This window comes from Chanodichthys erythropterus, chromosome 1 (genome assembly GCF_024489055.1).
Source record: "Chanodichthys erythropterus isolate Z2021 chromosome 1, ASM2448905v1, whole genome shotgun sequence".
Taxonomy (NCBI): domain Eukaryota; kingdom Metazoa; phylum Chordata; class Actinopteri; order Cypriniformes; family Xenocyprididae; genus Chanodichthys; species Chanodichthys erythropterus.
This window is the reverse complement of record NC_090221.1, coordinates 36,676,741-36,729,909: the sequence shown is the minus strand read 5'-3', so window position 1 is coordinate 36,729,909 and position 53,169 is coordinate 36,676,741. Positions and strand designations below refer to the sequence as shown.

The following is a 53,169-nucleotide window of genomic DNA, read 5'->3' as shown; positions in this document are numbered from 1 at the left end:
TTCTAAAAAAGTTGGTTGTCTCCCAGCATTTTAGACTACAGAACAATGCAAAAAAGCAAAAAAAAAATAAATAAATAAAATACAAATACCAACAATTCAATACAACAATACAAAAATACAATAATTTATTACATTTTTTATTTGCATGTCTCTGTCTCTGCTGTATGGGTTTATCTGGATGAATCCCCGATTGATCAAATACTAAAATAATATGCAAATTAATTATCCACGATAAAGTTGTTGCCGCTTTCATTGGCAAGTGACATGATGACTTTATACTTTACGTCTCTTCAGAGTCAGGAAAAGCTAAATATCTCCAGGAACTGCTTGAAGACCTTGCCCCCTATTAAAACATACACAACAGTTATGATCGAATGACATGAGAATTTAAAAGGCTTAAGGTTAAATTTAAGTTTTTAAGTGCATGCAACTCACAACCCACACTTATGTACACACTTTCTCTAATGCATTTTGTTCAAATAAAGTGACTTTTAATGGATGTAGCTCCTCATAAAGATTATGGTTGATTATTCTCCTCATATTCTCCATTGTTGCAGCTCCTCTCTTCCCAGTCTGTCAGTAACGCTCTGTTTAGTTCCTGTCTCTATGAAGCCCCTCCCTCCATGTGCTCTGATTGGTCGGCTGAAGCAGTGTGTTGTGATTGGTCGTTTGGGAAATGTCCCGCCCCTTACCATGACCGCCAGTTTCAACACACTACTAACTAACTCAACCAGACCCCACCCCTTTATTCTGCATATGAATTATTTAAATGAGGAATATTGTGAAGAAAACTCAAGACTACAATGAGGCATTTCAGAGAGTTCAGAAACACTGATATAGAGAAGAACTGCTGCTGGAGGGACTTTTTCATGCTCAAACAGCAACATTACACACTAAAGACAGATGAACATGGAGAAAAGCATTATAGGACCCTTTTAAATAATGTCTGAACTTTTTTCCCTCTCTGATCATGTAAATGGATGAACTTGAAGGCCTACATCCAGACAACATTTTTACAGTGTCTATGCAATTTAGATTGTGTGCTTTATACGTTTATACTATAGTCTTTAAACTTGGTGTATAATGGTGATTCTGCACTTTTACATACATGCTGTATTCACCTCCACAATGAGGACTGAACAGGAAGAACAAGTTTTTATGAACAGCAAAAACAATCCCAACGACTGAATGATGACAGGAGCATGAGCATGAGCCCAGACAAGTAGTGAATATCTGTCAGATTTAACAGATACATGTATAGATTATGTTTGGGTTGCATAACAGCCTTTTTTTTTTCATATTGCGCTTAAAGGGATAGTTCACCCAAAAATGAAAATTTGATGTTTATCTGCTTACCCCCAGTGCATCCAAGATGTAGGTGACTTTTTTTCTTCAGTCGAACGCAAATTATGATTTTTAACTGCAACCGCTGCCGTCTGTCAGTCAAATAATAGCAGTGATTGGGAACTTGAACAATAAGAGTCGAAAAAACTTCCGTAGACAAATCAAAATTAAAACCTGCGGCTCGTGACGACACATTGATGTCCTAAGACACGAAACGATCGGTTTGTGCGAGAAACCGAACAGTATTTATATAATTTTTTACCTCTAATACACCACTATGTCCAACTTCGTTCAGCTTCCGGTTAGTGAGGTCTGATCGCGCTCTGACAACGGAAGTGATGTCTCGCGCTCATTGAAGTATATGGCATCACTTCCGTCAACAGAACGCGTTTTTTGACCTCACTAACAGGAAGCTGAACGAAGCTGGACATAGTGGTGTATTAGAGGTAAAAAATTATATAAATACTGTTCGGTTTCTCGCACAAACCGATCGTTTCGTGTCTTAGGACATTAATGTGTCGTCACGAGCCGCAGGTTTTAATTTTGATTTGTCTAAGCAAGTTTTATTTACTGTTATAGTTGAAGTTCCCATCCACTGCTATTATTTGACTGACAGACATCAACGGTTGCAGTTAAAAATCATAATTTGCGTTCGACTGAAGAAAAAAAGTCACCTACATCTTGGATGCACTGGGGGTAAGCAGATAAACATCATTTTTGGGTGAACTATCCCTTTAAACAAGAACAAATGTAGGGCGGGGCTTGATTTTGTCTGTGGGGAATTGATTGGATGGTTGTGGTTTGCTATTGGTGGATCTCATGTGAGTTACAGGTTGCCCCGCCCTCGTCATTAGAGAAGAGATGTTGATGCAAGAGTGAGGAGAAGTTATTCTGATTCAACATTATGAGGAAAATGAATGATGTGCATGGATAAATCATTAATAATAAATACTGCAAAATTCCATTATTAATAGTTCATGAAGACTTTAAACATTGCATTTGACATTCCTGCTTCAGTGCTGGTTTGTTTACATCTGGTTAGTTACAGTATGTAATCTCCAGTGCTCAACGCCATTACCCATGTGTGATGAGTAACGAGCTCCGCTGAGATAAATCATGACGAGAAGCACTGATAGTCTCTTCATTGCAAGCAATAAAATACCTCAAGCTGTTTGGCCAGCTGTCTAAAATAGATGATGGAGACTTGACTCTGTACCAGACCAATGCAATCAAAAATACTTGACATGCAATGACAATAAATGTCCTTATCTGACCCGAACTGTGTTGGCTTTCCTTTCTTTCCTTTGGCTTTTGAAACTCTGAAAAAGACATGCAAACTAAACCATAATAAACCAGATTCAATCCCAAATGAGGAAAATGCCACTACAATGCTAGTTGTATCTAAGTTCTTATAAGTTCATGTGCTTTTATAAGGTCTAAGTTCATGCAATATTTGAGGTAGTTGATTTGTCTGACTCAGACATTCCACTGTGTGATATAATTACAGACGTTATGATAATACAAGATTAACTAATTTTTTCTACCCTTTAGACATTATCCTTATAAAAAGTTACATTTAATAAAGCAATCAATCATACTCTTTTATTAGTGCTGTCATCATAAATGCAGTAGACATACCTTGCGTGCTAATAGGGTGCGTACATGACTCATCAGAAAACTTAAGGCTTATAAAAGGAGCCTCGCGCACACTTCTGTTCACTGCACTTCAGGAGCACAGCCTAAACCACACCCGGTCCTACTACACGAGTAAGTACCTTATGACTGTTTACAGCTCTCATTCACTTTTGTGTTCACATATGATCATGCTCCATATGTCAGATGCATTGCTTGCTAATATTTGCATTGCGCTGCTGCAACAAACTATTCACGGCGTCTGAAGATATTCATAGAGGTTATAGGGTTACTCAAAAATGAAAATAATGTCATTTACTCACCCTCATGTCGTTCCACACCTGTAAGACCTTCGTTCATCTTCAGAACATGAGTTTTGATGAGTTTTTTTAATCCTCCATTGAAAGCAACAAATTTACCACATTCAGTGTCCAGAAAAGTAGTAAAAACATCATTAAAATAGTCAGTGTGAGTACAGTGGTTAAACCATAACGTCACGTGATATAAGGCATCGGCCAATACTGAACCTGGAAGTGCTGCAACATAAATAGCGTAGTAGAACGACAGGGGAGAGACGAATTTGTTGAATCAAGTCATTATTTTTATTTTGTTTTTGCGCACAAAAAGTATTCTCGACTGTTTTAACGATGTCGTACCTTTCTGGAGCTTGAATGACGGTAATTACGTTGCTTTAAATGGAGGATAAAAAAAACTCGGATTTCTTCAAAATATCTTAATTTGTGTTCTGAAGATGAAGGTCTTACAGGTGTGGAACGACATGAGGGTGAGTAATTAATGAATTTTCATTTTTCTGGGAACTAATCTTTAAGCTGATGTCCAGCTATTTAAAGAGTAATTTCAGTGCATGGATATCAAATCTGAGCTGTATGGGTTTTAGTACTGTAAATGTGCTATTCTTATTTCATTTTGCATGACTGTTTTTCATCGTATCTATATAATATGTGCTCAAATGTGATCACAATGAATGGAGGAAAGTGTTACGTAACGCTCAAATGCTCGTGCATGAGGAAAAAGACATGGGCGGTGTGAATGAGTATGCAATTCAGTAAACATTATATCGTGTAAATCTGCCTTTACAATCGCTGCTCTATCTGATGACTTCCTTTTACGCTGCTTTCACATGATCTGCAGTGTCCTCTCTTAACTGTTTTCCTGTTTTGTTTTTGCAGTGGCTCCCTACACACTCACATACTTCGCGATCAAAGGTTTGTATGAAAGGCTGTTTCTTTAATCTTGTCACATGACGCATGTCTGACCCTTCAGAAAAGTCTGGAACAGTTTTTGTGACGTGGTTCAGTTGAGACTGAATGCAAGTTTCATGCAACACAAGCCATATGCAACTATTAAAAAACTCTTACATTTTACTAGTTGATTGAATTTGCATGCAACTTTAGCAATATTTGAAATATATATATATATTATAATATAGCTTATTATTTAAATCTATTACTTTACAAGACGATGCACAACTGCATGAATACTCTCTCTGTTCAGAGAATGAAGAGTTGAATATTCTCCGCTCCATTGATAATCTTTGGTTGTCCAATCAGACATTTGTCTGAAAGCATTTGCCCTAGATAGGGGAGGAGGAACAGCAGTGAACTTCAGCCCACATGCACTCCATAACACAGCTCCTCATGAATCATGGAATGAGTTTACTTTGTCTAAAGCAGTGTTTGCATTATCATTGAGTCTAATGTGCACTTTTATACATGTGATTACACACTAAGATGATTGTAGAATGCTGTTGCTATAGTAACACCCCCTGACCCCATGTCATGTGACCTTACAGGCAGATGTGGTGCCTTGAAGATGATTCTGGCAGACAAAGAACAGCAGCTGAAGGAGAACTTGGTGACCTTTGAGGAGTGGGGAAAGGGTGAAATAAAAGCCAGCTGTGTGAGTTTATTTTTTTTATTATTATATGATTTACCATTTGAATTTTGCACCGGAACTGTGGTAAATGTAAATAATCTATGCATGGTTTAATGCAGTTTAATGTAATTCCCTGGTCTGCATATTGATAGTGTGTTACTTGATTTCTTTTAGCTCTTTGGACAGTTGCCCAAGTTCCAGGATGGTGATCTGGTCCTGTATCAGTCCAACGCCATGTTAAGGCATTTGGGTCGCAAACATGGTAAAAAGTTAGATAGTTGACCAAAAATATGATCATTCTCACCTTATTTACTCACTCTCACATTGTTCCAAACCTCTATTCATTTCTTTCTTCTGTTGAACATAAAGGAAGATATTTTTTGCATCCAAACAGTTGTTGGTCCCCATAGTAAAGAAAAATGGAAGTCAATGGGGACCAATGGCACACTACAGCTTGAAATCTTTATTATTGCATGATGAATACTGTCTTTTTTAAAAACCCTATATGTAGAACAGAACTGTTATAATTTATCCTTTTACACATTCAGGTGCATATGGAAAAAACGACTGCGAGGCTTCTCTCATTGACATGATGAACGATTCAGTTGAGGATCTGCGCGTAAAATATATGAAGCTGATCTACCAGGAATATGTGAGTACTGTAAATCTCACAGACATTCAGATGCATTTGCCATTTCAGAGCAAATGTATGGTTTCTACATGCGATATGACCAGACATTGATATTATTGTTAATCCCTCCATATTCTACTACTTGTACTATTCTAAATGCTAGCTGAAACTTCTGTATTACTAGCACTTCTCATGTTTATTACCTGTTTAAGATGAATCACTTGTATTCCTCAACTACATGTAAGTTGCTTTGGATAAAGCATCTGTAAATGAATAAATGTATTATTTTGTCCCCATCTGTAGGAGACTGGTAAAGAAGCGTTCATCAAAGATCTGCCCAACCAGCTCAAACCATTTGAAGCCATTCTGGCCAAAAACAAATCTGGGTTCCTAGTCGGTGATCAGGTGAGACATCCAGAAGAAATACTAGGAGGGTAACTGATGTAATTTAGTTCTTGGTAAATTCCCATCTACGTTTCGTGTCTCCTCACAGATCTCATTTGCGGACTACAACCTGTTTGACCTTCTGCTGAATTTTAAAGTCCTTTGCTCCACCTCTCTGGACTCCTTCTCTGCGCTCAAGAGCTATGTGGATAAGATCGCTGCGCGGCCCAAAGTCAAAGCCCTGCTGGAGTGCGACAACTTCAAGAAACTTCCCATCAATGGCAACGGCAAACAGTAGTTCTTCAGGACACTGACAGATCATTCTCAAGCAATGGCACTTGATGTTAAAAGGCCTTAACTGGTGCAAAATATCCCACGTCTTTATATGAATATGTATTTTGTATGTTTAACTGTTTTTGATAGTTTTTACTAACAGAAACCAATGTATCAATTATTATTATTATTATAAATAAAATAAGATTAAACATCCAGAATCGTTTCATTGCTGCTTATATATCACTTGTTATTGAACAACTCTAAAACATGTTTTAAATTGCATTAAAATATAACAAATTTATTAGAATTCATTAGAATTATTTTGAAGCACTGACATGATGATGATCCCTACTATGCGTGTTTATAAATAGAAATTATGTAGATAAAATGGACCAGTGATGAGCATTTGTTACTGAGTTTGATAATATAAAAATATTAATATGGTTTATATTACATTTTCATGTTATATATTAATATAGTTAATATATAGCATATATGCATATAATATATAGCATTTTTTTTTCTCAGTTGGTCAGAACAAAAGTGTCAGAGATGTTACTTACTCCTTCAGATGATATTTTCCGGTAAAAAATCGTATTTTGGTCATGTTCAAAAGACGTAGAATTTGTGATTCTGAAGTAAACATTAGATTCATCCTGAGGAGCCGTGTCGATGCACAACCCACGTAAAGATGATAATTCTGCAAATAACTGCAAATGCAGGTTTCAAACAGAGATGGCGACAAAGAGGCAAAACTTACAGATTGCAGCTTTAAACAGCAAACGTAAGCATAATCATGTTACAGGTACTACAACATGAATGACCCACTGGAAATCAATCATACTCTTTTATTAGAGTGTTGCCATGAATGCAGTTGTATGCAACCACAACACACTAACAGGGCGCGTGCATGACTCATCAAAAAACGTAAGGCTTATAAAAGGAGCCTCGCGCGCGCACTTCTGTTCACTGCACTTCAGGAGCAGCTCGCGCACACAGCTTTCAAACCGCTCTCTATCCTCCTGCTACACGAGTAAGTACCTTATGACTGTTTACAGCTCTCGTGCACTTTTGTGTTCAGCTTCAAGTGCACGTGATCGTGCTTTACATCTGCCATATGTCAGATGCACTGCTGCAATTGATTCACAGCGTCGTTGCAGTCAGCAGTGTGTCTGAAGATGCTTAAGCTGATATTACATAATATAGAGCTATTTAAAGAGTCAATTCAGCGCATGCATATTAAAACTGAGCTGCATAAGTTTTAGTACTGTAATATGTGCTATTCATATTTTCAAGCATTTTGCATGACTTTTTTCATCGTATGTTTATAATATGTGCGCAATTGTGCAAGTGTTACGTAATGCTCAAATGCTCGTGCATGAGGAAAAAGACAAGGGCGGTGTGAATGGAGCACTACTAGTATGCAATTCAGTAAACATTATATCGTGTAAATCTGCTTTTGCAATCGCTGCTCTACATTCATCTGATGACTTCCTTTTACGCTGCTTTCACATGATCTGCAGTTTCCTCTCTTAACTGTTTTCCTGTTTTGTTTTTTTGCAGTGGCTCCCTACACACTCACATACTTCGCGGTCAAAGGTTCGTATGAATGGCTTTTTCTTTAATCTTGTCACATGATGCATGTCTGACCCTTCAGAAAAGTCTGGAAAAGTTTTTGTGACGTGGTTCAGTTGAGACTGCTGGAGCTGCAAACAAAAGAAGTGCAAGTTTCATGCAACACAAGCCATATAAAACTATTAAAAAACTCTACATGCATTTTAGTAGTTGATTGAATTTGCATGCAACTTTAGCAATATTTGAAAAAAAATAAATAAATAAATAAATAAATAAATATATATATATATATATATATATATATATATATATATATATATATATATATACAATTTTGCATTAGAATTTTTACATTCTAATATAGCTTATTATTATTTAATTCTGTTATTTTGCTAACTGCATGAATATTCTCTCTGTTCAGAGAATGAAGAGTTGAATATTCTCCGCTCCATTGATAATCTTTGGTTGTCCAATCAGACATTTGTCTGAAAGCATTTGCCCTAGATAGGGGAGGAGGAACAGCAGTGAACTTCAGCCCACATGCACTCCATATAAATTGGCAAATTACAACAGCTCCTCATGAATCATGAAATGAGTTAACTTTGTTGTCCATAAACACAGTCTAAAGTAGTGTTTGCATTATCATTAAGTCGAATGTGCACTTTGATGCATGTGATTAAACACTTGCTGCGTCTCATTTCAAAAGCTGCATCCTCTGGAGGTTACATTTGAAGGCTGCATACATCATTGAGGTGGTCTTATTTAAGAAAAGTAATGGTTAGATTGCTAAGAAAGAAAGAAATTACAGTATTTTACACCTCACGAGGAATAACAAATTTTATTAGAGTTAATTTTCTTAAATAAGACATCCTTGATGACGTATGCAGCCTTCAAATGCGACCTCCGGAGGATGCAGCCTCTGAAATGAGATGCAGCTTCTAAGATGATTGTAGAATGCTGTTGCTATAGTAACACCCCCTGACCCCGTGTCATGTGCACCTCACAGGCAGATGTGGCGCCTTGAAGATTATGCTGGCAGACAAAGAGCAGCAGCTGAAGGAGAACCTGGTGACCTTTGATGAGTGGATGAAGGGTGATCTAAAAGCCAGCTGTGTGAGTTTTGTTTTTATATAGAGTTACGATTAGAATTTTGCACTAGAATTTATATATTTTAACGCAGTTTCATGCAAGTCATTGGTCTGCATATTGTTTTAGGTCTTTGGACAGTTGCCCAAGTTCGAGGATGGTGATCTGGTCCTGTATCAGTCCAACGCCATGTTAAGGCATTTGGGTCGCAAACATGGTAAAAAAAAAAAAATTACTTACCCAGAAATTAAAATTCTGTCATTATTTACTCGCTCTCATGTTGCTCCAAACCTGTATTAATTTCTTTCTTGTAATGAATCCAAAAAAAGATATTTTGAAAAATGTTGGTACCAAACAGTTCCTGGTCTCCATTGACTTCCATAGTATTTATTTATTTATTTTTTTGGTTCTCAATATTCTTGTAAATATCTTCCTTTTATGCAGTTTCAAAACAGTCATGCAGGTTTAGAGCAACTTGAGGGTGAGTAAACTGATAAAATTTTTTACCACTTTAATGCATCCGAAATAAAATCAAGCTTACTTAAAGGTTTAGTGAAACTTTAGCGGCATTTAGGTTGGGAATTGCAATATAGAGGAGCTACGGTGGCCAACACAGGACAAAAATGTTGTCGTCTGAGACGGCAGAGAGTAGCCAGTCAAGCAGACATGCTCTGTAGAGCAGTTTGTCCATTTAGGGCTACTGTAGAAACATGCCGGCGCAAAATGACGACCCGCAGTGTATGAGATAGAAATGGCTCATTCTAAGGTAATAAAAACATAACGGTTCATTATGTAAGGTCTTTATACACCACTGAAAACATAGTTATGTATATTATATTGCATTTCTGTCAATAGATCCTCCTAAAAATTACACATTGCACCTTTATGTTTGTTTTATAATGTGATGAGGTCTTGACATGAACTTTTTTGCTCAGCAGCCACTGTGTCTATTGGTTTTCCAAAGTCACTAGCCACTCCGCATTTTCACTGGCCATGTTGACATCGATACTATGGGGAAAAACTGCTATACAGATATTTTTTAATATCATCTCATAATTTGTCAGCAGGTTTATTAGGCTGCTGTCACTTTAAGAGCTGATGCACTGATCCATTATACTGATACACATGCGTTTTCTTTCTCAACTCTTTATGTTCACTTCAAACATAACTGACTGTGTGTACATGAATACTCTCCAAGACTGGCATTTTGACATTATTTTGTGTGTATTTGACTGTTTAAGTGCAATAAGCAGCGATAAAAGAACTCAATTTAGTACTGAGGGCCGGCTTTATGTGACGCACTTTGGGTGTGAGAACAAAATCTGCGGGAATGTGTAAAATTATGCAAAATCACACACTGAAATTCAGCCCAGTAACACCAACAATGTTCATCCTGAGCAAATGAAATGAATGTAACTTACTGTTGGAGAGATAGAGAGAGGGAGAAAGAGAGATAAAGAGCAGCTGGTATCATGTGTCTATTCTGCGAAAAATGAGTACTGGAAGCATTTCAGATATTTCAGTATCGCAAAAAAAAAAAAAAAAAGATATTTTTGACAACACTACATTGCACTTAGTTTATTATTTCAGATAATTCTTTTTTTAAAGACTACAATTAAAAAATGTATATATTAAATATAAAATTCAACCTGGGTTAACTGAGTTACACGCCACTCCTGAAATACACTCGTAATACATGCATAATTTATCCTTTTACACATTCAGGTGCATATGGAAAAAACGACTGCGAGGCTTCTCTCATTGACATGATGAACGATGGAGTTGAGGATCTGCGCCTAAAATATATTAAGATGATCTACCAGGAATATGTGAGTACTGTAAATCTCAGATTGGAAGTTGCTTTGGATAAAGCATCTGTAAATGAATAAATGTATTATTTTGTCCCCATCTGTAGGAGACTGGTAAAGAAGCGTTCATCAAAGATCTGCCCAACCAGCTCAAACCATTTGAAGCCATTCTGGCCAAAAACAAATCTGGGTTCCTAGTCGGTGATCAGGTGAGACATCCAGAAGAAATACTAGGAGGGTAACTGATGTAATTTAGTTCTTGGTAAATTCCCATCTACGTTTCGTGTCTCCTCACAGATCTCATTTGCGGACTACAACCTGTTTGACCTTCTGCTGAATTTTAAAGTCCTTTGCTCCACCTCTCTGGACTCCTTCTCTGCGCTCAAGAGCTATGTGGATAAGATCGCTGCGCGGCCCAAAGTCAAAGCCCTGCTGGAGTGCGACAACTTCAAGAAACTTCCCATCAATGGCAACGGCAAACAGTAGTTCTTCAGGACACTGACAGATCATTCTCAAGCAATGGCACTTGATGTTAAAAGGCCTTAACTGGTGCAAAATATCCCACGTCTTTATATGAATATGTATTTTGTATGTTTAACTGTTTTTGATAGTTTTTACTAACAGAAACCAATGTATCAATTATTATTATTATAAATAATAAAAAATAAAATGCATCCAGAATGTTTTCATTGCTGCTTTTATATACTTTGTTATAGAACAACAATATACCTGTGTTTAAAACATGTTTTAAATTGCATTAAAATATAACAAATTCATTAGACTTATTTTGAAGCACTGACATGATGATGATCCCTACTATGCATGTTTATAAATAGAAATTATGTAGATAAAATGGACCAGTGATGAGCATTTGTTACGGAGTTTGAAAATATAAAAATATTGATGATTTATATTACATTATTATATTATATATCAATATAGTTATGTTAGATAATTATATATATTATTCAAAATATATTATACAACATTGTTTTAAAATATTCTATAATATTACCCCCCCCCCCGTTTTTTTTTTTTTGTGAAATTATGACACACCCGTTCCACACCCGTAAGACCTTCGTTCATCTTTAGAACACAAATTAAGATATTTTAGTTGAAATCCGATGGCTCATGAGGCCTGCATAGCCAGCAATAACATTTTCTCTCTCAAGATCCATTAATGTACTAAAAACATATTTAAATCAGTTCATGTGAGTACAGTGGTTCAATATTAATATTATAAAGCGACAAGAATATTTTTGGTGCGCCAAAAAATAATGATAAAAAAAAAAAAAAAAAAAATGACTTATTTAGTGATGGCCGGTTTCAAAACACTGCTTCAGGAAGATTCGGAGCGTTATGAATCTTTTGTGTCGAATCATGATTCGGATCGCGTGTCAAACCGCCAAACTGCTGAAATCACGTGACTTTGGCGCGCCTACCTGCTGATTCATCAGCCATCACTATAAGTCGTTATTTTATTTTATTTTATTTTTTTGGTGCACCAAAAATATTCTCGTTGCTTTATAATATTAATATTGAACCACTGTACTCACATGAACTGATTTAAATATGTTTTTAGTACATTCATGGATCTTGTGAGAGGAAATGTCATTGCTGGCTATGCAGGCCTCACTGAGCCATCGGATTTCAACAAAAATATCTTAACTTGTGTTCTGAAGATTAATGAAGGGTGTGGAATGACATTATTTTCATTTTTGGGTGAACTTTAAGTCATAACTATAAGATAAAAGTCGAAGTTATTAGATTAAAAAGTCTAAATTCTATACAAAGTCATAATTAGGACATTAAAAGTCAAAATTATGACATAAAAACCCAAAATGATGATATGCTAAATCGTAATTTTGACTTTTTATGTCACAGGATATAAAAAAAGTCGAAATTGTGACTTTTATGATATAATTATGATTTTTAATGCAATAATTCCGACTTTTCATCTCATAAATATCACTTTGTGTGTCATAATAACGACTTTTTAATGCTAATTATGATGTGCAAAAGCTCTTGTGGCGTAAATCTTCCAGACTTTTATTTTGAAAGCGTTCAGGATCAGGCGCGTCTCTGCCTTCACGCTTCTGTCAGCTCCATAGCCATCTGCACAGTTAGCAAGTGCAGTCTCTACAATGTCTTCTGTTGAAGAAATGTCCAACTCCTTGGTGGAGAATTTGGAGGAGGACGGAGTAGAAGAGGAGAACCCGGTGGAGGAGGCGGAGATGGAATATGAGGAGCCTATTAAAGGAGGTTATGTCTTCTACAGGTGAGGTTAGAAGCTAGCTTAGCATGATAACTCAATGTGTGTACGGCGAATCACTTCAATTACAGATGTTTTATTTATTTATTTATTCTCCTCTTTATTATGTTGTACATCAGCTTTTAATGATGTTTTCGATTACATCTAATTCGTTAAAGCATCAGTGTACAGGCAGCTGTGTTAGTTATGTTTATGAGTGATTCACATGAACTGAATAAAAGATCTGAATTAAAATGCTATGAAAACTCGTGAGGGAGTTTATATAAATAGTGTAATAACCACTAAAGATGTGTTCTTATGTCACTTCATAGTGATTCATTTTCACTTGAACTGAATCAATACGTCAGAATGATTCATTTGAACTGAGTTAAGAGAATTGAGCAGGATTTAATCAATCAAAAGTAGGCTTTTTGATCACCCACTGATGTTTTGTTTTGGCCACTTTCATTTCTCTTTTTTTTGAGTGATTCACATGATCTGAATTAGGAGTCTTTGTAATCCTGGGCTAAAGGAGTCATTTTAATCCAGATCAGGACTATTAGAGTCTGTTTAATCCTGGTTTACAGTAAAGGGAAGTTTCTCATCATTGATTCTGAGTGATTCACAACACAAGATGAATCCATAAAAATGAGCCTAAAGAAGTTTTTTTTTTTTTTTTTTTTAAATGCTTAAACTTGTTTGATGATCACTTTACCCATTTTCTGATTCAAATGAACTAAATTCAGCAGTCAGAAGTTTAAGAATGAAGAGATTCAAATGAACCGTTTTCTTTATTGATTCATTCTATTGACTTGTTGCTGACTCCCATGTTCTTTGTCACTTCTCTTGATTTCTGCCTGATTCTGAATAAAACTTAAGGAAGAGAATCATGACGTTTAATATGAGCTGAATCAAAATAAATAGTTAGGATTAAAATATACAGTATGAAACAGAAGTAGCGCTCGTCTTTTCTTCAGTATTGTGATGTATATTCTAATGAAACGGTTCTCAAACAAGAACAAATGTAGGGCGGGGCTTGATTTTGTCTGTGGGGAATTGATTGGATGGTTGTGGTTTGCTATTGGTGGATCTCATGTGAGTGACAGGTTGCCCCGCCCTCATCATAAGAGAAGAGAGGAGATGCTGCAAAAGGAGGGGAAGTTATTCTGATTCCAGATTATGAGGAACATGAATTTAAAATAATGATGTGCACCGATAAATCATAATATACATTGCAATATTCCATAAAAAAACAAGAATTGTCCGTTTTGTTTTCATGGTGACTTTAATCCAGATGAAAACAAACAAAGTTGGTTTCCATTGATATTATTCTTGATGGCAGCTGATTCAAAATAAATGTCATATCACATTTAAAATACAAACTGAATTGCTTCTTTGACTTTATTAATTCAAAAGAGGTCCATTTGAGTCTTGGTGAAATGAATGGGCCCTTTAATGTGATTGTTTTGTTCTTTTAGGGACAGAAAAGAGTGGGCGGATCTCGAACCCGTTCCTCAAGATGATGGACCGAACCCTGTGGTGAAGATCGCTTATTCAGAGAAATGTAAGTACCTTTTATTCAATGAAGCTTGAACCAAAAACTGCTCTATTTTTAGTATCACACATTATCATTGATTCCTAATCTTTCATGTCTCGTATCACACTTTTTCTCTTCTCACATAATAGAATAATCTCAACTTATGTCCATCGTTCTATTACATGCCCATTTATTTATTTAAGTAGTCATGTGGTGATTAATGGGATAATGTTATAAACCAATTCAGTGTGAAACACGACCCGATCATGCTGTCAGGGTTTATTCAGGTTAATGACTCGCTGTATGCTGTTAGTTGCTCGTTTTATAAATGCGAATGTTAAATCTGTCATCTGCAGTCACAGACGTGTTTGACATGTTCAGAGCGCTTCTGAAGAACGATGAGAAGAGCGACCGAGCGTTTGCACTGACCGCTGAAGCCATCGAGCTCAACGCTGCAAATTACACAGTATGGTGAGATACCTGATAATTAAATCAGCTTATAGATGTGAACGTTACGGTAAAAACAGTGAAATGTTATTACAATTTAAAAGGTTAGTTCACCCAAAAATGTCATTAATTACTCACCCTCATGTCGTTCCACACCCGTAAGACCTTCGTTCATCTTCAGAGCACAAATTAAGATATTTTTGTTGAAATCCGATGGCTCAGTGAGGCCTGCATAGCCAGCAATGACATTTTCTCTCTCAAGATCCATTAATGTACTAAAAACATATTTAAATCAGTTCATGTGAGTACAGTGGTTCAATATTAATGTTATAAAGCGATGAGAATATTTTTGGTGCGCCAAAAAAACAAAATCACGACTTGTATTGTGATGGCTGATTTCAAAACACTGCTTCAGGAAGATTCGGAGCGTTATGAATCTTTTGTGTCGAATCATGATTCGGATCGCGTGTCAAACTGTCAAACTGCTGAAATCATGTGACTTTGGCGCTCTGAACCGCTGATTCGACACGCTGATTCAACACGCTCCGAAGCTTCCAGAAGCAGTGTTTTGAAATCGGCCATCACAATACAAGTTGTTATTTTGTTTTTTTGGTGCACCAAAAATATTCTCGTTGCTTTATAATATTAATATTAAACCACTGTACTCACATGAACTGATTTAAATATGTTTTTAGTACATTAATGGATCTTGAGAGAGGAAATGTCATTGCTCAGGCCTCACTGAGCCATCAGATTTCAACTAAAATATCTTAATTTGTGTTCTGAAGATTAACAAATGTCTTATGGGTGTGGACGACATGAGGGGGAGTAATTAATGACATTATTTTCATTTTTGGGTGAACTAACCCTTTAAACTAGCTGTTTTATATGTGAATAAATATAAACTATAAACTATAATTTATTTCTGTGATCAAAGCTGAATTTTCAGCATCATTACTCCAGTTTTCAGTGTCACATGATCATTATAATATGATGATTTGCTGCTCAAGCAACATTTCTGATTATTATCAGTTGAAAATGGTTCATATTTTTTGCGGAAACTGTCATTTTATTTTTCAGGAGTGTTTGATTAATATAAAGTGCAAAAGAACAGGATTTATTTAAAATAGAATCTTTTGTAACATTATAAATGTCTTTTACTGTCACTTTTAATCAGTTTAATGCATCCTTTGATCAATAACTATTTTTCAGTCTGCACTGGGTTGCAGATTTAAACATCTGGTTGCTTTGGTCTGCAGAAAGCAAGTGCAAGAAACCTGCACTAAAGTGTGACTTTTGATGTATGTAGGCACTACAGAAGAGTTTTACTGCAGGCTCTTGATAAAGACCTGAGAGAAGAGATGAAGTATATCACAGCCATCATAGAAGATCAGCCTAAGAACTACCAAGTCTGGTAAGTCCATCTCAGCCTGTAGGTACAAATGAGTTTGAAGTTTGGTTAATAGTGATGTTAGTGTCAGTGTTCGCCTCCATTGCAGTCTTGAGTTTTCTTCACAATATTCCTCATTTAAATAATTCATATGCAGAATAAAGGTGCGGGGCCTGGTTGAGTTAGTTAGTAGTGTGTTGAAACTGGCGGTTATGGTAAGGGGCGGGACATTTCCCAAATGACCAATCACAACACAGCTCCAGCCGACCAATCAGAGCACATTGTGCTTTTCAGAAGGAGGGGCTTCATAGAGACAGGAACTAAACAGAGCGTTACTGACAGACTGGGAAGAGAGGAGCTGCAACATAATGATTATTTGTTAAACAATCTCCAGGCATCACAGGCGGATGGTGGTGGAGTGGCTGAACGACCCGTCAGATGAGCTGCAGTTTGTAGCAGAAATTCTCAGTCAAGATGCCAAGAATTACCACGCGTGGCAGCACAGACAGTGGGTCATCCAGGTACAGATTCACAGCCGCGGTGTGGCGTGTAAACTGTTTGCTGATCTGCTTCTGTTCATGGACTCTCTCTGTGTGTCACAGGAGTATAAGCTGTGGGACGGAGAGCTGGAGTATGTGGAGGAACTGTTAGAGGAGGATGTGAGGAATAACTCTGCATGGAATCAGAGACACTTCGTCATCAGCCACACCAGTGGATACTCCGACCCTGTCATCCTCGACAGAGAAGTGCAGTGAGTCTTATTCATTGACACTACCAAACCAGAGCCTTTTTGCTCAAAGATTTTTCACAATGATCACAATTCATTTTTGTTTTGGTTCTTAACTTGTGATGCATTTGAAAAAATTACAATAATAAAAAGTTTAAACTGATTTCTTCCATTGTTCAAAAAGAAATCTATGTATATTTTTAATGGCATACCATCATTAACACTTTATAATGCCTTTCATTTACATTAACAAAGATTTATATCATATTAAACGGATCATTAGAGTCATATGAATCACTTCAAGCTGCTTGTTTGAAGAAGACACAAGTGTGGTTACTTTCCAAACAAATACTGCAAAGTGTGAATGTTTATTTGCTTTTAAAACAACAATTTCTGCAGAATTCACATATAAAGACTATTATTCGTTACTGGTATGTAAAAATGGCATAATTAAAACCATGCAACACCCCTCTCTGTCTTTTAGGTACACACTGAAACAAATAAAGAAAGCTCCTCACAACGAGAGCGCTTGGAACTATTTAAAAGGGTGAGTGCTGCAAATTCATCATGCAACCAGCAGATGGCAGATGATCACCATTAACAGAAGAATATAAACTGTTTTCACTTGAATGTAAAAATATATGGGCAAAGCACAACATGGATCATTAATAGAGTTTGCCAAGGCAAGCATTACTATTGCTCATAATTGGAAATACATAAATACCGTTTTTTTGCATGACTTTAAACATTGCATGTTTATTTTGATTTATCTCAGAGCATCATGATGTATGTGTCGGTTCTATGACGCAGGATCTTACAGGATGGTGGTCTGTCCTCGCATCCTGGACTGCTGGAGCAGGTGACAGAGCTTCAGGACTCGTGCAGTTCTCCATATCTCGCCGCCTTCCTGGTCGACCTCTATGAAGATGCTCTGGAGACCAACAACTCCAGCCATGACCAGCGTGAGGCACTCAACAAGGCCTTGGAGGTGAGCTGTGACTTCACACATACATAAAACAAGGGCAGTGTTTACATGTGCATGTAAACTTGCTCGCTGTGAAGTTTCTATTTTGTGTGTGTAGCCACTGCAAATAGCTGCTATATCGTTGAATAATCATCAAAGCTTATCATTGATGCAAAACTGCTATAAAAACTGCATAAATATTTCATTAGCCCATATCACATGTAAAGCGTTTTCATAAGGAATATGTGGTTTTATCCATTGGCGTACACTCTAAAAAAAATAATGTTGGCTCAACAAATAAAATTAACGCAATAGTTTGTATCAATTTTTTTGAGTTATGACAACTTTGAGTGAATTTATGTTCCACCAACAAGCTACACTGAGTTAGAGGAACTTAATTTGTAGCATAAACACAAATTTTTAAGTTGATTACTCAAAAAAAATTAAATATAAAAGTATAAATTTTAATTTTTAACTTGCAACAATGAATTTATTTAAGTTAACAGGTCCCCTGAATTACTTCTTAGAGTGTAGTGATTATGTTTCATCTCTTGTAGCATTCAGGTTCATTCATGGATATCTATATTTTATAGAATCTGTTGAATATTTCACAGTTTGGTGGTTCATACAAAACACTAGACATCATCCACGTCCAATGATTAAAGTAATTAGAGACTTTTGGAATTCTGTCTTTAGCTGAAAGCCCTGGTCTCTAAATATTAACTCAACACAACTTTAATAGATGTTAATTAATTATTGAACTATGGTTCCATTTCAGTAAACTAAATGCATATAAAACATTACATGGCTGTCTCCGCACGTCAAAGAGCTTGTCTGCTCCACGAAGAAAGGAAAGTCGGAACAGAGAAAGTATTATTCGTCTCTTGAGTATTTCTCCGTGACAGGCCTTGTGTTTTCCTCTGCAAATGTGCGGATGCTGTCTGTGTTGAGGTTAATGAGATTTCTTTGCTGTGGGTTTCTCATCCTGATGATGGAGTTGAAAATGATTTTCTGTTTTGAAATTGAGGCCATGTGTATGTGTTTAAAAAAAGCTGGTTCAACCTTTCAGCTGCAGTCAGAATCACAAGCATATGAGATGAGGAATATGAAAGCGTTCAGAGGAAAAATATCCACGGATATGAAATGGACAGTTCTTCTGTGCCTAGACAAAAATGAAACTTTATTGTAATGTGGAGTGGATGGTATTCGAGGAATTGCATAGTTCTAGAACTCATTCTCTTACAATGATCCTCACATGACTGTAGAACCCATTTTATTTTGGAACACTCTTATCATAAAGTCATCGCAGTTGTAGAGTGGATGTAGAAAGGATTTTACTTGATTCAAAAAAATTGTACATTGGAACTCCCACATGGTTCTAGAATGGATTTAAATGATTATTTATTGTAACACTCAAACGGTTCTAGAATGTTCCTGAGGGCTTGCAGTATGGAACACGCACACAGTTCTAGAAAGATTCTAAATGATTATTTGATGTAACCCTCAAACAGTTCTAGAATGGTTCTTTGAGGTTCTTCTGTGGAACCCCCACACAGTTCTAGAGTATTCGTGATGGTTTCTTTAGTGGAAACCTCTGAACAGTTCTAGAATAGTTCTGATGGGTTCTGTAGTGGAACCCTCACATAGTTATATAATATTTGATGTTTTCTACAGTAAACCTTTTACAAAAGTTCTAAAATGGCTCTGAGTTGTTCTTTTGTGTGACCCTCACATGGTTCTAGAATGGTTCTGATGGGTTCTGTAGTGGAACCCTCACATAGTTATGGAATAATTGTAATGGTTTCTATAGTGGAACCCTCAGAATAGTCATAAAATGGTTCTGATGGGTTCTATTGTGGAAACTTCACATAGTTATAGAATACTTGTGATGGTTTCTACAGTGAATCATTTACAATAGTTATAAGATGGTTCTGAGGGGTTCTACCGTGGAAACCTCACACAGTTCTTGAGTATTTGTGATGGTTGCTGTAGTGGAACCCTTACATAGTTCTCGAAAATTTTTTGATTGGTTTCTATAGAGTGGTTCTGAGAAGGTCTTCTGTGGAACCCCCACACAGTTCTAGAGTATTTGTGATGGTTTCTATAGTGGAAACCTCTGAACAGTTCTAGAATAGCTCTGATGGGTTTTGTAGTGGAACCCCCACATAGTTATAAAATGGTTCTGATGGGTTCTATTGTGGAAACCTCATGCAGTTATAGAATATTTGTGAGTGGAACCTACAAAATAGTTCTAAAATGGTTCTGATGGGTTCTATCGTGGAATGCTCACATAGTTATAGAATACTTGTGATGGTTTCTACAGTGAATCTTTTACAATAGTTATAATTGGTTCTGAGGGGTTCTACCGTGGAAACCTCACACAGTTCTTGAGTATTTGTGATGGTTTCTGTAGTGGAACCCTTACATAGTTCTCGAAAATTTTTTGATGGTTTCTATAGAGGAACCCCTAGAACAGTTCTAGAATGGTTCTGAGAAGGTCTTCTGTGGAACCCCCACACAGTTCTAGAGTATTTGTGATGGTTTCTATAGTGAAAACCTCTGAACAGTTCTAGAATAGCTCTGATGGGTTTTGTAGTGGAACCCCCACATAGTTATAAAATGGTTCTGATGGGTTCTATTGTGGAAACCTCATGCAGTTATAGAATATTTGTGAGTGGAACCTACAAAATAGTTCTAAAATGGTTCTGATGGGTTCTATCGTGGAATGCTCACATAGTTATAGAATACTTCTGATGGTTTCTACAGTGAATCTTTTACAATAGTTATAATTGGTTCTGAGGGGTTCTACTTTGGAAACCTCACACGTTTCTAGAATATTTGATGATTTGATATTTGATTTTAGATGGTTTCTGTAGTTCTAGAATGGTTCTGAGGGTTTCTATAGTGGAGCCCTCACATAGTTATAGAATATTTGTGATGGTTTCTTTAGTGGAACCCTCAGAATAGTTCTAAATTGGTTCTGAGGGGTTTTTCTGTGGAACCCTCACACAGGTATAGAATATTTGTGATGGTTTCTGTAGTGGAGCCCTCAAAATAGTTATAAAATATCTGAGGGGTTCTTCTGTGAAAACCTCACAGGGTTCTAGAATATTTGTGATGGTTTCTATAGTGGAACCCTCTGAACAGTTCTAGAATAGTTAGGGTGGGTTCTGTAGTGGAACCCTCAGATAGTTATAGAATATGTGTGATGTTTTCTACAGTATACCTTTTACAGAAGTTCTAAAATGGCTCTGAGGTGTTCTTTTGTGTGACCCTCACATGGTTCTAGAATGGTTCTGATGGTTCTGTAGTGGAACCCTCACATAGTTATAGAATACTTGTGATAGTTTCTATAGTGGAACCCTCAGAATAGTTATATGATGGTTCTGAGGGGTTCTACTGTGGAACCGTCAGAGTTCTAGAGTATTCGTGATGGTTCCTATAGTGGAAACCTCTGAATAGTTCTAGAATAGTTCTGATGGGGTTCTGTAGCGGAACCCTCACATAGTTAAAGAATATTTGTGATAGTTTCTACAGTGAATCTTTTACAGTAGTTCTAGAATGGTTCTGAGGGGTTCTACTGTGAACCTCACAGTGTTCTAGAGTATTTGTGATGATTTCTATAGTGGAATCCTTACATAGTTCTAGAATATTTGTGATGGTTTCTACAGTAAGACTTTTACAATAGTTATAAGATGGTTCTGAGGGGTTCTTCTGTGGAACCGTCAGAGTTCTAGAATATTTGTGATGGTTCCTATAGTGGAAACCTCTGAACAGTTCTAGAATAGTTCTGATGGGTTCTGTAGTGGAACACACAGAATAGTTCTAAAATGGTTTTGATGGGTTCTGTAGCGGAACCCTCACATAGTTAAAGAATATTTTGTGATAGTTTCTACAGTGAATCTTTTACAGTAGTTCTAGAATGGTTCTGAGGGGTTCTACTGTGAAAACCTCACAGGGTTCTAGAATATTTGTGATGGTTTCTTCAGTAGGACCCTCACAACAGTGATTCTATAGTGGAAGCTTCACAATTCCTGAAAGGTTCTAGAAAGGATTCTGCTCATGTTTCTGGAGAATTCCTCATCAGGTCGAGCTAGAGAACTCAGACCGCTGACCTTTCCATGAGACTGTGAAGTGCAGAATATTGATGAGCATAACCAGCAGATTTCCTTTCATAAGGTCTGAACTGGCTTTTACTGCTGCTCAGAGGGAGCCGGCGGTCTCACTGCTGTACGCAGGCGCTCGTTACGTGGGAAAATGTCAGAGCTGCATTTAGACTTCTACTCCCCTGTTGTTTTACAGAGTCTGAAATGTGTACAGCGTTCACTCAATGCCTTAGAGTTTAAATTCCATGTGTTTTGAATCTTCTCGTCAGAATCCTGGTTTCCAGCCACATCTCTATGATAAAAAGCCTTGATTTTGTGCTGCTCACAATTACACCCGTTTGTGTTTTTTAGCTCTGTAAGTTCCTGGCCGAGGAGAAGGACACGATTAGAAGGGAATACTGGAATTACGTGTCCCGCTCTCTCCAGAACACATATGGTTCAGGTGACCCCATCCCCTCCTCTTCTGACCCGCCTCCTCCCTCCTCCCAGCAGCCCGATGTGGAGCCCAGTGACCCCTGAGGAGAAGCGCAGATCTGGACACTTGCTTAGAGGGAGGAAGAAGAAATACTGAGACATGATAGACTCTTTACCTTTGTATGAGTGTGTGCGTGTGCACAGCCACGCTTTAACAGAAGTGCTTGCAAGTCCGAACGGCATAAAACTCCAAGTAGCCATATGCTTAAATGCTCTCAGAGTGAGCTGTACAGTTACCTTACCGTGAATGAAATTGGCTGTGGGAGTTTGGCAGCAAATCATACCAGTCATACTCATGTTTTAGACTAGAGTTTGTTTTTTTTCAGCGGTCAAAAGTGTCATTTATTAAAGCAAATACATAACTGACATGCTTCAGGTGTAGTCAGAAGCTTTTCTCGCCAAAGCATCTTCTGATCTGTTACCAAACTCTGCTCAGAATGTGACTGTACACGCTTTTTGTGTTCAGAAATAATAATGATTAATGCTGAACGACTTTCATTTTCTTTGTCTTGCATTTCCTGGTTGAAAGGAGGATCTTGTAACTGTCTTGTTACAAAAAAAAAAAGTTGTCATGTTTGAAAGCGTCGCCTGTAGTGATTTATGGACGGGTTTGAATATCATTTTTAGAAGATAGATGACTAACGTGACGCCTGAGCTTTTGGAAAATTAATTTTATACATCTACGAACATGCTTAGCTACACTAAAACAATTTATGTTTATATGTACACTACTGTTCAAAAGTTTGGGGTCATTAAGATTTTATAATGTTAAAAGATTTTAATTTCAAAAACATGCTGTTCTTTTTAACTTTCTGTGCATCAAAGAATCCTGAAAAAAATGCATCATGGTTTTCACAAAAATATTAAGCAGCGCAACTGTTTCCAACGTTGATGATAAATCATCATATTAGAATGATTTCTGATCATGTGACACTGAAGACTGGAGTAATGATGCTGAAAATTCAGCTTTAAACACAGGAATAAATTACATTTTACAGTGTATGCAAATGGAAAACAGCTACTTTAAATTTTAATAACATTTCATAAAATTATTATTTTTTTACACCATTTTTGATCAAATAAATGCAGTCTTGGTGAGCAGAACTTTCAAAAACATCCAAAAAACGCAATCTTCTTAACGGTGCACTTGAGTGTTGCTAGTTATGATTAATAAGCGGACTACACTTCAGTGCCTTAAACTCTGTTAAAGACTGTAAGGTTTCAGTTCTTCACAGTTAAATTTACTCCAAGAACAATTAAGCTGTGTACATTACCAGAGGTAATGGGGAACAAATCATTATCTTTGCCCAATAAATAAATGATTTCTAAAGGTGTTCACACTGACAGCAAAGACTTAAAGTCATTTGTTTTTACCAAGAATCATTAATTTCCAGAGACAGTGGCCATGACCAATGATTTTAATCGCGGTCCAAGCGCTCCTTACGCCGTTTACATGATTGATTGTAAAGCCTAGTTATATGTTTGTTTTGATATCAAGACCAGAGAAAAATCTAATCATTCTAAAACATAATTTTTAGTGTTTTGTTGTACATTTAAACCCTCACTGTCGTCAAGAGCAGCTAATTGCTTTGCTGTTTGGGCAGTACATGTATGAGAAAGTCTGTCCTTTATGCTTTCCTGTGAAGGGTATTTCTACTTCATTAACTGAAGCTACTGTTTGCTATGATGAGTCATTTTTGTTACCAAGCACAGGTCACATTTACTCTACCCAGCCCTGAGATCTGCGCGCAGAGACCGGGGTCAGATCAGGACAAGCTTCCCTAAAGTACAAGGGGGTAATGATCCTCGTTCAAGGGCACTCGTCTGATGAAGAGCCCCGTGGCGGGATCTGAAGTGTTTATGGCACAGAGCTCCTGGCAATGAGACCTCCTTGCTGTAGCATTAGAACATTACATTATTGAATCAGCACTATGATGATGTATTTTTGTAGGACGGACCGTAAGTCAGCATCACCCTGTTCCCCTCAACCAAAACCCAATAGGATTTTTCCACTGGCTTTTGGATTATTGCAAAAAATACAAGGCTAAATACAATTGCCAGAAGATAGGCTATAAACGAACTACACCACGGTCACAACAACTCTTTCAGTCTTTATCTAAATACATTTTCCCTAAAAGTTTGAGTTTGAAGAGTTTGCAAGAGCATGATCTTGTTAGTGAGTAAATTTGGGGTTGGACTACTTTTGAGTGCAAAACGCTTTTGGCCCTGTTTACAGCTGGTATTAAAATGCGTTTTGGTTGATCGGATCACAAGTAGAAACATTCCCGTTTACACCTGGGCCTGGTTTTTCAAAAGTAATCCACTAGGATTTTGGATAACGGATTGGATCAAATCTTGAAAATGTGTTTTTCAAAAGAAAAAACGGATTACATAATCGGATTAGATCACGTAATCCAATCTTGGTTTTGATCCGGATCAAACCTTTAGTTTGGGTTTTTCAGAACTTTTTTGTAGGATTTGGATCACTTTGATCCAAAAAAACAGGATTATCCTGATCCCAACAGGGGGTAGGATTTCAAGGTGTATTCCAGGAGGAAAATGTAGTAAAACTAGTAAAAAAATACAACATTTTTATCATGTAATATACATACACATTTTTATCTTGCTCTTGATTAGTTTAACTGTTAAAATAATAAATTAAATGCAGACATTAGTCTACATATTTAGCCTTTCGGTAACCTACTCTAAAGTTATAAAGAAATGTTGGTGCCATAAAACAATCCCTAAACAGCTGTAAATATCCAACAAAAATATATTTAATTCAAAACCCATATTCTTTCTATCAACATGTCCCTTTAGGGCCTCCGTAGAGCACTGGAAATCCAGATTTGGTGATCCTGAAAAGTTCCTATCCGGATCAGATTGATCCAATCCGATGTTGCTTTAAAAAACTGGCTCCAAAAGTAAACTGGATTACGTGATCACGGATCGCAAAAAAAGGATTACTAAATCCGGATCAATTTTATCCGGATTAAACCTTTTGAAAAACCGGGCCCTGGTGTTTTAATCTAAGTCTCTTTTTTTCACTTTCAACCACTTCTGTCCTGATGTCTTCGAGGGGAGGGTCTATGGGTGGGTAAATGTACGGATTTTTTCAGATCTTTCAATCTAATGGATGAAATAAGTTCACACAATTTACATATGAACACAACTGGAGATCAGGAATGGTGAGAGAACATTGTTTTTGGTACATTTTTCATCTTCAAACCAAAATTGGGTCTTCAGCCAACAAAATGTAAATCCCATCTGACTACCGCATTTCCATAAAGTTTACGCCTGAGGTCAGCAAGAGGAGAGTAGATGTTTTTTTTGTGGCTGTTCGAACACATTCGACCACATGAGCATCTACACTATGAAAACAATCCAGTCAAATGCGTTTTCAACTCCCTCTAGAAGTGGTTGAAAGTGGTCAAGCTCAAAACGTTTTGGAGCCCGTTTACACCTGTATTTAGTGTCGTCCACTTGTGATCCAATGCATTTAAAGGGTAAGTTCACCCAAAAATGAAAATTATGTCATTTATTTACTCGCGCTCATGCCGTTCCACACCCATAAGACCTTCGTTGATCTTCAGAACACAAATTAAGATATTTTTGATGAAATACGATGGCTCAGTGAGGTCTGCATAGCCAGCAATGACATTTCCTCTCTCAAGATCCATTAATGTACTAAAAACATATTTAAATCAGTTCATGTGAGTACAGTGGTTCAATATTAATATTATAAAGTGATGAGAATATTTTTGGTGCGCCAAAAAAACAAAATAACGACTTATTTAGTGATGGCCGATTTCAAAACACTGCTTCAGGAAGATTCGGAGCGTTATGAATCAGCGTGTCGAATCAGCGGTTCAGAGCGCCAAAGTCACGTGATTTCAGCAGTTTGGCGATTTGACACACGATCCGAATCATGATTCGACATAAAAGATTCATAACGCTCCGAAACTTCCTGAAGCAGTGTTTTGAAATCGGCCATCACTATATAAGTCGTTATTTTGTTTTTTTGGCGCACCAAAAATATTCTCATGGCTTTATAATATTAATATTGAACCACTGTACTCACATGAACTGATTTAAATATGTTTTAGTACATTAATGGATCTTGAGAGAGGAAATGTCATTGCTCAGGCCTCACTGAGCCATTGGATTTCATCAAAAATATCTTAATTTGTGTTCTGAAGATGAACGAAGGTCTTACGGGTGTGGGACGACATGAGGGAGAGTAATAAATGACAGAATTTTAATTTTTGGGTGAACTAACCCTTTAATATCAGGTGTGAACAAGGCCTTAGCTGTTTTTTAGAGTAGCCTATACATGTTGCAGCTTAAAATATAACTTTAAAGCTTTTAATAAAGCATCTTCAATCAGTTTCCTTTAGATATTTATTTGAGTTTAATCTTTGGTTTGATGTGTTAACTTTGCACACTCACTGCCTGACTTTGACATTAGTATTTCAGAGTTTAAGCCCACTTGAGTTCTGTATCGAGGTTTCGTTTAAAGTCACAAAAACAATACTGGAAAACATTTTCACTGCAAATTCTCGACACCTCTTTATGAAAGGAAAGAAAAGAGCAGTCAAGGTGGCTCTTCTTTGCCAAGCGAGTGTGCTTAGACCACAGCTCTTAATTGAGATGCACAATAGTGTGAGAAAAGAGGATTGTATCTCATTTCCAGATGCACACAGGATCTGGAAATCGACTGTCCACAAGAAGAAAACAATGCCTCCCAAATGATGCAGAGAGAGCTGCGGAATACAGAGCAGGACGGGAGCTCGCGGAAAGGTAACTTTCCTTTGAACTTGGCTGCATCCTCACTCAGGCAAGCTTGAAAAGAATGAGGTTTAGATGCGGCTGGATGACTTTTGGTGTTCGACGAGATTTCAGAGGCAAGTGATGGCGGTGGCCCTATTCGCTTTACAGGTGTAGATGTTGTTCTGTCTTTTTTAATTATCTTTTTCAGGGCTTTGAACACTCCTTTTAAATCAAGCTTTTCTTGTTTACTTTTATTACCTCCATGGCTGTGTTCTGTTCAGAATGGAATATAAGCACTCTATGCCGTATGTATTCTGAACTATTTAGTAGTATTTTGCAACTGCTAAACTACTAGTTTTATGATCTCTTTATAACTTTTTTGAAGCATCAAAGTGTCATTTGCATCGCTGTCAATGTAGGGACAGAAATCTTTCAGATTTCATCAAAAAGATCTTCATTTGTGTTCTGAGGATGAATGAAGGTCAAATGAACGACATCAGGGGGAGCAGTGGTGTATAAAGTACTCAAACCATACTTGAGTAAAAGTATAGATATCTTAGCAGAAAATGACTTTCTGTCACTGTTTAGAATGTTACTTGAGTAAATGTTTTAAAGTATTTGATATTTTTTGTACTTAAGTACGAAAAGTATTTTTTTTGATATTAAACATACTTAAGTATTGAAATTAAAAGTACAAGTAAATGTAAAATACAAAAGGAGCAAAAAATATAATTAAAAATTGTTATGAGCAGCATGATTATGTTCAGTTATAACTCTTTCTTACATTTTGTTTCTTTGAATTAAAAAAATGGCTAAATGTTTATTGTAATTTTTAAATATAAAAATACTAATATATTAATTATACATTGATCATTCATGTTAATTCATAGTGCACTGTAACTAATGTAAGAGAAAACTTTAAAATGTAACAATGTACGATACTTTCCAAACAGTCATGCTTAAAAATGACACACAAAGGGTCTATTATATGTATATTTTCACACATTATTTGCCTCTATTTTAGAAAACTTGATGATTATCTAATGAAAATATGTTACAGTGCCGATAAAAAAGAACTGAAATCGAATACATTTCGATTTATGTTTCTGTAGCTGCATGATGAGAATACAGTTTAAATATGCTAACTTCGCTGGATAATGAAAGCATAACAGCGAACAAATGGACATAAACTAATGCAAATGAATGGTAACAATCGTGACATTAAACAGTTGGTGTTTTTGTCACATTGTTTTAACCGCTTGAGGTTCTACTAATGTTAGCATCCTCTCAGCCTCGACGGCAAACATACTGCTGTTCTCCACTAATGCAGCATCTAGTCAACAAACTAATTACTTTATAGTGATATGAAAACATGTACTGTAGTGTACACTGTATAACATACCGTTTTGTTGTCTGTTTTAAATCTGTTTTTGAAGTGTCCCGCTCTGTGCAGCGCAGCCACACGTCAAGTGTCAAAACAAACTCTACGAGGCATAAGTGATAGTTTTTATTTCGCCTCTAGAGGTCGCTCTCGTACTGTATAATGACCTGTTCTCAGCCGCTCCAGCAACGGACGCATCCCGGAAAATGAAATCAACCACGGTTGCACTTGTTTGCACATGCTTGCTTGCAGACTTATTTTGTAGTAAGTAACAAAAATGCTTTGCGAAAATGTATCGGAGTAAAAGTATACATTTTATTTAGGAAATGCAGTGGAGTAAAAGTAAAAGTTGAAAACTCAAGTAAAGTACAGATTCTCCCGAAAAATACTTAAGTACTGTAATGAACACCACTGAGGGGGATTTTTGGGTGAACTAACCCTTTAAAGCCAAGCAGATTTCTGTCAATGCTTCCATCCATACTTTCTTTCAAAGAATAGTATGCAGTATGCCATTTTTAAACACACCCCCTGGCTTTTGACGTTAACCCCGCTAGAAATTTTACATTCCCGGAACAACGTCCCCAATGGTGTTTAGGACGTTGCCTAGTAACGTTCCCAGTACGTTCACAGACAGTCGAGATGTGGAGTTCTTTTAAGGGTTGGGAGACGTTATTTGGTGGACATTCAGGGAACATTCAGGACGTTCTGGGAATGTTTAGGGGACTATTACTATAGGACGTTCTGATAAGTTCCCAAATGTCCTCTTTGTAACGTTCTTGCATGACCATAAAATTACCAAAATAGAACATCCCCCTAAACTCATATCGGGAACGTTATTAACCCTCAGGGGTCTGAGGATTTTTGGGACCCTGGAGAAGTTTTGACATGCCCTGACATTTGTGCTTTTTTCAGTTGTTCATAAACATATTAATGGAAAAAAGTGTCATTACACTGTATTCAGCACAAACTAGGCTACAATAATATGTGAGGAACATGTATGTACATGTTTGTGTTTTTGAAGGAATAACGTTTATGCGTGGTTATTGAAAAAACAAAAAACTTAAGTCACTGAAATAAAGCCAAAAAATATATATTAAATCTTTGTTCACAAGACTTCTGGGTATTTGAGGTTGTAGACTAGAGTTTTTGCTTCAAAATGAGGTAAAAATTATGCTGCCTGCTTGTTCATATAAAACAATAGAGAGATTTAAATTTTCTAAAACATCTTTAGTCAAGAAACACAGTATGCGTGGAGGCGTGAATCATCATTAATAATGGATGATTCTCATCTGAGAAGACAAAAGAATCACATAATAATGACCTGAAATGACTTGCATATTAATGAGGCCTTTCAGTCAGGTAGGCTGTGAAAAAAACCCTCTGTGATTCAAATCTCATCATGGTGTAAATCAAACATACAGAAAAAACAGCAATACTGTGAAATATTATTACAATTTAAAATAATGGTATTCTATTATGTTACAATTATGAACAATTATGTTACCTCTATGGCATTTCATATAGGCTTTTAGCTTAAAAGCTTGCACATTTGGAGAAATATTGATGGATTCTCATGTTTATGTCAATTTTCTATACAGACGAGTATTTATTCATTATTTATTGTCATCACTATGAGTGCTGGATACTGTTTTACAATTCATACTTGCAGCTGGAGGGCGCTCTGTGCACTTTTAGTCCACAAATGCCAAAGCTAAAGAAGAATAGGCAATCCAGGAAATAACTGAACTAACAGAGGACAGAGATCGCTAACTATGGCTATTCAAAACACTTTTCAAGACAATAAATACACGATTGAGTCGATGAATGTCTGAATAGCGCTGGCTCCGTGGGCGTGGCCACATTAGCGGATAATGAGCTGAAACACGGATTTCTGACATGGCTCTCTTTTCATACAGATTACATAAACACAGAAGGTTTGTTTTCGATTTAACTTACAGGATTTAAAACCTGACATTTCAACGTTTTTTTAGACATAAGTGTAGGGAAAACACCCTAGGAAGTAAAATTAGCTCAAATTAAATATTTAGGGAATTATAAAGTTGTTTAGATTACGACCGAGCAACTGATTCATCCAGCGTTCATTTGCTCGAGCCGTAATAAGCTCTTGTAACGGATATAAATATCCAACAATCGTGAAAACACTGATTAGAGCACGGTAACTTGATCACAGTTTAAGACATTAAATCATAAAGCACAAGTAAGAAGGAAATGAGAGAGAAAGAGTTTTGAAAGAGAGAGAGAGAGAGAGAGAGATCTGATTAACCGAATTCCTATCAATGCATTTCAAAGACCAGAACGAACCATGAATCATTCATTTAAATGCACCAGTTCAGTTTTCATCTGGAGGTACTTGCTTGCGTTGACTTAAAGGTGAATTTCCCTCGTCATACAGAGAGGGGTTTCCCAAGTCGATGATTGGTCCAGATCAGGTCCGTGTGGAACAGTGAAGGAAGTCTCTGTCGCTGGAGTTGAAGCGGCAAAAGTCGTTGGTTGAACTTTGCGGCGAAACTTGGGACACAAGACTTTCAGCGGTAAAGGAGAATTAAGTAAAAGAAAAGAAAAGTGAGTGAAGGTTGGATGGCTTGAATGAGCGGCTGGTCTGTTCTTCTTGTCACTCCATTGTTCTTGGTACTTGTCTTGGCTTCTTTTCCCAGAACAGAACCAACTCCTTTCTCGTTTACTAACCAACTTCTCCTGTTCACTATCTTGCAATATGATCCTTTAAACTTAGTTGTTTGTCACACCTCTGAGGAGTCCTGGCCAATCAGACATTGTCCTGTTTCAAGAGGGCCTTCCTCTGCCCCCAATAAAACATAAGTGTCACATCCCAGTCTGTCTCTGCTTTAGCAGAGTGCCATTTTAACATAATTGCTATTAAATGGAATACAATACATTTTAAACAGATTTCCTTCAAGTCAGGATATAGGAAAGGGGGAAAGAATCAAATTAAGTCCAAATAAGGCATACTTTCAGTCATTCAGTCAAGAGTTAACGCATTTACACGAATTGTGAGTGTTTCTAAAGCCTAACTGTTTACAGGTAGTACTTGTGGACACATAATGCAAAATGTATGTAGTTAAAAGATGTTTGATAAGTCCGTTAAAATTGTTGGAACAATTTTGAAGCAGATTTATTTGTTCAACAGTCTCTTTGGCTTTCCTGTGAAGTAAGGAAACAAAAGGGTCTGGATTGTCTCTCTGTCTTCTTGGGTGACCCTTTGGTATGTCGCTTCTGCTATCAGGAAGCATGTGTCGTAAAAGTAATCAGCCTGGCTTTATCTGGAACCTCAATTCTGAATTAGAATTATGTTTTGAAAGAATCATCTGAATGATTCATTTGTCTGGTTCGTCCACAGTTCCTACATAAGTCTAATTTTTTTGTGATTAGTATTCACTAAGTTACAGTTGATTTTCTGAGAACTATCAGATTGGACTTCGTTCAGAGGGAGACGAGAGATCACGCATCATGTTAGTTTTCTTTATTTTACAAAAAGCACAACATTTTGTTGTTACTTTGAGTGTACACAAATAAAAGAAGATATTCCACAGATTAAAATGGTGTATAACTCTTAATTGTATGTGCAACATTGACAGAGTACTTTGAGTCTCTTTCACACTGGTAAGAAAAAAACGCGGTGGTATCGCCGGCGATACCTCAAACCTCAGAGTGTTAAATGACCAACAGAAGACCATGTGGGAACGTTCTGTTAACGTCCCAAATGTCCTCTTTGTAAGTTCATTTCTGACCATAAAATAACCAAAATGGAACGTCCCCCTAAAGTCATATAAGGAACCTTGAACTGCAGCACTTTCATTACCTAAAGAGGACGTTTTAGGATCATCCCGAATGTTCTGTAAAAGTTCGGAATTTTCGTCCCCTTTAGAGAACTTTTAGGGAACGTTGCACAAGGTCCTGAGAACGTCGCCTTCTATGTGGGAAGAAATGAACAGATTATAACTTCTCAACTACTCCAGTCATTTTGGCTGATTCTGAAAAACAGGCATCCATTACAGCAGACGAAAACCTCGGTTAAACAAAGCTGGATTGAATGAGATAAAATATATCACCCTTCGGAGTCCCACGCAGCCTTTATCAGAAACTGACACGGGACCGCAGGGGCGCAGAACTTTAATGAAGAACAAATCCACGTTAATCACGTCTCGTCAGAACCCAGTGTTTCTAATACCAATTCCACACTGTAAATCCTCAATTTGCAAGTACGCCATGACAGGATTTTACAGACATTTGTGTGAGGTGACATCATGTGCAGCTGGATTTCATGGTCTGTTTCATCCAGCAACCTTTCCATCCAGCAATACACTGCAGCAGAAAAGAAACCCTCTGAATGAGAACGAGAGAAAGCGAGCCATATCTCAGCCAGCTTTAAAGAGTTCCCGCGGGAAACGCCAGGAACATGATCCTAAATGAGGAAACTCATCAGAGGAGGTCCGGGGGAAATGCCTTGTGCCGTTCCGTGCGTAAATAACATCCATCCATTATTAATTGCAGACTGTGCCAAGACCTGCATCCCGACGCCAGAGGTCAGACAGCTCATCACCTGCCCTGCTGCCTCACAGGTGTGCGCGTGACACTCAGCTGCGTGAAATATCTGTGCTAAGCAAACCAAGCAACTGCACAGTTTTTTATTTGTCCTCCTCTCGCTAAACTTTGATACTTGATGGTGGTTGCTAGGCGACACTGGGGTAAAAGTTGCTTGATCATAAAGTCATGTCTGTGTGCGCATGAATGAGATCTCAAGCATCAAATGCAGCTGTTGGTGGGCAGGTAAACCTTTATCTGTTGTCGAGCTCAGGGAGAGAATACTAATAGAGCATAAAGCCCTGTTGACGGAGATGAAAGTCAGTTTGAAATGGGAAGATGAGATCCACATTGTAGAAGAATATCTGTTTAAAAACAGCTTTGAAAGTTAATGCAACATTTAGGATGTACAGTAAAGGCCCTGTTACACAAAGAACCTTGACTTACCACGTTTGACAAGTCAAGGATACTTTAAAGACAATAAAACAATCAGTCATACCCTCTGAATAAATCAACAACATTGTTTTGCTTCCTTTGAAGTTGCAGTAAAAAAGACTAGGTGTTGTTTTTATGTCAGCTAAATTTATTGTTAGATAAGATCGATTACACTAGCTATTCACTCCAAACATAGCCTGCTGAGGACATCTGCTGGTTAAAGCCGTGTAAATGCAACAAGAACAGCAAAAATGTGTTCAATAACTTAGTACACACTTTGGACAAGACTTGCTTTCTTTTGTGGAACAGTAAAGAATATGTTTTTTTGAGAAATGTTTTTGTCCATGCAATGGAAGTCATTGGGACGTTCAATGATGTTGACTTTCTTCAAAATGTCTTCTGTGTTGCAGAGAACATCAATAAAGTTTTGGAATGATGCGTTATTTGGGTGGACTATCACTTTAAGATCACTACTTTGAGTGTAGAGGGTCCTTTAGTTGGTTTTGTATGTTCGGACATTTAAAAGCTCTTCATGTTGCATCATGGGTTCTTCAGATCAGTGTTTTAGTGTCTAATTTTTTAATGCACCAGTTTAAGGTAGTTTTCCACTTCTGTAAGTTACTGGGCGCCAGTGTGTTAGAGCAACCAGTGCATGATGATTTTCTGAAGAAATAGAAAATTACTTACTTAAAATGTCTCTTGTTTTGACAATATCTTTTTTTTGAGAAATATCTTCCACACAGTGGAAGTCAATGGCACAGATGTTTGATTCCCAGCACTCTTCAAGATGTCTTCTTTTGTGCTCTACAGAAGAAAGAAAGTCATACAGGTTTGGAACAACATGAGGGTGAGCAATTTTCATTTTTATATAGATTTTATGATCACCACTTTGTAGGGCCAAGCAATAATAAAAAAATAAAACCATCTCGAGATTAAAGTTGTTAAATTTCGAGAAAAAAGTCGAGATAAAATGTTGAGAATAAAGTCTTTAAATTACGAGAACAAATTCGTTAAATTATGAGAAAAATGTCATTAATTTTCGAGAAAAAAGTTGAGATAAAATGTTCAGAATAAAGTCATTAAATTACGAGGGAAAAAGTCAGTAAATTAACGAATTTGTTCTCGTAATTTAACGACATTTTTCTCATAATTTAACGAATTTGTTCTAGTAATTTAATGACTTTTTTTCTCGTAATTTAATGACTTTATTCTCATAATTTAATGACTATTCTCTACATTTTATCTCAACTTTTTCTCGAAATTTAACGACATTTTTCTCATAATTTAACGAATTTGTTCTCGTAATTTAACAACAGTTTTCTCATAATTTAATGAATCTGTTCTCGTAATTTAACGACTTTTTTCTCGTAATTTAATGACTTTATTATCATAATTTAATGACTTTATTCTCATAATTTAATGACTTTATTCTCAACATTTTATCTCAACTTTTTTCTCATAATTTAACGAATTTGTTCTCGTAATTTAATGAAATTTTTCTCATAATTTAACAAATTTGTTCTCGTAATTTAACAACTTTTTTTCTCGTAAAATTTAATGAGTTTATTCTCAACATTTTATCTCAAATTTTTTCTCGAAATTTAACGAGTTTTTTCTCGGAATTTAATGAGTTTATTCTCAACATTTTATTTTGACTTTTTTCTCTTCTTTCTTTTAATGATTCTGATTCTTATCGATTTCTAATTTCGAGTCCAATAAGGTAAAAAAAAAAAAAAAAAAAAAAAAAAGAACAACTTAGATATTCACATTTATTCTAAGTCTTTTTGCAAAACAATTCATTGTAGCTGCTAAACAGGCTAAAGAACACTTACACAAGGAACTTTTGCCTGTAGTTTAAAAATACATTATTAAAGCATTATTAAAGACAAGTAAACACTTAGTAATTAAAAAGAACAAATAAACAAATTAGCAATCACACAAATAAATACAACTGAACAAAGATGTAAATGAAATAAACAGTGTTTTAAGATTTGCAGATATTCAGGTACAGAAACTGTAATCAAATGTAAAATAACACTGCAAAATATAAAATATACATTGCAAATATAGTTAAAAACATTATTCAGTCAAGAACAGCGAGTGAATTTCCTCATTGTATTTTGTTATTTGATTAACATCATTATAGAGACGGCAGCAGGAATATTAGGCTGCTGTCACTTTAAGAGCTGCACGGATCCAATGTACCGTTACACATGAGTTTTCAACCGTTTACATTCACTGACTGTGTTTACGAGAATATTATGACATATTTTTGTGTGTATTTGTCCGTTTAAGTGCAAAAAGACGTGGAAGAGAGCTCAGTTCAGTATCACGCACTATTCAGTATTAGAGGCGGCTTTCTGTGTGTGTTCAGTCTTGTATTTTTGATATTCTATTTTTTGCTGCTAGTGGCACATAATAACACTTACCTTGGAGGAGAGCTGTAGTCTTGCGTTCAGAATATAACATCTCTGATTTGTGTTTAATATGGAGGTCAAGTTGTCTCTTCTCTCCCTCCTGTGTGAGTCACATGTCACTGTAATATAATTAGTCCAAACAGTTAGTCAATATAAAATGCATTCTGCTTTCATTGTGGCTTGATGGCTTCTGGTTGACTCATCGCTGTCAGATCCAATGAGTGTGTGTCATGGAGGGAATGAGTCGTTGCTGCTACTTTTGAGAGAGTGAATTTGTTAATAACAAAGCCTAGATAAACTGCACATAATTGCTTTGGATAAGACATGGTAAGACACAAGGAAAACAAGATTATGTCTATAATTAGTAGTGTTTGCTAAGTAAAGCATTGCTGTTATTATTGAAAATAAGTGATTCGAACAAACCCTAAACTTTGACATGTAATGCATCCTGCATGTTTGAGCTCCAGACATGAAAGATGCTTCAAATGATGAGTCTTTGTTACTTTACAATGAAAGTTGACTGGCATCTATACCAGCGAATGTTCTCAGAACTTTAGCTAAGGTTCTATCAAAGTTACAAACAAATGTTCTTCTAGTTCAAAGTTATCTGGGGCCTCATTTATAAATGCACAGATTTGATCTTAAAGTGTGTGTACGCTTAAGTCTACGGCAATGCTCATAAAAACGGTCTTTGATGTGGAAAACGGACGTATGCACTTTTCCTGGTCAGATTACTGCAGGTTTTTGGGAATCTACGGTATTCTTACAACTTGCTTATAGGATTTGAAAGATGACTGGTGATCTTTTATATGTAAATGACATTAATTAGGTGTAGCAGAGAACTGAAACCATTCATCATTTGCAATTTATAGATTTCACATCTGAAAGAGTGGCGTACGCTCATTTTCTGTGTATACGTTCATTCTATGAATCACACGTGCGCACATCTGAGAAATGATCGTAAGATCAAATTTAGAACTGATCAAATTTATACATGAGGCCCCTCTTTAAAAATGCTGTCAAAAATTTAGCACAAAAAGCTTGATGTTTTTAAATGATGCCGCTTGTTTCAGAACATTCCGAGAACATTCAAAAGTAACAATAATGCTTGCAAAATGATGAAATGGAATGTTCCCCTAACATTCAAATAGAAAAAACATTTTAAAAACATTCAAAAAACTGAATGTTTTGAACATTCAGAAATATTATTTTTTAATCAACTTAATGGGAACGTTAGCAATAGTGAATATCGTTGGCTCTTGTGTGATAAATTGCTTTTGATGATCTTCATCTGTAAGTTACTTTGGATGAAGCATCTGTTAAATCATTAAATATAATGTAAAAACCACTTTGATCACACAGACGCGCCCTGGAAACATTGCTGCAGAGTTTTGTATTAGCAAACACCACTCAGATATCTACTTAAATTTGTTATATTTTTATTTTTGTACAGCATTTCATACCCTAAATATGTCTAAAGCATCTGATGTGTTCGTCCCACTAGACATCGTAGTCTTTTTCATTTAATTCTGCTTTTAAGGCATGCATCTAGTTGAGTCCTCCTGATTTTGAACAGTGAGATTGCTGTTGTTGTTAAGTTATTTGGCACTTCTGTGTCTCTAGCTTCCTGTTTGTTTCTCCTGGGATTTCTTAGATCTGCTGGTGCTGCCAATGAGTGTCTGTGCCGGAGAAGAGAAGTGAACACTTTACACAGAATTGTTCTGTTCACTCTTTCCCATGCAATTATAATAAATGGGGACTGAAGTTTTCCAGGTTAAAATTGACACAAAATGCACCATTCAGATATAATAAAAATAGTCTGTATGTCTGTTATATTTCAAATCTTATCAAATTATATGAAAGCTTTGTGTGAGAAACAGACAGAACCCTTAATCTTATTTAGGTAAATAGGCTGTCTTCTTGGTATATACAATAACTCCACCCACCAATGTCTGGTTGGGCCGCACAAGATTAAAAAGACATCTGTCATTGAACAGCTGCAGTGTCGTACACCGTAGGGAGTGTAACGCATGGAAGTAGTGTCTGACGCGATTGAGCAGAGTTTGAATCTGCTATTTGCAGAGCTAACTCTTCTCACTTTTTTCATCACTTAAAGGTACAATATGTAATAATTTTGCCCGCTAGAGGTCGCTAGAAGCTTATTCAAAACAAAGGCGTAGCTTGATGACGCCAAGTTTCAGCGCAGAATCTTGGGATATGTGGTCTCCACCTCAACGGACGGTGCAAAAGAATAGGGATCGGACTCAGGAAGAAATCATGTTCATGGATGTGATTATTAAGGTTACTGTAGTGTGAAGCAGAGCAGGAGCGAGTGTTGTGGAGCTGAATGAGGAGCTGGAGCGATTGATCAACACACGCCTCACTAGCAGTGGGACTTTTATTATGACACAGTTGTCGCTGCCGCTTTTCCGGTCATGAGTATGAGGAAACGCAGCTCTGTTTATCATATTAGATACATTTGAGAGTGTTGAAAATGATGTTATAACGTTACTCTGTGCGTTCACTCGGCGGCTGCTGTGAGACACTGTTACACACTGCAGTAAGATAGATCCATTTTACAATATCAGATTAAATGCTGGATGATTGTGTTGATAAATGACATGCAATTCATTTAAAAACGTATTGTATGATGGAGAAAATGCTGTATTACTGTTATTAAAAATAAAGCTGCATCTGATTATGCTATGTTAGCTACTTCACAAAATAGTGTTTTTCTCTGAGGTAAAGCATGGTACTCGCAAATTTGATTTAAACAATAAGACTAAACGTGTTGAGCCATATAACAATAATTAGTTTTCTGTCTATAAATATATCAAAACAGTTGTTCCCTTGTCTATTAAAACATGTAAATATAAAAGCGTCTTTGGTGTTTCCATGGTTTCTACAAAATAAACCGTAAACCGAGGGTAACGCGGGTATGACGCCATTGACAGGCGACTCCTCACACGTCCCGGAGCCTTGGTTAAAATTGCAATTTTCTCACGATTTATAAATAGTTGCAAACATTTGAGAAATTGTTAGTACTCAAGTGAACAAAATATATAACACTGACCTAGTGGTTTTTGGATATTTTACTGTAAAAATATTACATATTGCACCTTTAACAGATCAGAAAGGCATTTATTTTCAATAAAAATGAAAATATTTGAAAAGTGGAAATAAAGTATCTAAAAAATGTTTAATAACCATTACAAAAACCACAAACTGACATAAAAAGCATGAGTCAAACTGCCCAACTAAAGGAAACACTGATCATTATAATGGTGACCAAATATTTTGTTAATGTCTCTGTTAATTCTCAAAATGAACTGTAGAAGAATGACAGAAATAAAGACAGTCTGGTCAGTAATAAGATAGATTTAATGTCTTTTCAGTTGGTTTCATCTGAGGCGGTGGCTGAAGTTGTAGTTCTTGTGTTTCTCTTCCTTCAGTGATTCAGCGTCTCATCATCAGGTGTCTTCAGTGCTGGCAATTAAAAATACAGAGTTCTTAATTAATCTTTGTCGTCTGTCTGTTATTCAGATATTTTTGTTTAAATTTTACTTAAATTCTACTCATTTTAAATAAAACTCAATTCTAATTTGTTATTTAATTAATAATATTGCTTGCCAAAATTTTGTTGAGAAGATATAGCATATTACTTTTTACGGTGTAAGTATAGTCCATCAGTCACATACTGTTTGTTTTCATAAATTCCATTTTTTTAAAGTCTTGTATCATATTTAAATGTCTTTTCTGTTTTGTTTGACCTTATTCTTAACTTTGTTTTTAGTCCTTTGAAGCTTTACTCGGATGAGATGGTAGTGGTAAGAAGCGAGCCAGGACAGGTTCAGGTAAGGGTGACTCTATGAAGCGCCTCTTTCTTAAAAGCACAATGTGCTCTGATTGGTCGGCTGGAGCAGTGTGTTGTGATTGGTCATTTGTGAAACATCCCGCCCCTTACCATACCTGCCAGTTTCAACACACTACTAACTAACTCAACCAGGCCCCGCCCCTTTATTCTACATTTGAATTATTTTAATGAGGAATATTGTGAAGAAAACTCAAGATGGAGGCGTTTCAGGGAGTTCAGAAACACTGATGAAGAACTGCTGCTGGAGGGACTTTTTCATGCTCAAACAGCAACATTACACACTACAGGGAGTTGAAAATATAAAAAAGCAGACTTTAAATGGTTAATTTAAATGGCTGATATCACCTAGAGAGCATGTAGTGCATGTAGAAAACTCACATTCAGATCTGGCTTCGGTCTGGTCTGGAACAGCACTTTCTGATGGATATTCTGCTCTATAAGTGTATGAAACTTGCACAAAAAAATCCATGCTTTCAGATCAGTTGCTATAAGAACAATCTTTTTTTAGCTCAAAAAAACATCAACATGCAATGTCCTGGGAATTGCACTGGGATCGTTTTCATGATGCTTCGTGTTTGCGAATCCCAGGACAAAGTTCTATCTTTACACCTGAAGCTCATGCTTTAGAAAACAGAGAAAAAGGACATTCAATTTCTTGAATATTCACAGACTCAAAATCCAGCCTTCAGGCACTTGAATCTGTACAGACTGATCACCCCATAATTATAGCCTAAGTATATTAGCTAAAGTAGAGGTTTTATGCAAGAAAAATCTTTTTCTGCTGGGATCATATTGATTTATCTGGTAACGAGAAAGCAACATGAATGTCAAATTCCACCCTCTGATCTCAGACCAGCAATAAACTCTTATATTAATAACATGTGGCAGATGGAATGGGATGAATGAGTTACATGAAATAAATCCTAGTGTAAGAAGGTGTTTTTTTATGCCGTTTAGGTCATACAAGACATAGACAGGCAATTTATTTAAAGGTTTTTAATGTAAATAGACAATGGTTTTATTCAGTTTAACTAAATTTTTGTCTATTAATCTTAAATGTGTTATAAAGCTTTTGTTAATTGTATGACTTTTGTTGTTTCTCCATGAAGAAAGCCTCACTGCTGACATGGTGTTAAAAATAAATAAATAAATCATGATTCTTCGTAGTCTTGAATGTTGTGTTTTGTCTCTGCATGAGGTGCAGACATGAGACGGCCTCTCACCCAGAACAGCATTTAATTGCGGTGATTACCAGCATTACGGAGATAATTGTTCGAGTCTATGGTTCTGATTGGAGCTTTTGTGGATAATTTGCACTGTTTTAATGTGTATGTATTGGCTTGATGAACTGCTTTCTCCAGGGAATGGAGAAACAGCCCTCCTCTCTGCAGGGGCTTGAGGGAATCAGCCAGTCCTGAAATTGCCAGTCCTAATTTCACGTCTCAACTTCACATCACTTCGTATGAACTTTAAGCTGTGACTATCAGTACCATATTTACTTTTAAAGAGGTATTGTTCTGCTTTTTTTCACATTCATCTGTCTTTAGTGTGTAATGTTGCTGTTTGAGCATGAAAAAGTCCCTCCAGCAGCAGTTCTTCTCTATATCAGTGTTTCTGAACTCCCTGAAACGCCTCCATCTTCACAATATTCCTCATTTAAATAATTCAAATGCAGAATAAAGGGGCGGGGCCTGGTTGAGTTAGTTAGTAGTGTGTTGAAACTGGCAGTTATGGTAAGGGGCGGGACATTTCCCAAATGACCAATCACAACACACTGCTTCGGCCGACCAATCAGAGCACATGGAGGGAGGGGCTTCATAGAGACAGGAACTAAACAGAGCGTTACTGACAGACTGGGAAGAGAGGAGCTGCAACAATGGAGAATATGAGGAGAATAATCAACATTCAAGCAGGAAAACCTTTTCTAGTAGAGCACAATCCAAAAAAATAAAAAAAATCCCTTTAATATGCATTCAGAAGGATTTCTGTAACCAAGAATAATCTTTTGCTGCAGCAGTTGCAGTCATTTACCAAAGGCATCATTACAATTTTAACAACTTGCAAACCAATTAGCTGTGAAATCCAAACTTTCCTGCACTGTACATGTTTTTTTTCCTTTTCATTTGGAAAGCTCTGATTCCTGGCTTTGTGGAGACAAAACATATGCTGATAGTAGTTTTTCTGCTCCATATGATGTAAAAGCATATCATGTGACTCCAGCAGCCAGCAGAGAAGAGTGTGTTCATGTGGATTTGGTGCAACATGCTCATTTATGAGACAAAGAGTCAATTTTCCGTCTGCGGCTCCGTCTCAGGGGTGTGTGCAGATGAAAATCCGCTGCCATCAAACACCTTTCAGCATCACTTGCTGCGACACACAAGGCTCTCCCAAAAATAGGATGCATGTGGTTGCGCATGCGGGACACGTCTGCTCTAAGGAGCCCGTAAAAGATGAATCATCTGCACATCAGACACTTTTTTAGAGGCGATGCAGAGACTCGCTGAAGATCCATCCAAACATTCGGAAAGGTCCTGCTTGAAAAAATACAGCCTTTGTGACTTTTTCTTCCCATTTTGCAAACAGGTGCATTAGAGATGTGGTTGAACCACATGAAAACACTTTAGATGGTCTGCAGACTGTCCGTACCTTTCCTTTGCATTTTAACCTATTTTAAAGTTATATCAAAGAACGCTCCCTTTACAATCACTGGAGCTGTCAATCAAACAGCGCAAGTTTATCAGTGACTGAGTTCTGGACTCGTGCCAAGTTTGATTCAACGGATCTCTTAGTTATATCGCATTTGCACTGTTAGTTATGATGAACGCATTCGTTAGTGTGCAGAAATGATGTTGCAATGACGAGATCACTGCTTTCATGTACTTTTCATGTACTACATGATCATCACTGCAACCTTTCATGCCACGATCTAAATATAATGCCATAGATGCAACACTTTTCACTATTAGTTAGCCTTGAGAGTTGTAATAGTAAAAATGTGCTAAAGTTTTCGAGAGAGTAATACTTAGCTATTTCATATTCAAAGATGTCAGCCAATCACAACACTGAAGTCTCACAGCAGACACGCCCCTTCAAATCAGAGGCTAAAATCAGGGTATGAAAAATGCCTTTTATTTCTAAATGATGACAGTTTTTGATGTAAAAATCATTCTAACATTATAAGTGCACCACAGGAAACATTATAAACCAATGCAGTTCATGACCCCTTTAATCATTTTAACTTTTAAAGCTCTAATGACCTTACATTATTTGAAAGACTACACTGATATTGCACTAATTCAATTGTAAAATTCCCCGTCACACTACAGGTCTAATTAGCTAGTGATTAAAAATGTGCTGACCAACTACACTGCAAAAATGATGTTCTTCCTCAGTGTTTCTGTCTTGTTTTCCAGCACAAATATCTAAACATTCTTAATTCAGGATACATTGACTGGAGAAGCAAAATAACTTTAAATATTAAGTCTTGTTTTGTGGAGGAAGGAAAAATATTTATGCTTAAAACAAGAAAAAATATCTACCAATGGGATAAAAAAAATAATCTAATTTTCCCTTTGAATTAAGGTTATTTTTCTGACCTCATTGGCAGATGTTTTTCTTTTGCTTTAAGCATTAACTCACTTCATTTTGACACATTTATCAGTGTAAAATATACACTTTTATTTTATGCATTTTAAAATTGTGATCCTGATTTGTGCATTAACATTTACATCTGTGGTCCAAAACCCTTATTTTACATTTTTTTCTAACAATTTGAGTGAAATATTGAATTGAAAAACCACACTCTAAAAAATGCTGGGTTAAAAACAACCCAAGTTGGGTTAAATATGGACAAACCCAGCAGATTAAGGGCACCTATTATGCCCTCTTTCACAAGATGTAATATAAGTCTCTGGTCAAGTTCAAGCTTAAAATACCCCACAAATTTGCCCCTATTTGGGAGTGAGCAAAAACATGCATTTCACTATATTACTATATTGATGGCTAAAGAAATAAAACCAAAATTGGTAAAAAAATAAATAAAAAAAATGGCTAGGTGAAAACAACCCAATCCCTGTGTTTGTCCATATTTAACCCAGCAGTTTTTAGAGTGCAATGTGTTTCATTTTTGAGAATGTTCATAAACTTTTCTTTATTTTAAATTTTAGATTTACATTTGTATTTATGCATTTTTATCCAAAGCAACTTAAGTTGCATTTAAGATATTGAAACTGAAATGGAAAAGAAAATATCCTACTCTTTAAAAAAAAAAAAAAAAATGCTGGGTTAAAAACAACACAAGTTGGATTGAAAATAGGCAAACCCAGCAATTGGGTTGGTTTGACCCAACGGTTAGGTTAAATGTTTGCCCAACCTGCTGGTTTGTTTAAAAATGTCTGTATTGCTTGCTTAAAATGAACCCAAATTATGTTGGAAATTAACATTAATTAGTATGTTTAATAAATGAACATTTATTAAAAAGTTTAATGAATAATTGTTATTTATTAATAAATGTTTATCTTTTGATTATTATTGTTGCCTCTAGTAATTATGTGTCTGATTTTTAATTTCCAAACTTTTTTGGGTTCATTTTAAGCCAGCCATATAGTCATTTTTAAACAATAGTTGAGTTCAATAAAACTACCCAGCACGTTGGGCAAACATTTAACCCAACCGCTGTGTTAAAAAACAACCCAATTTCAACCCAACTTGGGTTGTTTTTAACCCAGCATTTTTAGAGTGTAGATTTTCAACGAGTAGCCTATATATATATATATATATATATATATATATATATATATATATATATATATATATATATATATATATATATATATATATATATATATATATGTCCGCTGCATATCGAGCGCCTGATGATGACGATGACACGTTGGTATCGTTGTTATATTTAAACCGAGACGGTAATTAAAAAGCGTGACATCACGAGGAACACTGCGCGAGCCTCTACGACACATTGAGTAGTTGGTAAGTGAGACCAGTAGGGGGTCGGATCGCTTTCCCCTGATCTCCAGCCTCCAGCTCAAGTTCGGTCTCAGTGCTGCATGAACGCGCGGCGAGAGAGGGAGGAGGACACTTCCCTCTCCAGCATCAAACGCGAGGGATGCGCTTCATCGCCTTAGGGGACTGGATGGATGGAGCGACAGGGTCATGAAGGTGACCACAACCTCTGGGTTGGATTTAGGGGGCCGTTACCGCAGAAGGAGCCTATCCATAATTAATAAGAGCGAGTCGGAGATCCTAGAAGCGAAGCGCAACCACCGGCGAGTCATGTCACCAACTGACAGCGCTTCCAGAGGAGCTGACGAGGAGGACAAAGGAGGATGAAGGAGGCAGAGGAGGATTATAATGAAGCTGAGTGGCAAAGGACTGTGCACCATCGTCTCCAGCAGTCTGCTCTTCGTGTGTGCCGTGAGCACCGTGGTGGTGGGATTCAAATGCATCGCGCTGGGCTCCAGGGTGCGAGCGCACTTCCACCTGGGCACCGCGGCCGGCGCGTTCTACTCGGGCATCCTGGTGGCGCTCGGGCAGGTGCTGATGGGGGTGGCGCTGGTCTTTTGCCGGGGCAAGCCCAGGTGTGCGAATTTCTTCCTCTTTGGGATCTTAGTGTTTCTTCTGGGGGTCCTCACGGCGTTCTCGGGCGCGGTGGTGGATGGCGACACGGTGTCCCTGGTGGAGAGGAAGTACGCGCACTATTGCCTGGACTCTGTGGATGTAAACCCGGCGTGCAACGGGCTCAAGGTGTACCAGCGGGGGCTGGTGGTCTCCACCGTACTTAACACTCTGGAGTGCCTCCTGGGGCTGATGAACCTGGTTATCATTAAGCGCTACCAAGCGGAGCGGATTCTCCGGAGACGCCGGACGCAGCGGCGAAGCGCGCGGATTATCCTGAACGAGGAGCGCGACTTCGCGGTCACGGAGTTCCAGCCGGTGTCCTACATCAACCTGGGGGTGTTTCACGCGCTGGACGAGGCGGACGGGGAGGTGCAAAGCAGGGGCCACCCGTGCATGGAGCTCCCGGGCTATTCGCCCACCAATCCGGAGCTTAATCACTCGTACCCGTTCTCTTACCCGCTTCACATCGAGTTGCCACCCGCCTACGAGGACATATTCCCCGGAGAAGAGAGCAGCAAATAGCAAAGGAACCGTTTTGCAGTGACAATCACGCTGAACTTGGAATTGACGCGTTTATTTCGAGTTGCCTAATGCACTTTTTATTCGCTGGAGGTTATACACTCGAAACCCTACAGTTGTGCATATAAACTACAAAACGAACAGGATTATGTGCAACATTTGGTTTTTTGACCCTCCTGACTGACTGATTGTATTCTCGGTTCATCCCATGTCAAAATCCCAAAGGTTTGTGTACAGGATTCCCATTGGAATTTTTGTCATATAGTTTGGAGTCTGTCCTAAAAGGATCCTGATTTTCTTACAGTATTCCAGCAGGGCACAAAACTAACAGAAGTTACCAACTGAGCAAAAAAAAAAAAAAAGAACAAATGAGAAGGTAAACATAATAGAAGTATGCATTATTTCAGTTGTTCTGACTGATTGTGTTCCCAGTTCATCTCTAGTCAAAAAGGGTTTATCTACAGGATTCTTATGGGATTTTTTTTGTTATAATTGGACCCGTTATGCAGTATTCCAGCAGGGCACAAAATGAAAAGAAGTTACCTACATATGAGAAGGTAAATGTTCTGGAAGTATGCATTATTTACATGCAACAACTGATTTTTGTAGACCAAATCAATAGATTGTGTTTCAATTCACCCCTAATCAAAGTTCTAAAGGTTGTGTGTGTGTGTGTGTGTGTGTGTGTGTGTGTGTGTGTGTGTGTGTGTGTGTGTGTGTGTGTGTGTCATAAATTCGTCATAGTATTCCAACAGAAAACAAAACAAAAACAAGTTCCTAGTTGGACTATTACGATTACCAACAGGATCTAATGTCCCTGAAAGGCCTGAAATGAGACGTCTCATGATTTGTTTATAATCTCTTCATCTCTGATGTTTCACACAAAAAGCCATTGCTGTTGGTGACATTAAAATGACAGGCATTACCCATCAGAGAGAACATTTCTGCTGATTGTTTCTGCTTCGTGTTGTTCCAGAGCAATAGGAGAACATGTTCAGTCAGGTTCTGGAGTTGTATGGTTCGCTTCTAGTCTAGTTTATTCATCGAAGGATACCGACAACACTTAAAACCTGCCGGCGATGAAGAAAAGAGTGAAATAATTATTATTTAAATGTTTTTTTATGACTTCATGACTAAGTCTGTTATATTATTCGCTGTAAAAAAAAAAAGAATTGTTGGTTTAACTTAAAAAAAGTAAGTTACCTGGTTCACTGAAATTAAAAATTTGAGTTAATACAATGAAGGCGATTGATTTAATCAACAGAAACTCAAAATATTATGTTATCTGAAGTTGATTTCACAAAAGAAAAAATGTTGAAATAATAAATCGTGAAAATAATTTTTACAGTGTATTGGAATGTCTGTTATTTGACATTATTCCAATAGAACACAAAACAAAAATACTTTCCCAATAGAATGCAATCCACAATAGAAATAATATTCAATTTTATTCTGTATTATTATTATTATTATTATAAATAATATGCCAACAGATTAAAATGATCATGACATCAAAGAACACACATCATTTACTATCACTGTTTTAGTTTTTATTAATATTTTTGAACCAATTTTTATTTTTATATTCTCTAATTTTTTAGTAATTTTGTTGTATAAATATGTCTATAGTTTTTAATCATTTTTATTTTAGTGTTAGTTATTTTAGTACATCAAGTTAAACTAGAAGAAAAAGTGAAATTTTGCATTGGCAACTAGTTGAAGTAAATTAAGCTTAATGTTTTGTCATATTTCATTTTATTTCATTTCAAGTGATGTTTTTCTTTACTTAAAGCCTTCATGTGCATTCATAAAGCACATTATAATGCATTATATCTTTTCATAAGTAAATGTAACCAAAGGTAAATGCATTATAATATTTGCAGATTCCTTGTTTTAATGCATTATGCTTTCTCAAGGTGTAAATATTAAGAGAATATTTATAATCTATTATGGTTGGAATTATTCATGAGATCATAGAATGCATTATAATTTGCATCACTAATAATGCATTAAAATATAATGCATTATAAGGGCTTACAATGCTCTAATAACCCTGCTGTCCAGTAGCAAGAAATCCAAGAAGCAAACAAAACAGAAAATTGCTTTTCAGACTTTTAGGATTGGCACTAAATTATGATTGAAATTTCACTGGGAATCCTGCCTTTTTTGACTAGGGATGCCCGTGTAGTTTCTCTGTGGCTCTATTGTTTTCCCTCATATTGCTTACATTCAGCTTCTGAATAAAAGGTGTATTTACTCTCTCCTGATGTTGCTGTTGAGTCCAGGTTCACTAACATGGCGACAGCATGTCTGCCTGCAGCAGGTGTTGCCATGGTTCCTTGACCCTTTTTCTACCTGCGTGTAATTAGATATGTAACAAGCCGGGCTTTGAAATGCAGATTTGCTTGGTTTGTCAAGTCTGATCTGGTGCACAAAGCAAAGCGGGTTGTTTAATGCAACAAACAAATTCATATGTTTCAGTTTAGCGTTTTAGAAAGATCTCTTTGAATAGATTTCACTGGACACTTTCAAAGAGCTGCGAGGTATTATATGCATTACAAACACGTCGAGAATATATGCCTGAGTCCCTTAATTATTCTGAGAGGATATTATATGCGTTGGCACAACAACAAAACCTCTGATGAGGCTTTTTTCTGATGAAAGAGATGCTTTTGTCTGAAACGTTACAGTCTCAAAGTCTGAGATCACTGGGGAAAATGCTTCTGTTTATTCAATACAAATGATATTGTCAGCAGAAATGACATGAATTTGAGAATGTCTCAGTGTTTTTCTCTTGCGTTAATGACAGCAGTACTGAAACACTTACGATCATGATTTGAGATGCTCTAGGAAGCAATTTGAGCTTAAATGCAAGTAAAGTTGCACTCATTTACTTAGGCAAGTTTTTTTAATGTTTGCGAAAGAGTCTCTTCTGCTCATCAAGGCAGCATTTATTTAATCAAAAATACGGTAAAAAATTTGAAATATTATTTTCATTTAAAATAGCTGTTTTCTATGTGAATATATAGTAAAGTGTAATTTATATCCAGTGATCAAAGCTGAATTTTCAGCATCATTACTCCAGTCTTCAGTGTCACATGATCCTTCAGAAATCATTCTAATATGATGATTTGCTGCTCAAGAAACTTTTCTGATTATTATCAATGTTGAAAACAGATCATATTTTTGTGGAAACCATCATATATTTAGATATAAATCTAATATGAACAGGATTTATTTGAAATAGAATCTTTTCATAAACAATATACATGTCTTCACTGTCACTTTTGAGTAATTTAATGCTGCTGAATAAAACGTTTAATTTCTTTAAAAAGAAAATCTTTTGAAAAGTAGCATATATTTGATTAGTTTTTGTTTAAAATTTTTCTAAATGCCGAAACAGTTTTCCAGATTTAAGGCGAGACACTCCAGGCAAAAACCTGTCAGTTTTGAGTCTGTCGGTTTTTGGCTTTTCATAAAGTGTTTTTCAGACTGGTGGAAAGAAAAAATTCAAAATACACTTTCAAGTGTATATATTTATAGAACTTTATTCCTAAAAAAGATGTGATTTTTTTCTTTCTTTCTGGCTGTTGACGGTATTTTCTGATTTATAGTGTGATAAAAAGAGATATCCTCTGTAAAAAACTTTAACTCTAATATGTCAAAAAAATTGAATATGAATTTTGAACCTGGCTTCATCCAATGTTCAGATTTTTGTTCTAGAAATGTGTGCAAATGAGTGCATATTTAATTAGATAATGCCCAATTTGCATATTTAAACATAACAGAAAACTTGCAATACGGTAAATGTTTGCAATTCTTAATGTAATCAATCAACTGTGGAAGAACGGTAATATCTATTAATTAATTCTTTTACACTATTCACCTGGTGTCTCTCGCCATAAAGGGTTAGTTCACCCACAAATGAAATTTCTGTCATTAATCACTCTCCCTCATGTCGTTCCACTCCCGTAAGACCTTCATTCATCTTCAAAACACAAATGAAGATATTTTTGATGAAATCCGAGACGTATATAACTCGTTAGACAGCAATATAATCAACACTTTCAAGGTCCAGAAAGGAACTAAAGACATCATTAAAACAGTCATGTGACTGCAGTGGTTCAACCTTAATGTCATGAAGAGACGAGAATACTTTTTTTGCGCAAAAACAAAACAAAAATAAGGACTTTATTCAACAATCTCTTCTCTTGTGTGTCATTCTCATTGGTTGTTTACGTCCAGCGTTTCCACATCAGAACGCCAACTCATTATTGGCCGGCTCCTGCGTCAGCATCACACGCATGCGTCGTGCTGATCACGTGATCAGCGTCGGCCAATACCGAGCCGGCATTCGGACATAAACACAGAAGCTTCACTGTGGATAATGACACACAAGAGAAGAGATTGTTGAATAAAGTGGTTATTTTTGTTTTGTTTTTGCGCACAAAAAGTATTCTCGTCTCTTCATGACATTAAGGTTGAACCACTGCAGTCACATGACTGTTTTAACCACGTCTTTAGTTCCTTTCTGGACCTTGAAAGATATCTTAATATCTTATCATTAAAAATATCTTAATTTGTGTTCTGAAGATGAATGAAGGTCTGGAACGGGTGTGGAACGACATGAGGGTGAGGAATTAATGACAAGAATTTAATTTTTGGGTGAACTAACCCTTTAAATGAAGACAGATTTTCAACATGATCTCAGATCTTGTGAACATTATCAGCAATTTAAAATGTGTTTTCAGGGGAATCTGTGTGAAGCCTGTGATGGTGTACAGCAACTTTTCATGTATTTCTCTGAAAGGCCTAAAATGAGACGCTTCTTGATTTGTTTTCCTCTTCCCTGAAATTCAAAAACAAAAAGCCACTGCTGTTGGCGACATTAAAATGGCCATTCAGACAGAACATTTCTGCTTATTAGTGTTGTGACTGTGGGATATGATTAATGTTTCTGCATCGAGTAATAGGAGAACATGATCCTGAATGAAACAGCAATGCTTCTCTTCTCAGCAAATTGTTTGTTTGGAAAGATGCATCATTTCTGCCATCGGCGGCAAATGGAGGCATGTTAACTAACCAAACTTTGACCTCTCGAATGTGAACGGTGGCGCTCAGGTATTCAAATCGGTCTCGTGCGTGATTGCCTTTAAATGATGGTGGTTGTAAATATTTTAAGCAAATCGTTATGCATGGTATTTATGTCATGCTTTTCTTCACAATGTCACCCCTCTCAAGTTTGATTAGCTAGTGAGATCTAACAGTTCACATTTGGAGTGCATGCTTCCCAATTTCCCTGAGAGGATTCGCTCATCATTAATAGAACTGAAAGAGCTCTGAATATGTATTAATAGCCTAACAGCGAAACGCTGGCCCTTTGAAAACGGCAGTCGTGCAGAATAACAACCGCATGATGGGAAACCGAATATTGTTCTTCAGATGTGAGGCGCTTCCGACTGTGAAAAGTGCCTTTTGAACGAGTGCTTTAAAGATATATATTTTGATGAAAATTTGACGTAAGGTAAGGGGAAATGTTAGAAAGCGCAGCTAAATTTAGGTTGCATGCACTGGAAGTGTTTCTGAAGGTCAGTGAAAGTGCTGTTGACTTTTCCCCGTTCTTTTTATGGCAAATCTTCAAAAATGGTTTAATTTAGCTAATGGAAGCGAGCGACGTGTAATGCAATTTGCTTGTTGCCTCATTCTCAGCCCATTTTCTATCTATTATTCAAATGACCAGGACAAGAAATCACAACGTTCTGCCCATTTTCATTTATTATTATGCTTCTTTTATTTTTTTTTTTATATATATCTGCTTGCGGCCTTTAATTGTGATAATGAAAAATACTGTCTAGTGGTTAATGCAAAATGCATTACATGTTTGTCAGACAAAAATGACTGTTTAAATGTGTTCTTATGGTCTTTTCCCTGGAGTGTCTGAGATGTCATCATTGTTATTCTCCAGATTCATTCCTGTACTCAGACTGAACGTTATAATTGTACACATCAGCTGTGTGCGTTCACACTGACTACAATTACAGCCATTCTCATTCAATCACAACTGTATTTTTAAACTTCAATGGCACAAATGACTTGTAAAAAGCTCCTCTTGATTTAAAGACTTCTTCTGTGATGTGTCATTTCTGAGCATAACAGGATATTCAACTAGACAAAAAAAAAAAAAAAAGGCAGGATTTTCTCCTTGGGAATGCATTGGATTGTAGAAAAGTGGTTGTTATTTATCTGTCTCGGAGTGAAAAAGGAAGTGGTCATATTTCGACAAAAGATTAAAGTGTATTTCTTTGGAATATGGCAATGTGTTTTTGAAAGGGCACTATAAAAAGTAATACACTATATCTACTCCATAAAATTTTGGCAACAGATTACAAGCAATATTGTTCATTAAATTCAACAAAGAGTTAGAATTAATCAAATTCATTCCTTAAATGTCAACCATTTAAACCAAGTAAAATTTAAACAAAAATATCTGAATAACAGACACGTCAAAGATTAATTAAGAACTATTTTTTTTTATTGCCATCATTAAAGACACCTGATGATAACAAGCAGAATCACTGAAGGAAAGAGAAACACAAGAATTAACAGAAGTTTAGATTTTATTGAAAATGTTTATGGTCATCAGTGTTTGTTTTTTATGCGAGTTTGTGGTTTTAGTAATGGTGCTTGCTAATTTTACCCATTTTAAATGGTTGACTTTTAATAAATTAATTTGATTAATTCTAACTCAATTCTTATATGATGAATTTAATTAATAATATTGCTTGTAATCTGTTGCCACAATTTTATTTATAGTAGAATTATTGTCTGCTGAGAGCATTAGAAACACTAAAACTGTAAAGACATACACTACCATTTTAAAAGGTTGGTGGAAGAGTTTTAATGTTTTTAATGAGTCTCTTCTGCTCACCAAGGATGCATTTAATTAATGAAGAATACAGTAAAAATAGTGAAATATTTTTACAATTTAAATCAGCTGTTTTCTATGTGAATATATAGTAAAGTGTAATTTATATCCAGTGATCAAAGCTGA

General features: G+C 36.5%; 4 protein-coding genes across 4 annotated transcripts; all 4 read left to right on the top strand.

Annotated features, from left to right (window-relative positions):
* The first annotated feature begins 3,079 nt into the window (after positions 1-3,079).
* Positions 3,080-6,351, top strand: LOC137018918 (glutathione S-transferase P-like). The gene is made up of 7 exons (XM_067383756.1): positions 3,080-3,111; positions 4,167-4,202; positions 4,790-4,896; positions 5,047-5,134; positions 5,421-5,524; positions 5,807-5,908; positions 5,997-6,351. Coding segments are annotated over exons 1-7 (627 nt in total). The 5' UTR covers positions 3,080-3,110; the 3' UTR covers positions 6,186-6,351.
* A 661-nt stretch (positions 6,352-7,012) lies between these two features.
* LOC137018911 (glutathione S-transferase P-like) lies at positions 7,013-11,332 on the top strand. Its single transcript, XM_067383742.1, has 7 exons — positions 7,013-7,196; positions 7,727-7,762; positions 8,745-8,851; positions 8,954-9,041; positions 10,550-10,653; positions 10,740-10,841; positions 10,930-11,332. The coding sequence occupies exons 1-7, from the start codon at positions 7,028-7,030 to the stop codon at positions 11,116-11,118; spliced, it is 795 nt and encodes a 264-aa protein (XP_067239843.1). The 5' UTR covers positions 7,013-7,027; the 3' UTR covers positions 11,119-11,332.
* A 1,387-nt stretch (positions 11,333-12,719) lies between these two features.
* Positions 12,720-23,850, top strand: fnta (farnesyltransferase, CAAX box, subunit alpha). Its single transcript, XM_067383729.1, has 9 exons — positions 12,720-12,910; positions 14,362-14,447; positions 14,777-14,891; positions 16,177-16,281; positions 16,652-16,778; positions 16,860-17,008; positions 17,469-17,531; positions 17,795-17,972; positions 22,406-23,850. The coding sequence occupies exons 1-9, from the start codon at positions 12,777-12,779 to the stop codon at positions 22,571-22,573; spliced, it is 1,125 nt and encodes a 374-aa protein (XP_067239830.1). The 5' UTR covers positions 12,720-12,776; the 3' UTR covers positions 22,574-23,850.
* A 21,364-nt stretch (positions 23,851-45,214) lies between these two features.
* Positions 45,215-46,121, top strand: LOC137018901 (transmembrane protein 271-like). Its single transcript, XM_067383715.1, has one exon. The coding sequence runs from the start codon at positions 45,333-45,335 to the stop codon at positions 46,119-46,121; it is 789 nt and encodes a 262-aa protein (XP_067239816.1). The 5' UTR covers positions 45,215-45,332.
* The last annotated feature ends 7,048 nt before the right edge of the window (positions 46,122-53,169 follow it).

Bases quoted from the DNA above. Each gene is read 5' to 3' on its own strand.
- LOC137018901 (XM_067383715.1), top strand. From the start codon at position 45,333: ATGAAGCTGAGTGGCAAAGGACTGTGCACCATCGTCTCCAGCAGTCTG.
- LOC137018911 (XM_067383742.1), top strand. From the start codon at position 7,028: ATGAATGCAGTTGTATGCAACCACAACACACTAACAGGGCGCGTGCAT. The intron at 7,197-7,726 runs GTAAGTACCTTA...GTTTTTTTGCAG, and splicing joins TCTATCCTCCTGCTACACGA to TGGCTCCCTACACACTCACA. The intron at 10,842-10,929 runs GTGAGACATCCA...GTCTCCTCACAG, and splicing joins GGTTCCTAGTCGGTGATCAG to ATCTCATTTGCGGACTACAA.
- fnta (XM_067383729.1), top strand. From the start codon at position 12,777: ATGTCTTCTGTTGAAGAAATGTCCAACTCCTTGGTGGAGAATTTGGAG. The intron at 16,779-16,859 runs GTACAGATTCAC...TGTGTGTCACAG, and splicing joins ACAGACAGTGGGTCATCCAG to GAGTATAAGCTGTGGGACGG. The intron at 17,973-22,405 runs GTGAGCTGTGAC...TGTGTTTTTTAG, and splicing joins CACTCAACAAGGCCTTGGAG to CTCTGTAAGTTCCTGGCCGA.
- LOC137018918 (XM_067383756.1), top strand. The intron at 5,525-5,806 runs GTGAGTACTGTA...CCCCATCTGTAG, and splicing joins AGCTGATCTACCAGGAATAT to GAGACTGGTAAAGAAGCGTT. The intron at 5,909-5,996 runs GTGAGACATCCA...GTCTCCTCACAG, and splicing joins GGTTCCTAGTCGGTGATCAG to ATCTCATTTGCGGACTACAA.